This window comes from Hydractinia symbiolongicarpus, chromosome 14, assembly GCF_029227915.1.
Source record: "Hydractinia symbiolongicarpus strain clone_291-10 chromosome 14, HSymV2.1, whole genome shotgun sequence".
NCBI lineage: Eukaryota > Metazoa > Cnidaria > Hydrozoa > Anthoathecata > Hydractiniidae > Hydractinia > Hydractinia symbiolongicarpus.
In genome coordinates, this window is record NC_079888.1 from 11394289 (window position 1) to 11466120 (window position 71832).

Here is a 71832-nt window from a genome sequence, read left to right on the forward strand (position 1 = left end):
ATATTCTCATTGGCAATTTCTACTTAGGCGATCCTACCTCACTTTAAGTTGGATTTTTTTTTAATTTTTTTTTTTTTTGCAATATGTGTCCAGTCTTTAGGATCAATTTTATAAACATTTCACATAACTGTATTTTGAATGCTACCCAAAATTGATCGATCAGGCTATCTTTTGTGCAATTTGGAAATCTAGAAATGCTTTTATTGTCAGTGCCCTTAATTTAGAATGGTTGGGCATATAAATATGGTTATGCTTCCGATTTTATGTATTCCCTTTATATTAGGCATTTAATTAAGTGTCATTGTAGAGTGATTAAGTACAGTACAGTCTGAATGTAATCTACCGCGTACACGCTAATATCACACCTTTGCGTGGAGGACGGCAGTCGTTTGTCTTTTGTTATAATTAAATCCCTTGAGCGTTTTGCGAGTTTATATTTGCGTGTTAAAAAACAATGCGCTTGTGAAGAAATATCGGAGCAAATAATAAAAACCTTTCGCGAAGTTTTATAATACATTGCGCGAGAATGTATTGTTGATTTAATTACTTAAAAAAATTCCAGCGCGTTTAATCTAAGAAACATTCGAGAAGCATTGTTCACAACTATTAAATGACGCTTTTCGTTTATAAACTTTTAAAATGCGATCTAAAAAAAAATTGCCGCTTTTTGTTTTTATGTGTTTTAATTTTACTGCAAAGCTGTTGCATAGATTATGTATTAACATTAGGATAAGGATGAAAAAGTTACTGTGGGACATGGGTTTCAAACCTTAAAAATTTCCAGGGAGAAATTTGAAAACTAATGAATGACAAAATCCCAAAAGTTTATCTTCAAATTTTTAATTTTGTTAATGTAAAAGTAATCCACATGAAAAAAGTTTCTGTTTTTTATGAAGAAATCTTCCATATTAGCCATTATACATTTGCCCTAGAGTGATTAATAAATAAGGTCAGGCTTCTATTTTCAGAACTGCTATTTACATTTAACATCAAGGCATCCAAAACAGCTCCATTTAGGAAAGGGCTAAGGCTGGCCCATTGTTCGTTTTATCAAATGGGGATTTTATTACCCGAATTGTAAAAGGCTAATTTATAGGCACTTGCATGTAGTTTTCTTTTCATGTCTATTTGTTAAGCCTGTTATGGCATGTTGAATTATCTCGTCGTAGTTCTCGTCAAAAATATTGCCTCATAGATAATGAATTTTCATTTGGGGAATTGGGGGTGCTGGGCTGCCCTGGGCAGCCACAAAGTGTAGAGATGTGCGTGTACCCCTGGAAGAGTATGGTGAATTAAGTACAGGTGCGAGGAGATGAACGACGGTGCACCACGCGAACATGACAGATGACTGGGGAAATAACAGCAGGGGGATGCGGCGCTGACAGTCAGAGGTGGTGCACCAAGAGGTTAATAACAGGTGTGAAATGCAAAAGAAGCTAGAGCTCATAAAGAGTAGGTTCTTGTGAGGTATGATAGAGGAAATGGAATCACAGGAGAGGAGCTCCGGATGTGATTGAGAGATTGGTTAAGCCAGAAAACACTACTAGGAGAAGAGCTCCGGATGTAGTGGAGAAGAGCGAACACTACTAGGAGAAGAGCTCTGGATGTAGTGGAGAAAAGCGAATTTATTGGGAACACGCACGTGAGCTTGAGAAAATATCTTCTCTTCAGCCTAGCATCCTTACCCGATTCCGCCAAATGATCCTCAGTTTATTCTTACAAAATTGAAATAAATTTTCTACTCCAAGTTTGTGTTTTTATTGGGAACTACAGCAATTAATTACTGTATTTTGGAAAGTTTTGTTGTGAGGCGTTAATCTGTTTGCATGTATGCAGGTGTGCAAGTGCTAACACATGTATTACCCTAATACTATTATATCCATTAAAAATGTTTCCGTATATGAAATTTAATTTCTGTATTCTATTATCTCTGTCATAATCTAGGGCCACTAAAGCAAGTGTGTTGATAGGTTGTTAAAAAAGTGCACAATCTTGTGCAATCAGGGATTTGTAATAGATCTTGCAGAAGATGCCTTGATTTAAAAAAAAAAGTTTAAGACATATTTACAACAATTGGAATATTCCACAATTGTAGAATTTCCTGACGGTTGGAGTATTAAAGGGATTCCTGCATTGAAAATGATATTTTTGTATGGTATAGAGGATGAAAAGTTGTTTGTCAAGTTTTTTGGAATTTTCAAAAAATATTTTTTCGTTCTCCAGATATTGAGCTTAAAAGATTTCCAGCTGACCTTATGACATCATCATTTATGATGTAATGAGGTATTAAGCATAAAGTAATACTTGATATATCTTGCAAACTTACAGAATATCAAAACTTTTAACCAAGATGATATCTTGACATGTGTAAAGTTTTGTAGTTTAAGAATGATCTCATCTTTAAATACAGGTAAAATATAATGTCAGCATTTTTCAAAACTTTCTTATGACATCATAAGAACCCGGGTTTTGAATATAGCTATACTTAAAATTTTAAATAACTTCAGAACGAAAAAAGATATTCAAAAAACTTTTTATTCTCCACAACATATTAAAATATCATTTTTACTGCAGGAATTCCTTTAAGAAAATTTTAAAGACTTAATAAGATATTTAAACACTCCTTTGTTTTGTGGTCCCTTCTGGAAACAACTGACCGGGTATGTCCCTAAAAATTATTGAGTTTAACAACTCAGCAGTTGAACATTTGTTGACCTAGCTCAGTCCAGTCTCATCATGTTGTTCTAGTTAGGCGAAGATTTCATAGATTTTTTTGTGGCCTTTGTGGTTCCTCCTAAAAACAACTGACAGGTTAGCTATATCCCTTAAAATTATAAGGTTAAAAGCTAAACCACATAAATATTATCTAGCTAGCTATATTACAGTTCTCTAGAAATAAAGACATTTCCTGTGCTCTCAACCCAGAACCTTAAAAGCACATTGTGTTTTTAATAACAACAGCGGAATCCATTACTAGTAATGAAATACAGAATACTTCTTTCTTCCGTTCTTTCGTTTTGTACTAAAACCTTTGCTTTGCGATAGACAAAATTTCTCTCACATTGAACATTTTGCGGGAAGTAATCGGTTTTCGGGGCGATACATGGGATACGACACGGGATGTATAATCATTACGTCACTTCTAGGAAAAATAAAAATAAACATGGCGGCTGAAATGGAAGAAGGAACCTTTAAAAACTCTGATAATGACTTCATTTACGGTGTTACCGTTGCCCAATCTTCTTTACAAATACGCCTTGGTATGGATAGTGTTTTTTATATTTATTAAAATTGTTATTATGTAAAAACCTTGTTTAAAGATTTAAATAATAGGATTTGTTTTAGTTTCGTTTTGGCTATTAAAAATTCCATTGTTTATTTGTCGCTTTACTGATCTTTTATTCTGTCCTATTATCCTTATATAACTGTTCAATTTGTAAAATAATTTATAAAGTTTAACAAAGGCTATATTTAAAAGTTGGCTGGCAGTTTTTATGTGTGATAAATCCAGGTCCTATATTCAAATTACCAAACAATACCATGCAGTATGTCACTTTATTTTACCTCAATCAGGTAAGAGGCAGCATCCATACTCAAGTTACAATAAGAAATGTCAATTTAAAGTTTCTTTTTGAACCTACCTACTCACCACCCCAGAAACGTCAATAGATGCATAACAACTGCAATACATAAAAACCAACAATGATAGCGCTAGCGTTCCCTATGCTGCGTTGGCAGCAGTTTCTGCATCACTTAAATTTATTTACAGCTGTTTCTGGATATAAGCACCTTTAAAGTAGTGTTGTATCTGAACGAGACACATATCACACTATTTCGGACGCCATTTTTATTTTCCTCAATCATGTATACAACTCTAATATTACGGCAGACGACATACACATAAACTGGTAGACCAGCTACCGGGACAGACGATACTCACGAAACACAACATCCCTTTTCAACATAAATAAAGTTTCGTCAACATAAATAAACGTCTGTGAACATTAATAGACTTTCAGCGTTCCGTTACCGTTGTTAGTCCATCACGAAATCACCAAGTCTTCGTGGTTTGTTTCGAGTTCGTTTTTTCATTTCGTTGTCAGTCTTTGCCTCGTCATCGGGCTTATCGTTGCTTCCTCTGTCGTTGTACTTTTCTGTATCAGATTCATCGTATGCTACCGTTGCATCGCTGTCAGTATCAGCGTCGTAACTGTTATCTATAATATTTTCATTGTGTATATCATTGTCGATTGATGGTAGCTCTAGTTCAAGTCGCTGTCACTATTCTCAGAGCTCGTCATTTGGTTTGCACGATTTTGTATGGTGAATCGTGGTGTGTGATACGTCTTAACCTGTCCAGAGTTTCTTAGTGTATCCTTGCCATCTCGCTTTAAGAATATAGCACTCCCTTTTACCCCAGTGACGACGAAAGGTCTTGGGTGCCAGCGACTGGTGTACTTATTTTTGTGTTTCCAGCTGTTGGTGGCCAAAGCTGGTGTGCCAACCTTGATTTGGTGCAGTTTGGCACGTCTGGATTTGTCCATAAGGATCTTGGCTTGCGTCTTTTTTGTAGTATCTAGACGACGAATATCTGGTTGACTTGTTTTTCCATCGCATTCACTGGGACTGGGCAGTTTGTCCCTGAGTGTCCTATTGAACAACAGTTCAGCTGGCGTGACTCCTGTGGTGGCGTGTGGATTGTTGTGATAATTAAGCAAAAAGTTTTGCATTACAACACGCCAGTCTTTAGCTTCTGCTATCGCCGTCTGAACGACTTTTTTCAGGTTGCTATTAAAACGCTCTACTTCTCCATTGGCCTGTGGATGGTATAGTAGGTGTTACTCTTCTGTGGTGGATGTTGAATTCGTTCATTAGTTCTTTGAATGTGTTGCTGACAAATTGAGGTCCATTGTCGCTCACCAGTTCTTCGGGTGCCCCGTATCGGCTAAAAAGTTTTCGTAGTTTTGTGACGATGGCGGTCGATGTGATTTTATGCAGGATCTCTACTTCCGGAAATCTACTGAAGTAGTCGATACACACGAGAAGATTTTCTCCTGTCGGAAACGGGCCACACCGTTCGCAGCCTAACATCAGCCATGCTCCCCGGGGGATCAGAGTTATTTCCATTGGTGATGGAGTCTGTGCAGGGCCAACCACTTGGCAAGGGTGACAATGACGTATGAAATTTTCAACGTCTGCGTTCATTGCCGGCCACCAGACCTTTGTGCGCAGACGTTGCTTAGTGCACACTATTCCCTGGTGTCCCTCATGTGCAAGGTCGATCACGCGGTGCTTCAATTCCTCTGGCACGACAATTTTGTTGTCACACATGACAATTTCTTTCGAGACGGACAAATGCAGTCGTTGACGCTTGAAAGTGGTGACTGCTCCTTTGTCGGGAAAGTGCCCTTTGCGTAGGCACTCCTTTAGCTTCATGAGGACTGGGTCACGGTGAGTTGCTTCTTGTATGGTAGTAAGGGACAGCGCTACTGGCAGACTGGTGTTGCAAACCATGTGTATGTATCGGTCTTCCATTTTCCTGTCTTCTCTGAGTGTTTGTACGGGGTTCGATCAAGAGAGGTAATCTGCTGGGTTGTTGACTCCGGGTCGAAATTGAACAATGAAATCATACGGAAGCAGTTTCATTACCCAGCGTTCTATCCTTGGTGGTGGGTTAGATTTCTTCCCGAACAGTGCCACCAACGGTTTGTAATAATAATAATAATAATGATAATGATAATGATAATGATAATGATAATGATAATAATGATAATAATGATAATAATGATAATAATGATAATAATGATAATAATGATAATAATGATAATAATGATAATAATGATAATAATGATAATAATAATAATAATAATAATAATAATAATAATAATGATAATGATAATGATAATAATAAATATTTAAAGTGGCTAGCCCAGAAAATCACAAAAACCTTTAGTTAGTGGATTGTTTCCACTGGGGGCCACTAGAACAAAAAAGAAACAAAAAATGATAAACCTTAGACTGCCTCAGCTCAATCAAACATAGTAACATTTATAATCTGTGAAAATTGAAAAGAAAAAGAATAAAAAACAAAAATTAAAAAGTTAAAAAGTGATCTCCATTAGAATTTGCCAAATACATTAGAGATGGAAGTCTTAAGCGAAAGCAGATTTCCTTCACAGGTCACTTGGTCTGGAAGATTATTCCACACTTTTGCAGCTCTAAATGGGAAGGCTTTTTTGCCAAATTCCGTGTTGACCAAGGGAAGTGTGAACCTGTTTTTTGAAGCTCCTCTTGTTTGATGATTATGACAGTTTTTTGTCAAAAGGAATTTTGAGCGCATGTAATCAGGAGCAATGTGATTCATGGCTTTGAAAACTAATATGGCATCGTTTTTGATGAGTAAATTATTCATTGAATATTCCCTCTCTTTCCCAAGAAAGGTACGGACACATTTTAATCGTTTTTCTAGTTTTCCCAATCTACCTTGGGTGGCACAAACCCATGCCGAGGAGCAGTAGTTGAAATATGGCATGACAAGTGCATTAATTAAAAGGTTTTTTGTGTGAGGTGTTAAACAGGATGCAATGGTTCTAATTTTAGAATATTTAATTAGTATTTTTCTATTTATGTCATTAATGTGCTTTTCCCATTGCATTTTTTGATCAAATGTTACCCCAAGATATTTAACTTTTTCGCTCCTCTTCAAAGGAATACCCATATAGTTGATAGTTTTGTTCTCAACTTTTTTTAACTGGCTGTGGTTGCCGAAAAAGATTGTTTCAGTTTTGTCCGTATTAATAGTCATTTTGTTATTATTCAGCCAGAGGTCGACTTGCGAAAGTTCTAACTGGACCTGGGAGACAAGGGTATCCAAGTTTTTATGAGACGAAATAATTATTGTATCATCTGCATATAGATGGTGGTAGTTTGAATTGATGACAGATTTTAAGTCATCAATATACAAAAGAAAGAGCAGGGGGCCCAACACAGATCCCTGCAGCACCCCAAAAGCGTCTTCATGAAGCAGATCTGATCCTGTGTCGTTTACAAGAGTCAGCTGCATTCGGCCCGTTAAGTAGGACTCGAACCAGTCAAAGGCAGCATCTCTGATGCCAAAACACCATAGTTTTTTTTAACAAAATTTTATGATCAACAGTGTCAAAAGCTTTTTTAAGGTCAATGAGCACAGCACAAACAAAGTTATGTTGGTCGAGCTCAGTAAGAATAAAATCAGAGACATCGACTACTGCAGTTTCTGTGGAAAAGAGTTTTCGAAATCCGGACTGTCTGTCATTCAGGAAGTTTTGCTCAGAAATAAAATGAGACATTTGCTCATGCACTAACTTTTCAAAAATTTTCATAGGAATTGGCAAAATGGAGATAGGCCAATAATTAGTAGGATCTGTTTTATTGCCACTTTTAAAAATAGGCGAGACCCTTTTAGTCTTCCAACATTTAGGTACATAACCAGTAAATAAAGATTTGTTGAAAAGACTTAATAAATAAATACTTAAAACTGACGAAACTGCTTTTAGCTGTCGTGAACCAATTCCGTCCAAGCCTGTAGCTTTATTAAGTTTTAGTGAACTAATTATTTTTTCGACACTTTTGGTCTCACCGAAAATCGTGTCCGCTAACAGGTGGATTAACATTAGTAGTGTCAGAAGAAAATTTAGAGGCTAGTTTGGCACCAACACTGACAAAAAATGAATTGAATGTGTTGGAAATTTCTTTTGGGTGAGAAGTTTCTGTACCATCGTTTTGGACTACTCGTTTTATCGAGGTAGTATTGCCTGACTTATCAGGAACCAGTTTTTTTAGGGTTTTCCAAAGTTGTTTTGGCCGTTTTTGAAAGTCCTGCAAAACGTCATTATAGTACTCGTTTTTAAGTCGATTTTTGAGACCTATTACCTGGTTCCTTTTTTGTTTGAAAGCTTCCCAGTCTATGATGGATTTTGTTTTTGATGCTTTCCGTTTCAAGAAGTCTCTTTCTTTGATGGCTATTATTAATTCATCAGTGACCCATGCCTCAACACGGCCAGAAAATCTATGTGTTTTGAAAGGGGCATGTTTGTCAGCCACTGTTTTAACATTTTTATTCAGTTTCTCACATGCTTCATCAAGGTCATGATAATTATTAAAATATGACCAGTCTAAATTCCTGAGGTCCTTTAGAAAAGCCTCTTCACTGAAGTTCTTGTAGCTAAGAACCTTGCATGTTTTAGGTTCAAATTTTGGCCTTTTAAATTTTCTGATCACATAAACTAAATTGTGATCACTGATGCCTAAATCCATGACACCAGTTTTAGAAATACAAGAACTGTTAGAAAGTATCAAGTCTATAAGAGTGCTACTATTTTCAGTAACACGAGTTGGCTCCGTAATATGTTGTTTTAGGAAAAGAGTGGAGCATAATTCCTTTATTTTGGAGGAAAGAGCATATTTTGAAAGCATATTACAGTTAAAATCTCCCAAGATAAAAACTTCTTTTTCTTTTGGGAGCTTGATAAAACACTGTTTAAAATTAGTACACAGGTTTTCGGTACTCTGCAAATCACTACCTCCAGGTGGCCTGTAAACCCCACACACGTAAATAGGTTTAGTTTTTTTCAGGCACACTTTCACCCATAGTGATTCAACATTTTCGAAGTAAAGGTGTTTCAAAAGGTGGCTATCCAAGTTTTCATTAACAAAAATTAGAACACCCCCACCTCGTCTATTCCGATCATTCCTATAACAAACATAGCCATCAATTTTAACGTCATTGTCAGTGAGTTTTGTTTGATGTAGCAGAAGTTTAACATAGTCTAGTTTGGATGACAGACCATTAATGTTGAGATGGGCCATTTTTAAGCCCTTCCCATTTCTGATTGCCTCAAAATCAAAGTTTTCATCAATAGTAATATTGATGTTGTCCGGAATTTCGTCGACTCATTTCGTTGTTGTTGGGTGAGCTACTTTTGAACGAAGCTTTTGTATTGCTCAAAAATACAACGAATACAAAAATCAGTTTTAGCGTAAATGTGGGGTTTCCTACCTGAGTAAAGTTTTTTTTAAGTCGTAGAGAGATCATTCTGTTAAATAGGAATATATATATAAGACTAACCTGTAGGTTATCTTCGCAATAGTTCTTTCTGTGTATAACGCAACGCTAAATTAGTGTGATTGATTCAACTCAACACTATTGAACACCACTCTGACTAAACACAACGAATTACCAATGATACTGGTTCAACACAATTAAAACCCCACCACCAAGTGATTCTTATTAGTAATCGCCTAGATAGAAGATCAACAATCTCCCTCTATTTTCTTTCTGTTTGGCGTTCAGTTGGTTATTCGAATGTTGAGAGGAATTTATAGCGACTCCTACTCGCTTAGTACAGTGGTCTAGGGGCAAAACTGGCTTTTCACCAAAACCCTCTACTGTACTAGTCTTGGTTAAGTCATCACTACATGTATCTCTCTTTCTTCGTGTGATTACTTGTGTGGAATTTAAACATAAAAATTCTAAAAGATAAAAACTCAAAAAAACTTAATTTTTGAACACAATATTCAAATTTTCATAACTCAACATTTAATTGGTCACTATTATTCTTCATGACCCCTCTGTAGCACATTCATTAAGAGTGTGCTATTTGCTCCTTGTTTTGTTAACACGTCTGCTAACTGATGTTTGGTAGAAATCCACTTCAATTCAATCTCTTTCTGATTGATACTCTGTCTAAGGGAAGCCATATCAACCCTTAACCGTTTGTCTTCCAAAGATTTTGTTGAATGGGCAGCTTCAAACAATGATTTGTTATCTGTATGACATAAGATGCCTTCTAGATTAGTATTCAACACTTCATTTATCACATTCTTCACCCATATGCATGTATCAATACCATTAACAAGAGCTAGTGTCTCAGCAGCAAGAGTGCTACGCGCAACTCTCTTAATCTTTTTAGACTGCCATGTGATAGGTGCCATAAGATTCTCAACACCTTTCAGGAAAATAACAATTCCACTTTGAGAGCTGCCATCTTGAAGGTTCCCAAATGAAGCATCAGAATATAAGATCAGTTGTAATGGAAGCTTAAGTTTCCAAAATTTCAAGGAAATGTTGGGATCCAATTTCAACTTCTTTACCACTTTATTGGCTCTCATGACATCATCAACTACTGCACAGTTTAGTTTTGTGCTTAGCTGGCACACATCAAATGAAATGTCAGGCCTTGATTGCGATGACATCCAGTTTAGTTGCCCACATATACATCGGAAGTTTGATTGTTCTTCATGTGATAGTTGACGATGTCTGTCTGTTGTGTTTTCAATCTTGACCAGTTCCATACCTGCCACATAGTTCTTTTGGTCATAGTTAATTGAACCATTAGATTGTTGTATATTGACACCAACATATTTGAAATTGGAGTAATCTTCAGATCCAATGAGAAAAGTTTCTCTGATAGGCGAAATGACCTTCACTTGAAAATCATGGGATCCTCCCCATAGAAAATCATCAACATGTATTACAATCAGTCCTTGGCAGCAGTCATCTTGAATCCAATAAAATAATGCTTCATCAAATAAAGACATTCTCAACCCCAAGCCGATTAGCTCTTCCTTCACACGTAGATACCAAGCTCTTGAAGCATCAGCAAGGCCGTATACAACTTTATTTAGTTTCCAGAGCACACCTGTTGTATTTGCTTCCTTTGGGGGCTTTATGATAACCTCTCTGTCAATCTGGTTGCCTTGAAGAAATGCCGTCTTGACATCTAAGGTGTGACATTCCCATTCATAGGTTGCTAACATCGTAAGTACAATGCGAAGACTTTCTTTTGAAAAAGTTGGGGAGTCCTTAGTCAGATTTTTGACCTCTTCTTCTTCAAAACCTCTTATGACCAAACGAGCTTTAACTGTTTTGTATCCCTCTATATTCTTTGTTGTGACCACCCATCTTGTGGATATTGGAGATTGACCCTTATCTTCTATGGTGGAGAAAACTTTGTTGTCTTCCCAATTGGCTAATTCTTTATACTTTGCATTTAGGACCTCATCTGTAACAGTTGCTTGAGTCGATAATAGTACTTCTTCAGTTTCGTTTGTCTCAACAACAGGTTGCCAGTCACTCACACATCTTTTGAAATCTAACCAATTTATTTCACCTGTGTCTTCATTTTGGACATTTAAACAGCTACCATACTGTCTGCCTTCTTTTCCTTTTCTGCTCACTTTTCCTGCTCTGCTGTGGACTAATCCCCTTGTCCATTCACTGTCGGGAGTTAGCTTGTAAATGATTTTTGTCTTCAACTTTGGTATTCCTTGGACTGTTGACGAATTGCTAACATTTCGATTGGTTGTGATTTCATTTGTTGATATCTTGTGTGTTGTTGTTTCATTCATTGAGGCACCGTCTGATGTTGTTTCTTTTGTTGTTTGTAAATTTGTTGTTTTCTCATTTTCTGGTTCTTCTGTATTGTTACTGTCAAAATCATCTGCACCAACATATTCACCAAAAACATCATCACGTTCAAGCGGAATGCAATTGTTCACTTGTGTAGTTGTCACTTCAGCATTCCTTTCCGTGTCTTGTAAAGGTTTTTGTGAATGCAAAACTTGGTCCAACTTCTGCAAGCGACACATGTGTACTCTAACATAACTTCCACCATGTTTTACAAGGACTTGCTTATTCTTCTGTCTAATTACAGTGCCTGGTCCATGCCATTTTTCACTGTCTTTTCTCTTATAAAAAACTCTATCTCCATTGATATATCGCTCATCATTGTAACACTGAACATTATGTCTCAATGCTCTTCGTATACGCTCAGAAGACTCTGCTGCTATAAAGGCTCTTCGTGATGCATGCATTACAGCAAGGTTATGGGCCACGGTTTTGCTTGAAACTGTGTCATTCATAGCTGGCAAATGATCAGTGAGGATGCAGGGATAGTCGTGATTTTTACCATAAACAAGTTGATTTGGTGAGAATCCCTTGTTGTTTGATAAAGAATTCTTTGCACTTATAGTCCAGAATAGTGCCCGATTGTGTGTACATTTTGTGTCTTCAATAATTTTTTTCAGCATTTCCTTAATCATACCATTGTGTCGTTCACATAGTCCATTTGACCAAGGACTTTCAGCTGCAGTTGTTGAAAACTCTATGTTAAACTGCTAACTGCTCACACATTTCTTCATACACTTTGTTAACAAATTCTCCACCATTATCAGCTAGAAACTTCCTTGGTTGACCAAATCGGGCTAACCAAATTTCAAAGATAATATCTGTTATTACATCTTTGTCTTTCGTCTTTGTCAATTTTGCTGATGAAAATCTGGTAAAAACATCTATGATATGGATAAACCATAATGATTGCGAAAGTTGCACAAGATCTAGAGCCACACACTGGTTAAATTCTGATGACATTGGTAAGCCAACAATAGGGCGCAGTCTTGGTTTTCTGTATTTGATGCACACTTCACAAGAGTTTGATACTTCATCGATGACTTTCATAACTTCACTTCGGTCATTTAAGAAGGAATTAGATGCTTTGATGAGAGATTTTAATTTTTCAGCACTTGGATGGCAAAATTGACGATGAAGTTTGATAATCTTACTTTTTCTTGATTTTGTACTTGCACAAACAAAGGCAACCTGGGGTAACAAGTGGTCATGTTTCTTTCCATCCATCTCTATTATGTTGTTGTTCAAAGAATCCCGCTCACTGCCAGGCAGTATGTTAGTGATGAACAAAATAGTTCTTCTACAATATAAAACGTAATTACCTCAAATACTAAAATTTTACATTTCGCCGATTAAACCCCAGGAAATTTTTATTAATCAATATCTTTGTGAAATTAAAACCGTACAAAAATGACCAAAAAAAAGAAGCTTTGCTACGGTTTTCGGCAATAACAGATTTGTTTAGCACACATTTACAAATCGTCTTAATTTCTTTCTTGGTCTTTAATTTCGAAAAAACATCCACTTGAAAGCTAGTATTCATTCAACCTCCTTATTCCTTATACGTCTTATCGCTAAATTAGAAAGAGAATATCTTATAATATTGCGAGTTCGTAAAATACCTGGGAAATTAGCTTATAAGTTTCGTCATGACTTTCAGTCTCGAATGGAGGCTTTCCAACTAAAAATTCGTAACATAACACACCGATACTCCACAAGTCCACCTAAAAAAATAAAAAAAAAACGATCTGAAATTTAGTTCCAAAGGCACAAAAATAACGCAAAATGCACTTGCGTAACAAAATAATGTACTTTTTCGTCGTGCATCTTTCCTTCGATCATCTCTGGTGGAAGGTAATCCAATGTCCCACAAAGTGTTGTACGTCTAGTGAAGAGATGTATCAAAGAAATGAGTAAGCAAAGAAACATATAAATAAATACGCTAGTAAATAAAGATGGTAGTTCTAACCTTGATGATGGTGTTCTCCAAACATTGTAACCGAATCGTTGATAAAATCTAAAACTGCCTCTGCTTTTTTCATGGAAGCTTGACTCAGTAACAAAGGAATTTCGTTTGGGACAATTTCTGTCTCCAGATAAACTTCTTTTGAGCCAATAATTACAGGTAAGAACACTCTTTTCATAGAACAAACTGCTTCACTATCTCCAAATTTAAATCTTATTTGGCTGGGATGCTCTTCGGGCAATCTATCATTTTCAAGATTATCAATAAAACATTGATACCAAGTATTACCACAAACGGTCTTTGTGCAACCACAGTCTAAAACTGCACATGACAGAGTTTCGCCGACCAGAGACTGCATTTCATCTTCTCTGATTTTTGCAAAAAACGTAACCTTAGAATGACTGTCCTCTTTTCTAACATCCTCAGGTTCCTGGTTCTCATAAGAGTGTGGACAGTTTAAAGCCCAGTGATATATAGATTGGCAAATATTGCATCTTGATGGACTTCCAAATTGATCGGATGGATTCATTCTTCTATTGTTGGGTCTGGTTTTTCTTCCTGCATATCTCTGATTTGAAGCAGTTGCAGGTCTTCCTCTTCTAAACCTTGAGCGTTGATATCCCCCTCTTTGAGTGAAGTAATTTTGCTCAATTGTATCTGCACTTGCCTGAAGAACTGGTTCTATCTTTACTTCAGTATTTGTTCCTAATGAGGCCACCGTATCCCCAAAAATTTTCTTTAACTGCCGTATCATTGCATCATACCGTAGTTCATTTAAAGTTGCTCTTGCTAACTGTTGCTGCTCTGGTGTAAGGTTGGCACTTTGTAGAACTCTATATGCCAACACTCCATCAGGAAGTACCATATTATGTCCTTGGATCTTATGGTATAACCGTTCAAACTCTATAAGATAGTCATTCATACTCATCTCAGGCGGTCGCTTAAATTTTTCAAAGGTTTCATAAGCTAGGTAAGCAGTTTGATTCTCATCTTTTAAATATATTTTGTCCAATCTGTTAGTAATGGCTTTTACTCCAGTTGCTGCACTTATCTGTTCAATGTCTAATTCTAGAACTGATTCTTTAGCTTTCCCTCTTAAGCCCATGAATATAGCTGGCCCTTGTTTTTCTGCCTTTAATTCTGTCAGTGCTTGCCATATTTGCACTTCTTTTTTCCAATCTTTGTAACTCGTCTCTTTGTCTAATGATGGTGGGGGGACCCAACTTTTTGACATTTCACTTTTATTCCTCTGCTACCATTTGTTAAATAGGAATATATATATAAGACTAACCTGTAGGTTATCTTCGCAATAGTTCTTTCTGTGTATAACGCAACGCTAAATTAGTGTGATTGATTCAACTCAACACTATTGAACACCACTCTGACTAAACACAACGAATTACCAATGATACTGGTTCAACACAATTAAAACCCCACCACCAAGTGATTCTTATTAGTAATCGCTTAGATAGAAGATCAACAATGTGCTCTTCCAAAACTATGTTTGAAGGATCTGAGGCAAGCCCATTTCCTTACGATGTTACACAGAAGGAGCAGCAGGAATTTGTGATCGGTGTTGACGATAAACGTGATGCCGTATAGATAGATCTTGAATCGTTCAATGGCAAACAATATGGCTAGAGCTTCACGTTCAATCTGACTGTATCTTTGTTCGACAGGAGACAGCGATCTGCTTGCATAGCTGATAGGTCGATAGGTTCCACAAGGTTGTTTCTGTGAGATAACTGCGCCTAGACTGATGGGTGATGCATCAACAGTGATCTGTGTTTCCGACCCTGGGTTGTAGTAGGCTAGACACGTAAAGAATCGTGTTCATCCAGTATGGACTATCATCTACAGTTTACATGTAGCATTTTAAAATTGTTTCTCCAATGGTGATTACTAAGCAGTGAGATTTGGGCACCAGAATCTTACAGGACTGTTGTAGGCTGATGACTTCTGCTGATGTCAGCATGGATTTTAGCTTTATAAATCTTTCTTGATGTTCATTGGTCCATTCCCAAGATACGTTTTTCTTGGTGAGAACACGTAGTAATGCTGTCAGGTCTGCTAAGTTTGGTAGGAACTTTGCACAGTAGTTGATCATGCCCAGGAATGATTGCAGTTCCTTGATGTTGGAAGGGGGTTTCAGTGTGTTCACCGCTTCGATCTTGCGGTTATCTGGCGATAATCCTTTATCCGACAGTGTGTGTCCCATGTATGTTAGCTCTTTCTAAATTTGCATTTGTCTTTGTTGACAGTGATGTTATGTCTTCTAAGTCGTTTTAGTGCGGCTTCGGTCCATTTTAGCAGCTCCTTTTCTGACTCTGCTCCAATGATTATATCATCGAAGATATTGCGGACGCGTTTCAATCCCTGTAACCGTCGTGGTTTCTGGGCAACTGGTACAACAGTATTGTCTACTTGAATTTTGATCTTGACATCTTTGAGTTGCCCAAGTCCTTTGAAGCGGTCAGAGTATTTGTTGAGGAGGGTATGTAGTTGTTCCTCTGCAGACAGGATGTTGTTGACATGGTTTGTGAGTGGTCCAAAGTGAAGCAGTTGGAGTGCCACAGCAGTTTGGTACCCCATGATATTGGTGCGTGGATTTTCCATGATGAGCCACTTTACCTGTTTGGTTATGGTATTAGCTTTGACTGTTGTCCATATGTAGCCAGTGATTGGTATTGGTTGTCCATTATAAGCAAGTACCCTTTTTGAGTATGGGTGGATATCCGGGATGATGTGCATTTGTTTGATAATCCTGCTGTCCAGGATGTTAACAGAACTGCCGCTATTAATCATTACTTCACATTCAGCATCGTTGATGTTTATCGTTGTGATGGTTGGATTTTACTGAAATGTCCAATTTTCCCGCACTTATTACACTTCTTTCCTTGTGTTATCTCGCATTTGTTGGCTAGATGAGTAGAGCTGCCGCACGGGTAGCATTGCTGATTTTTTCGGTTGATGCCTGATTTCAGTGGCTTGTTGAACGTTCGAGTAGTTCGGCTGATGTAGTTGTTGTTCTGGGTTTCCTCTCCGTCACTGTCACTGTATTTGCTGTCTAGAGTAAGAGGTGTGGCAGCTTGAGCACTGCTTTCATACTGCTTTGCTTGGTGGGATGTAACTTCACTGATTCTAGCAAGAGAAAGCGTGAGATTTCTAGCGTGAGATCTGGCTCCCTGAGAATTCGTTTGCGTAGTTTGTTTGAGTTGCACTTTTCAATAATCTGGTCAACTAGCTCTTCGTCAGTGTTATGAAAGACACATGTTTTGGCTAATATGCGTAAGCGGGTAACATATGCATCAATATTCTCACCTTCGTTTTGTTTACAGCACTGGAACACATGTCGTTCAAAGTGTTTGTTTTGTTTTGGTTCGAAAAATATTTTTAATGCCGCAGCAGCATCAGCATATGTAGTTCCCACATTTGGTAATGTTTCAAAAACTTCTTGTACATCATCCCCTGCACAATGGAGGATTAGAGCCCTTTTCCGGACGTCATCAGTAATACCAGCAGCTATAACGTAGATGTTGAAAGAGTTATGCCATTTTTTCCATCTGATTCCAAGGCTTGTACTGTCCCCTTGGACATTAAACGGTTTGGGACAAGAAATGTCAACAGATTGAGCCATTCTTGTAGTAAATAACGTCTACTGTTTGTGTCCAGCTGTAAAATTAAAACGTAAGTATTTTCTTTTGACGTAGGATAAGACCCTACTCGCAGCGCCAAATGTTGTATGTGAATGAGACATGTATCACACTATTTCGGACGCCATTTTTATTTTCCTCCATCATGTATACAACTCTAATATTACGGCAGACGACATACACATAAACTGGTAGACCAGCTACCGGGACAGACGATACTCACGAAACACAACAAGTAGTTTTCAAACAACAACACAAATTTAGAATGTATATAAAATTAAGAGAAAGCATAAGAATATCTTTCAAGTTTTATTGTAGATTTTCATTTCTTCTTAAGCAGTTAATGTCAAATTGCAATGGAAGAAACATACTTGAATATCACCCATCCTCAAATATCAAATTCAAGTTTTTTGTGGCAACTTGAGTATTTGCACTGCAAACTCACTCAATCGATTGAGTCCTTAACTTCCCAAACAAGCAAGACAAAGTTGTTCCCACGACCAGTCTATAAAGGAGTGGAAGCCAGGTGGTAGTAAGGATATTTACTTAGAAGCTAAGCACCGTGTTCGTACAGCAGTATATAAGGCAAAATCAGAAGCAGAGAGAAACAGATTAGGGACCTCCCACCTCAAATAAAACTCTTTCTCATATCGTAGATTCTTTTTTGTCATATTTAAGAAATGTGCTACCTTCAGCTGTAATGGCAACCTTCCTCTCTGAAACGGTCCAGTTTAGCAGGTGCGAGAAAAATGTAAACAAAAGATGTATACCCAGATAAGAAGCAAACATAAAAGCAACTGTTCTTGTGAAGAATGTTTTTGTTCAATATTTCACATTTCTATTTTTTTAGAATATAAATGATTTATAGATCAATAGTGAAATCTGTATTATAAATTTGTATACGTCTGTCAATTACGCAGAACGGTAACTGCAGTAGCAGGACACACGAAATGTAAATAAAGGATGGGCGAACCTGGATTTATCCACCAACTAGTTTAACAGTGTTTTCCTGCACATAGGACAGCATAGATTGTGTGAAGCTTAACTTTTAAAAATTTAGAAATGATTGTTACTTGCACTACTGTAGGTTGTCAGATATCTATCTCGTTCCATGAGCCTGTTTTTTTTATATCTAGACATCGAGATAAACCTTTTCGATAAATTCCTAATTTGCTCTGAAGAGTAAGAATATTAAGATTAACCGAGAAAACATTGTTTTTGTCATGATACTAAGGAAAGTTATAATTGATCATGTAAACTGTGGTTCTGTAGGTCCAGGGGAAGCAACATTGTGGATTGAAATATTGCATATCCTCTGCTTCTTGTAAAAAGTTTGAAAAAATGCCCATAAGAGAAAAAGATTCTTAAAACAACACGAAATATACACACATTTTTTATAAGAACCCAAACATCAAATCATTGGTTATAAAACTAAAACAACCCGAGTTAAAAATTTTCCATAAGACAAGAATATTTGATGATATAAATTCTCTTAATTGCTAATGTTTCCAGAAAAAACATAATATTAGAAAGACAAATGTATTTCATTTAACGACTTTGTGATTTTAATATAAAGCGATATTTGGCGAAAAGGGGTGAGGATGCTGGGCAAGCAAAATTACACAAAACTCTCCTGCGCGTGTACCCAATTTAATAACACTCTCTGTGACACCTATCCTAATCTCATAAAGCGTATTTGTTTTCAACAACTATGTACCTGTTGTAACTTTCTCACAATTTTTTTACAACTGTTGTTGTTTTCTTTTCTCTCTCTTTTGTTTCCTTTTTCTCTTTTTTATTACAACTTTTGTTTCCTTTATCTCTCTTTTTTGCAACTTTTGTATTTTCCTTTCTCTCTCTTTTTTTACAACTTTTCATTGTTGTTACGGCAACTTAGCGGTAGCGAGAGGTTACTGACACAAAGTGGCTTTAATAACATTTATTCCACACTTTCGTGATGCTACAAACAAAAACAAAAAAACTAACTTACAAACTATGTATAAAATAACAGAAATTAAACCTATCTACAAAATGCCTGATGTCGAACGGCCAATAAAATATAAGGAAGAAATAACACATACGAAAAAATATATACTTATATACTTACTAAAACACAAAAATCCCAATACTTCACCTTTACAATAGCACACACACGGCACAGATACTTTACACTAATGAACAAGAAACTTATGCACACAAATTACAACCCAAGAAACAAAACGCAAGAAGAATGTTGCAAACAATAAGCAAAGGCGAAGCGAATACATAAAACAAAAAACACTAAAACGCAAAACACTAAGAAGGAGAACCAAGTGTTCCTTCGCAGAGCCTGAGGCCTACTCAAGCTCAATGCGGGAACAATTGTTTCATTTCTCTCTTTTTTTAAAACACCTCGTGTAAAATTGCCCTTATCTCATGAGTACGCACACACCACCACAAAACGAAGGCTGCGAAGGCAGCCCAGCATCCCCAAATTTCCTCAAATTCTTAAGTCCTACCACATGACATTGCTTATGTTTACAATGTTCTAAAGAACATTATTTATAGGGAAATAAAAAATTCGCATATGGGAGTGAAGATAACAGTTTTCACAAATATCAACCAGGGCACAAATAGAACCCTGTCCTAAATATATGTACAACTTCCTTACAGGTACATTATCATAACAATGACACTCAAAACGTCTAAACTACAACAGCATCATGGAAATGCCACACAAAAACAAATATATATCACAATGTTACAAGAATTGTGTGTCCCATAATTTAGTAACACCACTAAGGCATGCCATACTACTGCTCCATTCTAGCAAAGCGTCGTTCGAGACATGCAAGTATCGCAGATAACAGTCACTATTTTAAGTAACAATAATGACTTACTTTGATTGTCTCACTTGATTACTCAGCGGTATCACAAACACAACCAGCAGGAACACAACAACACAACTTGATCCGTAACACAACAACACAACTGGATATCAACACAACTGCACAACCACTTGAGGCCCCACTAAGGACATTTATTATTGTTTATAGTCTATATTATGGAGACAACATATCAATATCAACAATCTCCCTTCTCTTTCTTCAATTAGTGAATGTTGGTGAGAATCTGTCTTCTCATTTTTATTAGTCTTTTTCATTTTCTGTAAATCAACTCAATCATATGTACACTATTTACTCACTATTTACTGCTTGCAAAAGTCGACTTGACGAATCTCCATTCTTTGTCAGTGGATCTGCCATTTGGTCTTTTGTTGTTATCCAACTAAGTTTTGAAATTTCTTTCTTTTCTATCATTTCTTTCAAGATGGCAATATCGACTCTTAATCTTCTGTCCAAAATACCCTTACTGGAATGTGCAGCATCTACCAAAGACTTGCAATCCGTATAACATTCCATCGCAATCTGGAGTCTTTTGCTATCAAAGACAACATCTCGAATAATACTCGATAACCAGTATGACGATTCTGCAGCTTCTATAAGAGCTAACATTTCTGCTGATAGTGCTTTAGTTAGACCTAGAATAAAATCTTCAAAATATGGGCTGCAAACATTTGGATATATAGCCTCCCAATTATGGAATTCTCTTCCTGATGAAATCAAATCTGCAGAGTCTTTGGTTAAATTCTGTAGAGTTATGGGCGAATTTTCTTCTTTCCAATGCAAATGTCGGATCTGTGCAGAATACATAATTAATTTAGGAATTATTTAGTTTTTCGTTTAAACAGTCGATTTTAATTAGTCTTAATAGACTAACCATCTTCTCCAGTAGAGTCTTTCATGTTTTTCAGCCAAAAAGCTTCCTGATTGATTCTACTAGAGAAATGGTATTTTATTATTATATATTATTAGTTTTTTATTAGTATATTTTATTAGTATATTTTAAATCTTTTGTACATTATCGACTATAAATAAAGCAATCTAGTGTACTTTTGACAACTCGTCTAACTCTTTGACTGCCAAGCTAAGGGGATGGTAATTGACTTATCTTTGTTACTTAGGAAGATAACATAACATCCTTGTGAACCTCCATCACTCAAATTCCCATACGAAGCATCACTATAACAAATAAGTTTGGCTTCTTCAATATTGCCTACGCTTGGAAAGTGGAGTGCAACATCATTTTTCTTCACCTTACATACAACTTTGTTTAAATATGTCAGGTCACCAACAGTACCTTTGCTTACAACTCCCATCAGCTGACAACAATTAAAAAATATGTCTGGTTTTGTCTGAGTAGCTACCCAATTTAATTGACCAATTAATTGCCTCATCTTTGTTTTTTCCTCATCACTTAATTGATTTGGACAATAATCTCTTTTTAGGTAGGTAAATTTCTTGGATACTATTTACATATGATATCTGATCTAACATTATCTCGTTATCTTTACAACTGAGGTTTATACCAAGGTATTTGAACGCAACTGATTTTTCTACACCAACTTGAAAGATTTTTCTTATCTCTTCAATAACCTCTCTTTCAAAATATTCGCTCCCTCCCCAACAAAAATCATCAACATGTGTAGAAATAATGCCTGCTAGTTTACCATTGTGGTGCCATTAAAACAAACCAGGGTCATATTTACATACTTTGACATTCAATTTGGTAAGTTCTTCATAAACCTTAAGATACCAAGCCCTTGAAGCATTGTTTAATCCATAAACACATGTCTTTAATTTCCATTTTGTTCCCTCTTTGTAGGCTTCCTTGGGTGGACGTATATATAATTCTGTGTCAATAGGCTTTCCTTGAAGAAATGCTGCTTTAATGTCGATGGAATGGCATGTCCAATTCATGACAGACATAATAACAAACATAATCCTAAGTGACTCTTTACAGCAGGTCAGAGAATCTGTTTGTACATCTGCTTTATCTTCAAATCCTCTTGCTACTAACCTTGCTTTAAGTTTGACCAGCAATAGCAATACAAAAACATGGTTCTTACATTTAATTGATAATTTAACAAAGTATAGTGCTGCTACTGTCATACATAGCAAACGAAAAGAAGTGATTGTCAAGAAGATATTTGAAATTTGGATAAGAAAATTTGGCTGTGCAGGAAAGTTCATGGTTGACAATAGAGGGGAGTTCGACAACAGTGAATTCATTGATTTCTGTGAAAAATGTAACATTAGGGTTGTAACCACTGCTGCAGAGAGTCTGTGGAGTAACGGAATAGTTGAAAGGCATAATGCTATTATTGGAGAGACTGTTCAAAAAATTATGAATGATCAAAACTGTGAGTTAGAAGTGGCTTTAAGTTGGGCAATTAGTGCAAAGAACTCACTTGCGAATTACAATGGCTACAGTCCAAACCAATTACTTTTTGCAAGAACCACAACATACCATGCATATTGACAAATAAGCCACCTGCAATGAAAAGTAAAACTGCTAGCCAAGTAGTAGCGAAAAATTTAAATCATATGCATGCAGCAAGACAGGCATATATTGAAAACGAGTCGTCAGAAAAGATACGACGAGCTTTGAGGCATCATATTAGACCTTCTCGAAATGTGAAATACACGAATGGTGATAAAGTCTATTATCGGAGAAAAGACGATAAACATTGGCATGGTCCAGGTACAGTTATAGGTTTTGAAAGTCAGCAAGTTTTGATAAAACATGGAAGTCGATACATTTGTGTGCATCCATGTAATTTAATGCATGAGATAGGTCAAGAGAGAAAAGCTTCTGATGACACACCGAAACCTGAAACAAACACAGAACAGTTTATGAAACATCTTGCACTAGAAGATGATGATGTATACAGTGAAAATGATGAAGATGATGTAGATGCTGTTACACTAGAAGAGGACAATGTATACTTTGAAGATACTGGAAATACTATTGAAGAAGAAGAAATAGGGAGAAAGGATAATGACTTTGATTGTATAAATCCTATTGATGAAGTAAGCAAATTAGAAAATGTGGAACACAATAAAGATGTAAGCGAACAGCGGAATGTCAATGCTAACAATAAAAATGATGATGATGAAAATGATGTTGTTAAGTTAAAACCAAAGATGAAAATAAGCATTGCAACAAATGAAGATTTGCAATTAAAAGGTCTTTAGGGATCGTCTCCATGGCATCATAGAAAGCAAAAACATCTCCGTAGATCGGTTAAAAATCATGAAAACAGGATCGCATAAAGCGAAAAGATCGCTGTGGAACGTTTAAAATTCATGAAAACGGGATCGTATAAAACCAAAAGATCGCCGTAGATCGTTTAAAAATCATGAAAACAAGATCGTAGAAAGCGAAAATATCGCCATAGATTGTTTAAAATTCATGAAAACGGGGTCGTAGAAAGCGAAAAGATCGCCGTAGATCGTTTAAAAATCATGAAAACGGGATCATAGAAAGCAAAAAGATCGCCGTAGATCGTTTAAAAATCATGAAAACAGGATCGTAGAAAACGAAAAGATCGCTGTGGAACGTTTAAAATTCATGAAAACGGGATCGTATAAAACCAAAAGATCGCCATAGATCGTTTAAAAATCATGAAAACAAGATCGTAGAAAGCGAAAAGATCGCTGTGGAACGTTTAACATTCATGAAAACGGGATCGTATAAAACCAAAAGATCGCTGTAGATCATTTAAAAATCATGAAAACGGCATCGTAAAAGCTAAGAGATCGCGGTAGATCTTTTAAAAATCATGAAAACAGGATCGTAGAAAACGGAAAGATCACCGTAGAGTGTTTAAAAATCATGAAAACGGGATCGTAGAAAACGAAAAGATCGCCATAGATCGTTCAAAAATCATGAAAACGGGATCGTATAAAGCGAAAAGATCGCCGTAGATTGTGTAGATTGAACCTATGAATATGCAATTTTGCTAGAGGTTCGTTTCAAGATCGTATAGCAATTTACTTTGTTCAAAGTTCGTATCATTTCATTTTGTACGATAAAAAAACTTTGTTTAAGTTCGTATCATATTTTAAAAAAGTTCGTATAAACTTCCTTTACATTCTTTATTTTAAACGAAGCACTTCGTATGACATTCATTTCACGAAACGAAGTACTTCGTAGCATTCGTAAAATTGTATAAAAAAAACATACAAACATTTTGAGATGATCCCTTAAGAGTATCAATGTTCATTTCAAGAACTGCATCTCTAGCTTTACCTTCAAGTGTAAGAAAAATAGCAGCAGCCTGTTTCTTTTTATCAATATTTGTAAAGATTTGCCAAATTTTTATCTTCTTTTTTCAGTTTTCATATGAAATGTCCTCACTTAACGTTGGCGGGGCCTTGTAATCTTTTCTTGAAACCATTATTCCTCTGCTACCATTTGTTAAGTAACAATAATGACTTACTTTGATTGTCTCACTTGGTTACTCAGCGGTATCACAAACACAACCAGCAGGAACACAACAACACAACTTTATCTGTAACACAACAACGCAACTGGACATCAACACAACTGCACAACCACTTGAGGCCCCACCAAGACATTCACTATTGTTTATAGTCTATATTATGGAGACAACATATTAATTTTAACAACTAGACCACCTACCAAGAATTTAATGATGGATTCTGATAAACCACAAGAGGCTGCTGCAGAGGCACCACTATGTGTATTCAGGGCTAAATTGTTTTTAAGGCTAATACTTAAAAAGGCTGAAGCATATTTCCTTGTCACAAAATCGCCACTGGAAAGGATGAACAAAGGACCATGTGTGCCACCCCGAAACAGTAGGTATTGTCTAATTGCATTAACAGGACATAATTTTCCTCCAATCTTGGCCAGGCGGGTTTTGATTCATTGCCTTAAGGGATCTGTTTTGGATGCTTCAATATGTAAAAATATAACTTTGCCACAGGGAGAAAAAGTAATATCAGAAGGTGCCAGATTGATGGCTGGGTCAAGCAAGGAATTAGAGGGACAAACATATTCTGAAACACGTAAAAACCCCAAAAAGGCAACAAGGAGTGATGGATAACCGACGACTGACTACTTGAGGGTGACAACGTCTAATACCTCGTAAGACATAGAACAATTTGTGCATGGAGACTAGTTTTTCATTGTAACAACAAATATTGCTTTGGTATTGAATACCGCACAAATACACTTTGATTGTAGAAATTTGACTCGTCCAGCAAGAAAAGTAACGAAAAGTTGCAGAGTCAGCTCTTTAAGTGGAAACATTGGTGCAGAAATTTGGTTACAAAACCCTTGAAAGCTGCGAATTCCTAATAGGTATGTAGACCTAGTATTAGGTGAAAGTGCTGAAATCAAGTAGTGATTCATAACGTGTCCAAGAACTCTGAGATCGACTTGGGGACAATTGTAGGAGAAACTTTTGCCTCTGCGCATATGGCTTTGAACTTTGTAACCTGTAATCGAGAAAGGAGATTAGCGTAAGTGTTGGAACTGCCAGCTATGTGACACAACAGGAGATTAATATTCCACCAGGCAGTAAAGAAAAACAATTTTCTTATCAATGACATGATGTACCTGCATTTACACGACCCTGTTTGCCAAATGTGAACAATCGCTTCATTATCTGTATGTAAAACAACTTCCTTGTTACCCCAACTTTCACCCCAGCAAAATGTGGCAACCACAATGGCTAACAGCTCGCAAAAACTGATACTATAGTCTTGCTGAAAATGAATGGGTAACGAAAACCACCAACCATCATAATATCCTCAAAGACCTAATCCTGACGCATCTGTATAGAGGTCAGCCCTATGATATGAAATGGTATCCAACTGGAATAAGGCAACCCCATTCCAGGATGGCAAAAATTCCAGCCACCAGTCAATGTCCTTCCGTGCCTCAGACGATAGAGAAATGTGATGATGCAATTGATGCAACATGGTGGACAAGTCAATCAAGCGGCGCAGAAAAATCCGACCGCATTTTACCACTTTCCAAGCAAAGGAAAGGGACCCAATTAAGGACAACAAATCACGTTTGGTGCACTTTTTTGCCATTTCAGTAAGGTAGACATAAGGTCATTAAACTTTTCCTTAGGGAGTCTAATCATAAGATTAACGGTATCTATCTTGATGCCAAAGTAAGTAATAACTTGTACTGGACCAATGATTTCAGTGGGACTCCAAGTAATAAACTTTCATAATGGTGTCAACAAAAAATTGACAGTGTAATTTGGAAAGGTGATAAAACCATCTAGATAGTGTTTTAAATTTCTTATGTGCACTAAGACAATAAAAATCCAGGTAAGTAAATCTGCAAAATTATTAAAAATAAATGGAGATGATCTGCCACCAAAAGGCAACACAACATCAAAATAAAATCTATTTTCCCTCTCATAGCCAAGTAAATGCCAGTCATCGGGATGAACTGGACAGAACCTAAAGGCATGCTTAATGTCTAATTTTGGCATGTAGCAGCCTTGACCTAAGGACTTAATTAAATTAAGAGCCTCATCAAAAGAAGAATAATTGTCTTTGCTTATGCTGTCATTAACAGAGTAACCTCTGGGGAAGGAGAGATCAAGAATCGCTCGAACAGTGTCATCCTTTTTTGGTGCAGCCCCAAGTGGTGAGCAGTGAAAATTAGAAAGGGGTTCCTGCATGAATGGCCCAACAGTATGTCCCCTGTTAAGTTCTTTTAAAATTGCTGACTTATTGTTTCTGATGGGCGAGGCTAATGTGCTGTTGTCAAATCCTAACCTAAATCTACATGTAAAACCAGAAATAATAAAATTTACTACAGCTCTGTTAGGATGAGAGGCTAAGAAGTGGCTTAAAGCGTGAACTTTAATGGGTGTTGTGACCAAAGATGCAATAGGAAAAAACCTATCTGGAACCAAACTTAGAGGGCTGGGATAGACACTGCGTAGCTGGGTGTTCTTTGGAATAGTTCTGACATCTGTGGACATAGGTGCAGGGGTATCGACAAGTGAGCCATCGATTAAAGCAAATGCAGGGGTTGCCATGTGTGGGCGTCCCGGCTCTAGGAGGGGCATTCCGAAACTTTGGGGGCGATGGCTGCGACCCAAAAGACCTATTTGGGCAATGTGAAGCATAATGTCTGGACCTTTACAAGAAAAACATTGAAGAGGTCCTACAGGGAAAACCTTCTGCGACAACACTGAGAGGGCCTTCTAAAGCTTGGTGCCCACTGTGGTTTAACTTGGGTTTAAATATAAAACCTAAAAGGTTTTAAATGTGTTTTAAAAATTAAAATAAACCCTGAGCATTCCCACTGTGTTTTAAAAGCAAAAACATGTCGCGTTTCTCTCTTGGTAGCCTTTGTGTGATTTATCAAAAATCACTTGATATTGGCAAATAAGTACGCTAAGATTCTCTTCCTGTACCAAATTTTTTTTTTGTGCCATTTTTTATTCTCTTTTCTGTCTTAAAGTGAAAATGCACAAAATGTGCCCTAAAATCGTTGAATACTCCTTTAGCATTTGTCGGCGCCCTTGAAATTTAAACCACAATATCAAAATTTTTTGATCTAAGGTTTTATTTTATCTGTGGTTTAAACAGGTTTTATGCCGAAAATTTTAAAACGCGAACACATTCTCATTATGCTTTAACTTTATAATCTTATTTAAAACATACTTAAAACACACTTAAACCACAATGGGAATCGAGCTTAAGGTGCATATTAAACAGTGCATCGTCAATAACATCCCACCTTTGAGAATGATTATTTGCCAGCTGCAACCGGTGAAGTTGGTCGTATGTGTAAACAGATGCAAAAGCGTACTGGCTAATGAAGGTTTGGTAGGCTAACATTTGTTGGACAAGAAGAGGGTAAAACGAAACCATGCACCTCATATAGGTTGTCCAGGCAGAAACCGAAGAATTAAAATCCTTAACCTTACCCTTCCCTGCCATTTTTTGGGATAAGGACACCTTGGGGGCACTGTCCACATTTTGGATATTAAGATCGAACTCCCCCAGATGGTCCATGGGAAGAGAAGTACACAAAACAGAAGAGTGTGGAGATGGAGGCAAAAGAGCATCAAAATACACGTACTCACGCGACTTAATTTTGTCCTATAATCGTTTGGGAATGGGCGGCAGACATACACTAGAAATAGGATCCAGAACAGTAGCGTCATGCTGCAGAGCCTCGCTGCGAACGACATGGCCTGCTGGAAGTCAACAGTGAACCGGTGGCCGAAAAGTTAACAGGGGGAGGGTGAGGCTGCTGGCCTTGTCCTTGAGGCGAAACAAAGTTCTGGGTGCTGACTAAATATTGCAGTCACTCTCCTCCACAGTAGCTAAGCCGTGCTTTCTATTTTCTTGTCCAACATGGCTGCTGGGACCATCTTCCACATAATGAAAACTTCCATTAGATTGATCGAGCAAACTCGTGGTGCTTGTCTCATCATCAACCGATGAAAAGGGGTTTGCTTCACGCTGAAATTTGTCAAGTAAAGCTTGGGCGAGTTGAGACAGGGTAAAACGCTTCACAGGCATGTTGTATGAGTTTGAAATTAGAACAAGGGATTCCTTGCCAAGTTGCACACAATCTTTTAACGTGCGCAGATGAGGCTCCACAGCGGCAGCATGTTTTTCGAACAAAACGCTTTTCTTATCGCTATTTGATGCCATTATGTTATTGAAGCCAAAGAGTTGATAGAGTTAATGATCTACTATAGGTGGCAGTGATAGACAATATAGATGCTTCTGGAAAACGTGGAGCTACCTATAGCTATAACTATAGTTAAACGGATATTGAAATCTTTAGTTGTTTTTTGAAGACAATCTTGTCAGCTTAGGTCAGAGGCCAATGTGATGTGAAATTCTTAATTTATAGGTCATTGGTAACAGAGGCTAGGCTCATTGGCCTGGTTAATTGAGACAATACCCAATGTGGGTAAACAAAACATCATGCACCAATTTTGAAGCTCAATATAGTGTTTTTATATTTTAGTTCACACAACCAACTAGCAACTTGACTGGAAACTGCAATTAACATGAGCTAAACTGTGTTTAGCTCCATTTATAATTCTCTCTAAAGCTAATAATATTGTTTTTATACTTGCGGTCATTTCTTTTCTCATCTATACAACTGCAAAGGAATATTCATATTGACGCCATGACAGCACTGTTTATAAACACATTTGTGCAATATCCATAAATAAAAATAAAAGAAGCTGAATTTTGAAGTAATACAACCTCGTTCCCAACACCTGTTGTTTCTTTTTTATATTGGGTGAGCGAGTGAGCATCTCTCCACCCGGAAAGAAGAGCATTCGAAGGTTTGAAGTTATGTTCTTACTACTGGGCTGAAAAAAGCTTCACATAAAAGAATAATCCCCTGCAAAACAGATTTTTATGGCTTTTATTCAAAAAGAGTGCACTAAATTTTTGAGTATTGTGGCGAAAAATTCTAAATCAGAAAATCATTTATATCTTTCTTAAAAGCCTTTTTTATAATACACAATCCCTGCAAGCATTGGGTATATAAGACGTGCAGTGGTATTGGAGAAAAGTTAAGAGCTGACATTCAATTTGTATGCAAGTGTTGCAAAGGTAAGATTATAGACAATGAAGTATTTCCAGCTTTAATGAGATATAAAAGTGGCTTGTTAAATTTCTGTTACTTAGGTGATATGTTAGGTAGTGAAGGGGGTGTTGGAAGAAGTGTTACTTTCAGGATAGGTTCTGCTTGAAAAAAGTTTGAAGAGATACTTCCTTTGTTGACTAGAATAGTCTTGTCAATTGAGGTGAAAGTTAGGTTATATGAGGCCTGTGTAAGTAGTGTTACGTTGTACGGTAGTGAGACATGGGCAGTGAAGCATGAAGATCTTGACCGTAAAGAAAGGAATGATAAGAGAATGGTTAAGTGGATGGGTAATGCCAGTCTGACAGACAAAAAATGTTCAAAAGAGTTCAGAAGCATACTAGGTATCCGTATCATTAAGGATGTTATCCGAATAATAAGATTGAGTTGGTGGAGACACTTGAAAAGTATGGAGAAGGATAATTGTGTAAGAAAGTGTAGAGACTTGATAATTTCTGGGGCAAAGCTCAGTGGCAGACCAAGAAAGACTTCGCAGGAGGTAATGAGGACAGACTTGATGCAGAGGAATTTGAGTTTAGATCTAACACAGTCTAGATCAGTTTAAAGATCGGTCATTAATATGCTAGCATAAAAAACAGAAGTTTAGGCAAGAATGATGACAATAATGATGATATGGATGGCCACTTGATTTTGGAAGTGTTCGCTCACCTCTTATTGATAGCCCTGTTATAAATGGCTTTCAATGTTGACAAAAGTTTGCAAATTTTTGTATGCACATTCTAATGTAAGGAAAAATAAAATACAACTACATTTTTTCATTTTTATAAAATGTTTTTTCATGGATTTATTTCTGTGTTTACGCTAGATTAGTCTCCAGCATTGATATGCAATTCAATTGTGTGGAATGCAAACTATCACTTAGAGACTGCAAAAAAAATGGTCACAGATTGCAGATTTTTTCTACAAAGTAAGGGTTGTCGACTAATTCTGGAGCACTAATATCGTTACTTTATACCGCATTAATTTTGTTCAGGGATAGAATATTATTATTAATATTATTATTTCTAGAAAATTTCAGCTTTTAAAAAAATGCCAAAAATTTCTTTAGTATACATTCTGGGTATTTCCCTTTTAATAAGGTAATTGCTGACTTCAGCATGCAATGTGTAAATTCTTGAATCAGCAAAATTTGTTTCAGTTTAAACACAAAGTAATAACTTTTAAACAGTGTGTCTGTGACTTACAAAGTTCTGTAATTTACAGTTTTATCTATCCTTTTTTTCAGGTTTTATTCGAAAGGTGTATGGCATTTTGAGTGCACAACTTTTGTTTACAACATTGGTTGGGGCTTTTTTTATGTACAATGAATCTGCAAAAAACTTTGTACAACAAAGGTGAGTACCTTTTTTTACTGAAGTTGCTCAAACTAGAATAGGTGAAGTCGTTTAGGTGGAAGTGTCTTAATTAATTCTTAGCATTCATTCGGGTTAGAGAATATTTGCATCTGTTTTAGCTAGACAACTTTAGTTATAGGTTGAGCTTGTGTGACTAGAACATTATCTCACCCTTTGACCTACACTAACCCCAACCGTGAAAAAGCTAAAGTCCAAAGGGTGTAAATTTCACTGTGTTTTATTGTTCACACAAACTTGTAGAAAATATTTTAGGTTATTTTGACATTTGAAACTAAAAGGTATATCGACAAGAAGTCACTTAACCATTACTTTTCTCGTTTTATAATATAATCAAACTTAATAATTAGAATAAGATTTAAAGACACAAATAGAATTGTGACTGTCAGCAATGATTTGTGGTGATATCAGTATTTTTCCCAAATTTCAGTTTCCCAAGTATTCTCATTTGTAACTGTTTTTTATGACTCTTTCAGGCAAAATTGAAAGCACTTAATGTATTTTAAATGATATAGGCTACTTTAGCTTACTTTTTATAGCCAACTTTTTTTAGTTTTAAGTTTTAATTAAATAATTGTGGGGTGGGGAGGGAATAAGAAGAATAAAATAAGTGAAAGAATTAGCAATTTGTCGAAGGATGTAATGACCTTGGAATTAAATGGCTCGTCATCATCATCATCATCATACTCTGAAATTGTTGATCATTTTATTTAAGTCCTAACTTGTTGTTTATTGGGATGTTTGCATCCATTGGATTAATTATTGCACTCGGCATTAAACGAAAAGATGCTCCCATGAACATGTACTTGCTGGCTGCATTCGTAAGTTTTTATTTTTTTATTTTTTTTTATTTTTATTTTTGTCATGAACTTTATATGTTTCTCTGTATTTTTGATGATTTAAAGTGTAAAGCATAAAATAAGTAAACTATCCTAAGAAATAACCTGAATAGGAGTTTTTCACTTTGTAAAAAAAGATGTAAGAAACACTAAATTTGTCTATTTAAAAGAGTATGGAGATTTCGTAGATTGTCCACTAAAGAGGAGGGAGGTTCCGTGGATTGTTTATTTATAAGAGTAGGGTGATTTCGTGGAGGCATGCTTGTGATATGTGCATCTTGCAAAGCACAATTTATTTTCAATTCAACCAAAGATTTATAAATTTTATATAGCTAAAAGTTATATGTGATGGTCAGGTTTGAAATTCTAAACCTTGTACCTTATCTATACTTTTCATTTTGTTTGTTCTAGACTTTTGTTGAAGCATACACAATCGGCACGGTGGGTAAGTATTTTGTATACAAATTTGTACTTAATTTGAGGTGGCAACAATCTAATGTATTTTCTCTTCTTTCTTGTAACTTGATAATTTTATTACTTAGTTCAAATTTTCAAAGTTATTTGACATTTATAGAGCGCTTTTAGAAACAGTTCATAATTTTTTTTTATTTAATTTTTTTTAACTCAATTTCATATTCCAATTCCAATGTTTTCAGTTTTACATGTTAAATTTGATTTTATTGAGTTGAGAAAGTTAAGTACTGTTTTATCTATATTTTCCTAAAAATAGTTTTGCAATTAAAGTTTTCAGTGCTTGAATAATAGTGGTTTTATTTCAATCTTCTTTATGATGTTAACAATTTGCCTTTCTAGTAACATTCTATGATCAACTCATTGTGCTGCAAGCATTTGGTTTGACAATGGCGACAGTGATTGCCCTGACAGTATACACTTTCCAGTCAAAAAAAGATTACAGCACATGGGGAGCTGGGTATGTATTTATTTTAGTATAACACTAGCCTGCTGTTTAATATTATTAATATGGCTGCAACCCCTACATAATACATTGGAAAAGAGGGCCAAATTTTAAATGTTGCCAGACAAATTATTATGTTCGCTTTTCAAAAAATCACACTTTGAGCTTGTTAAAACTCACTAAAATTTTAAACAACACCAATTTTTGTTGATTCCAGCACAAGATTTTCTGAATGTTTTTTTTTTTTGGCAGTGGCATGGATTGTTCCTTAATGTAGTCACTGTGGATATTCTGAAGTTAAATGCCCTTAGCATCTACTAAAATAAAGATTTTGCAACCTAACTGATGTAGAGTTTTTTACTGCATACAAAAAGGTTAATAAATTTGCTTTATAGGATCTATTACGTAGAGCATAAAATGTTGCTTAAATAATGTTAAGGGTTATGTCCATGCAGTTAAGAGGTAAAGAAAATGATATTATTCCAATCCATATATATTTTTAATATGGGACTGTCAAGGCCTTATTTGACCTCAGAAGTGCAATGCAATGATTTTACTAATATTTTAATTTTGGCATTTGTACCAAATTAAAATATTGACATTGTAGTGTGCAATTTGACATGCTCTTGTATTCGTATTTTAATGGAAAAAATAACACACATGTTCATTGCATGTGTGTTATTGTATAGATTACTATAAATTATGATCATTTTTAGGCTATTCTCAATGCTTTGGATTTTGATTCTTGGTGGAATAATGCAGGTACATTTCCTATAATTGGTTATGAATGGATACATGTTTTCCTGATAGTGCTAAATTACCATTATTTTTAAATTTGTTCCTTATATGATTGTCAGTATGTGATACCTCACACAGAATGTTCAGTGATGTTGATACTGCATTTTATTTTAGCTGTTCCTTCGCAGCGAATTGATGGAACTTGGACTAGCTATTGCGGGTGCCCTTTTGTTTTCTGGCTTCATTGTGTTTGATACACATATGTTGATTCACAAGTTATCACCAGAGGAATATATCCTTGCTGCTATCAATCTATACTTGGATATCATTAACTTGTTTCTGGAGATTTTGAAAATTTTGAATTCTGCAAAACGCAATTGAACATTTATGTTATGTGACACAAAAGGATTTTATTTTATTTTTTTAATTTAATATTAGACAACATTTGAGTTGTAATGCACTGCACTGTGATGCATTGTCTTGATAGCATCAACAATTTTTAAACAACAAAATGGTTTTTTCTCCCGTCTCTTTAGTAATGTGTTAGTTTGTAACTATTCTAATGCTTTGCACTTTTTCTTATATGTAAGTGTATTGGCAAAATTACCACATAACCATGCATATCTTTTTTATTTATCTAGCATTTGCCTAATCCTCTTCCTATTTCATACATGTAACATTAGATCAAATGAAAGTAATATTAAATTAAAGCAACAAGATAAAAATATCAAAACACAGAGAATTCTAGTCCTCTATTTTTATTTTTTATTTTTAGCTTTGCAGGTATAATGTGTGGGTTATTAGAAATTTTTTGTCGTAGCACTCAACAGTTTTCAATTTATAATATTAGTCTCTATAATAATAGCCTTAGTCTGTCTGTCTGTTTAAAATGGTTGCCCCTGCAGCTTTATTTTAAACCCTGTCTGAGTAATTTCATTATTTCATGTTAACATGAAATGGACGAAATACTGATGGAGAAAATATGCACAACAGGTGAAGCTCTGGGGACTGGCAAAACTATGGATTTTTCCATGGCCTAACGACTAGTTTATATTTGTATATATTATTATATAAGCATTTTTAAGCAAGATCCATAGATTGACTTCAAGACCATATCTTAGTATTAGTATGTTTAGATAAACACCAAAAAAGTCAGTTAGAAAAGAGAATCTTAAAAATGAAATTAAAAGTTAAAATTAATCAAAAGGGGACATTATACTGATTGTAAGACTAAACTTGACAAAACCCTAAAAATAGTACAATCAATCACATTTTTGTTAACTTTATTTTTGACCAAAAAAGTGATAGAAGGTGTTATAAAAAACTTTGAATGTTTATTCTCTCCTGAGTGTATTCTCTTTTAGATTGTAATAAACAGTATAGATTGTGAACCTGCTTCTGAAAAATAAAAATACAATATTAATATTTTATGTAGAACATAGATAAATAAACAATATGAATGCAATTCGTCAAAGCAATAGTTATGTATGGTCGGTACAGGAACCTGTTGGGCAGGGAGCAACGGGGACTGTTTTCCGTTGCCGTGATAAGGTATGTTGGTGTATCGCAACACTTTTTTCTTATCCGTTTAGGAAGAACTATTTAGAATTTGTTTCTTCACTGCTATTTAAATTGCATTTGTTTTTTGTTCGGAAATCATTAGATTTTCTGAGCATATTTGTTACATTTTTTGTCATTGCTATTATCAGCAAATAATATTGCTGCATTTAGAAATATGGTGGATGCTTTGCTGCCAAAGTTTTTAACTCCCATGCTGAACGAAGACCATATGAGGTTAAAAACAGAGAAATTGCAGTCTTGGAGAAACTTTCCCACCCAAATATAGTCCAACTCATTGGTTTAGAGCAAGAGGTAGGCTGTTATGCTGAAAATACTTTTCTCTTATGCACATAAGGTTGAATTATGCTGTAGGGTGTAAATATTATTTTTCTTCTTACTTTATAAAACAAAAATATGATAATACACATAAAAAAAACCCTCAAATGACCTGTATGTAAAACTAAAAATAGTATCCTATAATGTTCGTTGTTGTAATATTGCAATAATCTTTACAACTTTGGGTTGATCAGTAGCATAAATCCTAAATCCCAATACCTAGACGAGTTTCGTTTTACTAGGTTTTACTCTAATCATACTTTTTTTAGTCCACAAAATGTAGAATTTATTTATTATTTTTTTAATGGATGTAAAAGCCTTTCAAAACCCTTGCTAGAGAACACCTTGAGATGAAATAAACAAAGACTAATATTAATTGTTCAGACTACTATAGCAAAAGTTGTGTTTTTTCTTTAAACTGACTTTTAAAAAAGGAAAAGCTATCGCATTTTACCTAACACCAACATATTAGTCATCACAACAAATGTTTGGACACCTATTTTTTAATCTAGCATGGATCAAAAGCCACAGTGCTAATCATGGAATTGTGTGAATCAAGCTTGCATGACATTCTTGAGCAGCCTGAAAATATTTACGGTTTGAATGAGCATGACTTCAAGGATGTTATCAATGATGTCAGTAAGTACGTTTATTCGTTTTTCAAACTTTAAAAAAAAGTTGAAGAATTGCACAGGTGTGGGCGTGGAGATTAATACACACAAAAATGTATGTCGCATGGAATCTAAAGTCGTGTTTTGCTACCATTTTAAAAATTAAATGAAAATAAGGAGTTTGTAATGCTATAATGCCTTCCACACATGGAAAATATGCTGTTTGTAGCAAAAATAACATATTTCTATTCTTTTTGTTTTGATTTTTTCAAAATCAAAATAAATATTGCTTTGTAACAAGTTTTTCTAAAAATAGTTCGTTTTTTCACAGGAAAAAAATCATCTTTGTCAAATGGGCAAATAAATTCATCTAAAAATACCTTTGGTAACAATTGAATATGAAAATATACTTTATTTTGGCTCACCAAAACACATAAAATCATGTAATAACAAGAAATCTTGGCAAATGCACCTCAAATTTGATTGATTATTTGCAATTAAGTAGCTTAATTACATAATCATATCCAAAAGTCTAAAAACAAAGTTAAAAATAAACATGTTCTGTCCCACTCTAGAAGAAGTTGAATTGAGCGCATGCAAATTTTAATTTAACATCACACATAATTTCTATTTTGAATGTTTTTAACCAATCGAATCCTAAGACATAATGACATAGGGGTGTTTTGCTTAAAAACGCTTTAAACAAAAAAGGCTTGATCTATGAGAATATTCTATGTGAAAATTATTTTCTATTTCTTTTTAAAGAATTAAAATAAATATGGAAAAAAATAGTCATCTTTTCTGAAATTTTCCATGTACTGCTGCTTAAATGGAAATAAATTCTTCAATATAAATATAAATAAAGAAGTTTGAATTAATAATCATTTAACAAAAGAAGTATTCTTGCTAAACTTGGGCATATTTTAAGCAGATTCTTGAAACCTTAACTCTTTTAAGCTTTCCCTTGTAGACTTTGTAGCTTAAAATTTTTTTTAAGGTCTTGGTATGGCATATTTACAAAATTCAAATATTGTACACAGAGATGTGAAGCCAGGGAATATTCTTCGGGCAAGGAAAGGTTATGGAAGGTTAGAATAATTTTATTTCACCTTTATTTTTTTATAAAAACAGTGAGCAAACAGGATTCAGTGAATAAACACAATAGCGAATCAAAAAGAACACAAGTAATAATAAAAGCAAAGCCATGTGCTTTTATATCTTGTACTTTTTCCAGGTACATATACAAAATCACTGATTTCGGGGCTGCACGAGAACTAAGAGAAGCTGAGCAGTTTCAATCAGTTTACGGAACTGAAGAGTACTTAGTAAGGATGTCTTAAATCTGGTTCTCTACAACAATAGCTGTTTAAAATACAAAATTTTTACCAAATAGAATTTATGATAAATTGCTTTTATTTTTTAAATTATCCTAATCTCGATTAACAGCAATGGAGTAATTAAAAAGCATTAGTTTGTTTTAAAATATTTTGCACTTGTCTGTAACATTTTTCAATTCAATATTTCTAAAATTATGTAAAACCGATTTTCGTATTTCCACATTATTATTGCTTTTACATTTCCTCATAGCATCCAGATATTTATGAAAAAGCAGTTTTAAAGAAATGCACATTAAAAGGTTTTACAGCTGCGGTATGAGCTTTTATAAACCTTTTAAGTTTAGGCTTGATTTTGTGATTTCCACAATGCTTCTTTTGTTATAGGTAGACTTATGGAGTTTGGGTGTGACTTATTATCATCTAGCAACTGGCGAACTTCCATTTCGTCCCATTGGTGGGCGCCAAAATAAAGATGTAATGTAAGGCTGTAGTATTTTTTATTTTATTAGAATGCATTTTATTTATAAATTGTCATTACTCTGTTGACAAATCCATGCAAATTCGCATGTCTCACATATTGCTGGGTTGATATTTCTTGCAAATTCGCATGTCTTTGGTGGGTTTCTTAGAACAACTTGACTTTGCGTGAATTTGTGGTTGAACGAGAATTTGCTTTTGTATGTATTACTTAACTTCTGTCCAACTCTGTGCGATTTTCAACTATCATACATATGTGTTTAAAACAGAGTTGTCTTTTCCGACATAATGTAGATAATAATTTTTTTTTTTAAAAATTGGTTTTTGATAGAAATGAGTGAATAATTGGACACAGGAAAAGAGTTGTAAATATAAATAAATGATAGAAGTAGACGTGTTTGTGAACATAATTTATGAGAAAAACCTGTAGTTTAAAAGCAGGATGCATTTAAAATTATTGCATTTCTGCTCTGTTCTTAAAGTTGTTACTTAGTCAAGGTCTCTTTAAAACATCTGGGATGTAATGAAGCCGTGCCTGCTTTAAAATTTGTCTGCTTTGGAGAAGTTTGATTTAAAATTATCTAAGGGTCATACTTGAAAGAAATTGTAGCTGTGTAGGAAGGAGAATATGTATTGTTAGTTGCGATAATTATTACATAGAGGGCCATTGACTATATAAAAATAACTAAACTACGGCCATCGTAAACAATGTCTGGGTAAAAAATAAATAAATCAGCAAATAAAAATTATTGATTAAAAATATTAAATTTCAGTCGAAAAAATTCATTAGAGACCTTAAACTGTGTGCACTTTACAGAGTGTCTGCTTTATGGAGTTCTCTTTTTAAAGCATGCCAACTTTAAAGGGGTTATGCTGTAAAATAATTATCTCAATGGAGATAAGCTTGCCTTAGCAAGTTTTCACTTAACCTGCTTAACTACCGTATTTTCCGGTATATAACCCGCGGGTTATAAGTTCATTTTTACGACTTCCACCGTTGATGTGGGTATAATGTGGTACGGGTTATGTGAAAAGTTTTATTATATTTTCTGTCATTTATTGTGAAATTTAAAGTTTATACATTCAATGAAGAAAATAGTACCAAGGGGATAAAATGCGTACATTAATATAACTGCGTGCGCAATCCTATATCTACGTAATCTTACTTCAACGTGGCCACTGAAAATATCAAAAATAAATGTGAAATACAATTTATAAGACACACGCAATATCTCCTCCTCATTGCCACCCTTCATTTTATCATGCACATTGTGATTGCTGAGATATAAATAGATAACGAAATTCTATAAACATTAAAAAAGAACGTTCCGTACATCGCTGTTACACACAATCCGAGATAATTATTATGTTGTTTATTTTTATGCCAAAAAAACTTAACATACATAAAAAACAGAGATTTTACTTTAGATTTATAACCTAATAGCGTGGGTTTTTTTATTTGTTTGTTTGTTTAATCGCAGGAAGCAACAGTTATTATTGGCTGAAACTAATGTGTACAAATAAAATAAAAACAGTTTTGTCTGATTCAGTACTATCGGCATTAGCAGAAGATTGACTGGTCAAATTAATTTTAATTCATTATTATTTCGGCAATCGGAGACAAGGAAGTTAAGACTGAGAGAGTCGCTAGTTTAGACACTCGGTTCTCGTGTTTGAGGTTCACGAGTTTAAACGTCCCCCACTTGTCTCCAGCATGAAAAAAACAGAACACACGCACATGTTTATAAAATGATTAGGGTAAGTACAAATACGCTGAATTTATTTCTTAACACGATGCGGGTTATGCAAAGGTGCGGGTAAGTAAAACACATTGATTGAAATTTTATGCGGGTTATACGAAGGTGCGGGCTATCTGATAGCATCTAGTTTATAACTCCCTAAAAAAGCTGAGCTGCGGGTTATATACCGGAAAATACGGTAGATGTGATGAATGTTCAGCTAACTGATAATGGTTTTGCTAACTGATAATGGTTTTGCTAAATTGTGTATGCTTAATGGCTAAGCAAGGCAAATCCAGCGGCATAAACAAGCTTTTACCATGATTTATGATACAAATCAATATATAAAGGGTTGTGGAGCGGGAACAGGTTCCTATGTTCGCAAGCGAAATATTTACATCCATGACATACTCCATGACAAATATGAAGAGAACTTTCATCTGCTCCAATAGACAGTTTAAATCAGATCTTAAATAAGTTCCCAGCGTAAAATGCAATCTTGTCCCCAGAGCTTCTTTTTTATTTTTTGACATACCCCTAGCCACTATTTAGATTGCGAAAAATAAGCCCTGAGAAAAGATATTTGCATTATGCATTCGTTTTCAAAGCGTATAAACAGCAAACATTTGGCAGCACGCATAGGTTATTTTATAAGTTTCTATAATTAAGCAAGGTGTTTTCGGGGTTTTTCTGTTTGTTTAAAAATCTAGCAAAATCGGAGAACGAGAATAAAAATAATCTGAATACGCGCTAGTAAAAAAAACTTAAAAACATTTTTAGTCAAAGCAGAAATAAAGGTTAACTGAGCAATGTTATGTGTATTTTCATAGAGCATTCTGGCTATTGACCTGCATCGCAATGTCTTCAAATTCGATGAATCGAACAAAACATCGATGAATCGAACAAAAGCATAACGTAACGGACAACATTTTCAGGAGCTTTTTTCTTGTTGTTTTAATTTACAAGAACATTAAAAAAACAGTAAAAACAACATCATTATTTTTTACAGTTTAAATAACGTAGAAACTGAATAAACACACTAAAGGGATGTTTTTACCTTTTACAATAACAAATTTAAAGTTTCTCTCCTCCTAACAACTGATGTTGCAGTTTAAAAATTTTACGAGTAATATTCTTTCCCAAAACAGCGGCCCTCATTTTGTTCAGGTTATGCAATCTGTAAAATAGATACAAAGAAAGAAAAACTAGGTTCGGACCGTTTATAGAAAACATTCCCGTCAATACGCTTTATATGTAAAGATAATCTTTACTGTTTATTCGTATCACAAAAGTCGAAAGAAAATCGTTAAAAATCTCAATTCATTTATCTAGCGAATCCATACTTATCAGAAATTACAAAAAGCTGCAGACCAAGTCAAAGCTATCTTTCCTTGTTGTGTCTCTGTGCAAAGACTAATCAAACTTTGTTTGAACTACTAACCTTATTTGACATTCATTTTAAGATGATGTTATATAATTCCAACCATTTGTTGTACTTTGTGACGTATTACATGAGCTGTTGTTACCTAACCTGACACCAACTTAACTTACCCAGCTCATATGAACAACGTAAAAACCTTTTCAATTTGTTTCATTTCTTCACAGTTTTATTTGAATGATATTTTCATTAGAACAGTGTTCTTAAAAATAACCACCTCGTTCCCAGAGCGTAGAGTACGCAGGAAAAAATTGGGATAACAGAGACTAAGGGAATTTGACTTATCGAGTGAAAAAAGTGACACTTTCGTGTAAAAAATTTTTAAAAATTTGATTTTCTTCCGCTGTATAGTAGAAAATAGAAAAAATAACATGTGCTTAAATGCCAAATGGAATCCGCTCGCTTAGCTCCGCAATAATACGTGCTTAAAATGCCAAATTGGCTCCCATCTGCTTGCTTTGCTTAGCTCCGCAATAATTATGTATAAACTGGGGATAACCTCATTAAAAAACCGGCCCGACTCACCACATGTAAAAAGCTTCTTCAGCATGTTTAACCGATGTTAAAAAGTAATGTCCTTTTTAACATCTGATGCATGAGATTTTTCAGTGAGTTCTCATTAAAAACAGATATTGTCTTCAAGCAAAATATTTGTTGTGTTTTAGGTTTCGTATGATCACTGAGAAGAAACAAGGAGTAATATCTTGTCACCAAAATCCAGCCAATGGACAACTTGTATTTTCGTCAAAATTACCCGAAAATACAAGGATATCGCTAGGGCTTAAAAACTTAATCACACCCATTTTAAAAGGATTACTTGAAACGAATCCTGAATATATGATCACTCATGACGATTTTTTTCAGAAGATCAAAGATATCATTGATATGAAGGTAGGATGTATGTAAAAATTTTGCCAGAAACAATCATGTTCACTTTGTGTCTGCTGGACTTATTTGTTAATCCGCATATTATTTTGTTTTGATTGTACAGTTTTATTGAACATAATTTTGTTATGCCACATCTTCATGATATATAAACCGTTATTTGCCAGTCAATACCAGAGCTAAACATTATTACCAGTAATTAGAACAGTATAGCCGTTACAACGGAATTTCCGATGTTAATAAACTGTTACTACAGTCGCATGTATTGTACTACGTCAAAATAACTAAATCTAGTTTAATGAAAATATGTGTTAGTCCATTAGTAACTAGAAAGCATTGAAATGTAGCTTTTATTGGAATGGTATTTTACTACATAATTTTTTACTTTAGGTATTTTATGTGTTTTCCACAAAAACAAGTTCAATGCATTGCATCTATTTGCGGCAAGAAGACAAGTAAGCCTGCAACATCTTTCCTTTTATTGTTCATCTTAACTCCTATTGAACCTAATCATTAACATCTGTTTGAATCCTAAAGGACTCGTTCTATCGTTAAGCAAATTGGACAGACAGATAGTTGTCTAGTTATGATTTTTATGCAAGTAAGGAACTCTATATTTTGAACGAATACCATTGAGTAATAATATGTAAATAAGCAATTCTTATTTTTGTTATGTATTTCCATATATTTTGTAAAATCATCGTTGGGTCTGCTCAATCCAGGAAATCAAAAAATCTAAACAAAGTTATATACTTATTAAATGTCTGAACGTTTCGAGTTACCGGTTTGCTCACCATGTTCTTTTATATACTGGTTTTTAGTTTTACAGCCATTGATATTCAATGTGTCTTATTTTTCACTAAGTATTTCGAATTTACAAGACGTGTTGGCATCACAAGTTGGGATAAATGCTTCTGAGCAGGAACTGTATCATAACAATATGGAGTTCCAACCAGACCTTATGGCGCCTGTTTTGCACTATCCAGACATTACAGTAAGTTTCTACTATTGTTTTGTTTTTATGGCAATTTTTTAATCTTTGTTTGTCAGCGTTTTATACTTCTTTTTTAAATAAATCCAACAGATAGTTGCCTTATTCATTATTGCAAAATGCTAATAGGGAATTCCATTAAATAGAGGAATTTGTTTCGGTGATTTTCTTCTTTTATTTTCGTAAGGTTTTTTTATAAGCTGTGTCAAAAAGTATTCTACTATCAGTGTTCATGTTGAATCTCTAGGTTGACAATCCACTCATAAAAAGTATTTTACTATCAGTGTTCATGTTGAATCTGTAGATTGACAATCCACTCATAAAAAGTATTTTACTATCAGTGTTCATGTTGAATCTCTAGGTTGACAATCCACTCATAAAAAGTATTTTACTATCAGTGTTCATGTTGAATCTCTAGGTTGACAATCCACTCATAAAAAGTATTTTACTATCAGTGTTCATGTTGAATCTGTAGATTGACAATCCACTCATAAAAAGTATTTTACTATCAGTGTTCATGTTGAATCTGTAGATTGACAATCCACTCATAAAAAGTATTTTACTATCAGTGTTCATGTTGAATCTCTAGGTTGACAATCCACTCATAAAACGTATTTTACTATCAGTGTTCATGTTGAATCTGTAGATTGACAATCCACTCATAAAAAGTATTTTACTATCAGTGTTCATGTTGAATCTGTAGATTGACAATCCACTCATAAAAAGTATTTTACTATCAGTGTTCATGTTGAATCTGTAGATTGACAATCCACTCATAAAAAGTATTTTACTATCAGTGTTCATGTTGAATCTGTAGATTGACAATCCACTCATAAAAAGTATTTTACTATCAGTGTTCATGTTGAATCTCTAGGGTTGACAATCCACTCATAAAAAGTATTTTACTATCAGTGTTCATGTTGAATCTCTAGGTTGACAATCCACTCATAAAAAGTATTTTACTATCAGTGTTCATGTTGAATTTCTAGGTTGACAATCCACTCATAAAAAGTATTTTACTATCAGTGTTCATGTTGAATCTGTAGATTGACAATCAACTCATAAAAAGTATTTTACTATCAGTGTTTATGTTGAATCTCTAGGTTGACAATCCACTCATAAAAAGTATTTTACTATCAGTGTTCATGTTGAATCTCTAGGTTGACAATCCACTCATAAAAAGTATTTTACTATCAGTGTTCATGTTGAATCTCTAGGTTGACAATCCACTCATAAAAAGTATTTTACTATCAGTGTTCATGTTGAATCTCTAGGTTGACAATCCACTCATAAAAAGTATTTTACTATCAGTGTTCATGTTGAATCTGTAGATTGACAATCCACTCATAAAAAGTATTTTACTATCAGTGTTCATGTTGAATCTCTAGGTTGACAATCCACTCATAAAAAGTATTTTACTATCAGTGTTTATGTTGAATCTGTAGATTGACAATCCACTCATAAAAAGTATTTTACTATCAGTGTTCATGTTGAATCTTTAGATTGACAATCCACTCATATTAATTACAAGTGAAACAACACCATCTCAAAATTTGCAAGAAAAGAAATTCGGTATGTTATTGTCAAAAATTCAATTTTCATGTACAAATCAGAAAATTACGATGCGATGCGAAAATATTGTCCTTTTTCTGCGTTGCTAATTGGAAGTCTAATTAGAAGTCACAAAAGTATAACAATTTTATTTTGCGTTTAAATTTTGTGTTTTTAGCTAGCCTGTCACATCTTGTCAACACGTCAATCAATCCACAAGACGACGCAAACATAGCGAAGGTATAACTTTGTATAAAAGCAATTACACTGGATGGCTTAAGTAATTAAACTAAGCATTGAAATCGTATGTGGTTTCCATCAATGACCTTCAAACTTCCGAAAAAACAGTTTAGGTAACTAGTTCCAGTCCTTTTTTCCAGAATGGGCAACATTTTCAAACTACACAATATTTGAAAATGTTTAATCCAAGGTGAGTACTTCACAAAAAAAGAAAAAAATCCATGTGATCTAGTCATGCCAGCTAGATATCATTGCTCAAAACAACCTTAAAATTACAAAAAAATGTTACGAAAATGTCATAATTTTGGCATATAGAGCCTTACAAGAAATGCCATATCTTTATTTATAGTTGTTACTAGGAAATGTGTAGCCCCTCTTTTTTTGCAGAAAGAAAAAACCATCGTATATAAAGGTAGGATAAAGGCTATTGCTCAAAACTACCCTAAGTTTACAAATGAATTGTTACAGACAAACTCTAATTTTTCCTTCTAGAGCTTCAAAAGAAAGGTTGTATTTTTATTCATAGATGTTGACAAGAAGTGTGTAACCTAAATAGAAAGAACTTTTTGCATTTAATGATCTATACCTAGGCTATAGGCTATTGCTTGAAAGAACTTCTGCTGAGGAAATATAGGATGCTTCGAAATCAAACAATTAATAACAAGGATTTAGCAGTAAAAGATTTAGATCATAAAGCTTGGAGAACAATTAAATTACCTATTTTAGAAAAAAGTATTTTGAAGTATCTGCGAAGCCATTGCATTGTTGATAATGTGAAATCATTGCATTGGTGATAATAATAATAGAATGTCTAATAGAATGCAAATAGAATTTACAGAAAAAAGATGACAACGGCTTTGATGATGAAATGCTTGCTACAGCTCAGAATCAGGTCATCCAGCAAACATCAAAAGAAGTACTTCTTAAACTTGAAAATACATATCAAGTTGATGAATGGATAACTTTGCGCTTTGGGAATACTTGGTTTCCGGCTCAAGTTGTAGAGGTACCGTGGTTTTGATGATAAGCTAATGGCCCATTGATTAAAATCCAATGATTCACCATGATTTTTCTAATTTTTTTTTACCTTTTCTTTTTTACCTTTCCTATTGTACCTTTGATTTAATTTTAGGCAGATGATGAGGGTATTGTAGCAAGTTGTATGCATTATGCCATGGGCGATGGAAACAATGCATTTATTTTTCCAAATCCAAAAGATCAAGGGTTCTACGATCTTGATGATATTATTTGCAAAATTTCAGCACCAACTCCAAAGAATAATAGATATTTTTGGTTAACCTCTGAAGATTTCAAAAACGCTAGCACAGGATTTATTAATTAGTTTATCTTACATTATCTTATTACTTTTTTGTTGTTTCAAATTTATGTTGTTTTTTGATGGTTTACAAAATATAATATAATTTGTAAGTAAACAATTATATTGTATTGACTTGGTTATTATTGCAGTGATAACACCTGAAGCTTACTAACTGTTTTTAAGGAGTGTAAAGAAATAGCTTATAGCCTAGGTATAGATCATTGAATGCAAAAAGTTATTTCTACTTTATCTTAGGTTACACACTTTTGCTATGAATGGAGATTTCTTTTAAAGCTCTTGAAGGAAAAGTTAGAGCTTGTCTGTAACAATTCCTTTGTAAACTTAGGGTAGTTTTGAGCAATAGTCTTTATCCCACCTTTATATACGATGGTTTTTTTCTTTCTGCAAAAAAAGAGGGGCTACACATTTCCTAGTAACAACTATAAATAAAGATATGGCATTTCTTGTAAGGCTCTATATGCCAAAATTATGACATTTTCGTAACATTTTTTTGTAATTTTAAGGTTGTTTTGAGCAATGATATCTAGCTAGCATGACTATAGATCACATGGATTTTTTTCTTTTTTTGTGAAGTACTCACCTTGGATTAAACATTTTCAAATATTGTGTAGTTTGAAAATGTTGCCCATTCTGGAAAAAAGGACTGGAACTAGTTACCTAAACTGTTTTTTCGAAAGTTTGAAGGTCATTGATGGAAACCACATACGATTTCAATGCTTAGTTTAATGTTTTCTTTGTACAAAAGTAAGCACTTTACCCAATGCCATTCAGATTCCCACATTGCTGTATAAGGTGTAACCAAATTTGGGCCTCAAAAGCAGGGAAAATTGGTCAATTTTTAGGAAAAAAGGTCCGAGAGGTGGTTTTGAGCTATAATTTTTAGCTAAATGTGAAAAAAATTCTGCAAAACTGGTACACGATCCATAGAACTTATGGACTACAACAGAATCCATATGAAATCAAAGTGACTGCTAACTAATTTTATAATTTATATAATTTCAAACATAGAACCCAGAAATTCCTTAAAAATGGCCCAAAAAGGCCCAAAAATAGCAAATATTTAATGGGCCATAAAATCTTAACCGATAACCGAAATCGAACAAAATTTTCAAAAAATATCTAAAACCATAGTAACTTTAACATAAGTAAAAATCTAGTAATTTTGGAAACCTTACTTCCTCTGAGTGCCTGACTGTTACAGAAAATGGCTCTTAAGTAATAGCGTTTTAGTTGACTCAGTGAAACTGATTTTAAGAAGGGTACCTGGATGGAATGGATTGATCTGCAAATTTGTTTTGTAAGAGACAACTAAAGAAAAAATGTGAAGCTGTTAACAGAGTTTTAAACAAGTAAAAATAATCTAGGCTCTCTACGAATATCAAGATTTTTATTAAAGCAAGCAACTTTAGGAAAAATATACTTTGAGTGGATAAAATCTCGCATGGATTAAATTTCGCGGTTTTCGCGGTTTTTGCAAAATTAAATCTACGCAAAATTGAATTTTGAAAAACTTATTTTTTTAAGTTTTTCTAAAGGGTAAAGTGAAACAGACGTAATTTTTAATCATTTTTTTACAATATTCTTTCTCTTTTTACATGATGACACGATAAGGACTAAAAATCAATTTTTAATCCATTTCTATTATGTTATTATAATATTAAATGTACTTTTCACAATTTACTTTTCAAAATTTTAATATCTTACAACGTGGCTCTTTCAATTGTGGGATATTAGCGGATTTCTGGCTTTTTCTCTTCGTTTTGTTGATACTTCCCATTTCTGGCGGCGTTTGCTGTTGATTTCGAGGCCAGTATGAAGGTAGTCACATGTCGTTGGAGTGCATTTGGAATTTTAGGCGCCGTAAAAGAAGGGGCTAGAAATCTGCCTATGTTAGATCTATTTTCTGATCCTCTTGAAACCAGTGTTGAAGACATGCTTACCGTCAATTCATTCCCAGAACCCGACCACATCGGTGTTATTGAAATAAACATTGATTATCACAGTGAGTTTGAATACCAGGACGAAGATGACGAAGACAGTGAAGATGAGAATGAGGAAGAAACTAATGAAGTTAAAAACAAGGGAAAAGACAGAAATGTTTTTGATTTTCTCATAAGTAAATGTTAAATATTACATAAATATTTGTTTTGAGACGATAAAGTAGAGCATCTCCAAATGATGTTAAAAATTTTTTTTTTTTTAAATTACATTATTTCGCTTGTCTGCGTAATTAAGTCCACGCGAAATTTTATCCACTTAAGGTATTGTCTTTGTTCGTATCAATAAATAATTTAAAATTGCCAGGTTTTTCTCAATGTTGATCTAACAATATTTATAAAAATTATTTCAAATAGCCTCAACATGGAATTGTAGTGTTGGAATTAAAGGTATTTTTATCGTTTAGGTGTATGCAAATTTAGGGTTTTCGTTGCTACGTCAAGCTGAACTTCTCGTCACTGCACGAAAAGCTATCCATCAAACACACGAAACATTTGAGTAAGAACCACGTGCAATTATTTCTGTCTGTTTCTATTTTTTTATAACGTATCACAACCGTAAAAATATTACATGCTAAGAATTTGTGTTGCAAGTGCAAATTATTAAAGCCAAGTTAAATCTCGTAGCGTTCAATATTTTCAAACAAGCAAAATTTTTGTTAAAAGGAACCTGAGGTATAAAATGATGTTGGACATATATTATAGAGCTTAAAAGTCGGTTAACATTTTTTTTAAATTTTTTTAGGTTTTTAAAAAATTTAAAGAAACTAGTTAGCCAACTTTTTAAGCTCTGTAAGATAAGTCCAACATCATTATATACCTCGGGTTCCATTTAAGATTTTTTTTTTATTGTACCACTATCATATAAAAATAGACTACTTCGTAAGATTTTGCGATAATTTATTTCATACAAACTACTACCAATTTTAGATGACTTTGTTATTTTTTTTTTGTTTTATTTGTTCTTGTTTTTTTTTCATATTTTTTTAAATTTAATTTTCTCTGTTTAGATTTGTTCTTGAGAGATTATTTCAAAATACAGAAGAATATGCAAGACACCTTCAAATGAGAGTAACTGATAAATATAGAAGCCTAATAAGGTACAGATTTTTGTTGTTGTTGTTGTTTGCTGTTGTTTGTTGCTTGTTGTTTGCTGTTGTTGTTATTGTTATTGTTGTTTGTTGTTATTTGTTGTTTGTTGTTGTTGTTTGCTGTTGTTTGTTGCTTGTTGTTTGTTGTTATTTGTTATTGTTATTGTTGTTGCTGTTGTTGTTATTGTTGTTGTTGTTTGTTGTTATTTGTTGTTTGTTGTTGATTTAACTTAGGGTTTAAAACCCCTGAAATGAAGGCAGACTTTTCACTTTAGTTTTGCGTCTTTACTGGAAAAGTTTCATGGCACGGGTGAAAACAAATCGCGTAAGTTTTCTTTTTATATATCTATGTTATATCTTTTAAATAAATTCCAACATTTGCTGCTGTCGTTTCAATGATGAGAAGAAAAATAGTTATTTTACACTCGTCATTTCTAAGAGGAGTATATCTGCTTACTCAGATTTTCTCTTATTCTGGAATTAAAAATGCATTTTATTTTTTTAACTAAATTTTAAGTTCCTAGTCTAGTTAAAGTAGGGCGAATAAAGAGAGTTCTACACTTTTCTCATCTTTTTTATTCCATTTTGTACTTATACCTTTTGTATGTTTGCATTTACTTTTTTAATATACCTAGGTTCTACTTAAAACAGGTGTTCTCTTGTTTTTTTAGCACCTCCAGAATGTCGAGAGAAGGTATGTTATTTTGTGCTTTTTCTCAAATCGAGTACTATATTCCACCAACAAATCGAGTACTATATTCCACCAACAAATCGAGTACTATATTCCACCAACAAATCGAGTACTATATTCCACCAACAAATCGAGTACTATATTCCACCAACAAATCGAGTACTATATTCCACCAACAAATCGACTACTATATTCCACCAACAAATCCTACGTGTTTATTAAAAAAAAAATTGTGTATGTACATACTTTAGGGATAATTTTGGACCGTGTAACTACCAAAGGTTAATGCTGTTAAAAATATGACTCGTTTTTCCTACAGATCATGATGCATGTTTTTATAGCCACTGATTATATATAAAGAAATTTTTATTTGATTTGCAGCATGTCTTTGTTATATTTACCGATGGCGTAACGCGTATTCATATTGGACTCTTTATTAACTTCCTTATTCTTATTAGTATAATGACGTCATTAAATGTTTATCAGAACTTGAAAAAGAATTTTTTGATGTGATGAAGAAAAAAATGTTAAGAGAGGAGTGGGTTTCAGATGCTGATTTTTTAAAGACGCAACCATGGTGAGTTAGCTTTGTATTTTTACTTGGTTATGGTAAAATATAAATCCTGAAGTCGGTGTCTAACATGGAATAAGATGCTAGGGGTTAATATTTGAGGTTTCAAAGCTCATCGAATAACCCTTTCTCGACCAGCATTTGCAAACACTGCTTTTCAATAATTTTGACAAAATAACTTTAAAATTTGTTGAATGATGTTAGAGTGGTAGTAAAACGTTGATTTTGTCATAGCTTTCTTTCTCACAAAAATATCAGTACGGCCAAAAAAAAACATGTTACCATGGATAGCACTACGTTAGGCTAAAATAAAAGTTTTCTCATTAAACTTGACAAAGTGAGCAAAAGATTTTCTCATTAAACTTGACAAAGTGAGCAAAAGATTTTCTCATAAAACTTGACAAAGTGAGCATTATTATATAAGGGTTGCGGAGCAGAAATGAGTTCGCTATGTTCGCAAGCGAAAAATTGCAAATTATTATCTACGTAGAAACCAGGCCTAAAATGGGAGCAATTTTGATTCCATGTGGCGTTGCGGAAAACGAAGAAGTTCTGAGGACGAGATTGAGTGGAGAGAATCTCAAAAATTATCCTTCGCGTCTGGTACAAAGCGTTTGTAGCAAAGATAATCTGTCATCAAACTCAGATTTTCAAAGAAGTTTACGAAAACATGACAAAAGAAAATACCCCAATTTTTTCGAATCACTTTTGATTTTCCGTAATAAGATGTAATTTTTCTGTCATTTTTTCTGTTTGTTTAAAAAACCCACGTGTGACGGGTAATAAGAATTGAAAAAACTCTAATTCAATTATGCTGCATCGGGCGTACAGTAATTTTCATACAATAAACCTAAGAATTGTTGCATTCAGAGCACATAAGATAATTAATATACATATATCATAGTGAGGAGAAAAGTCCGGCTTGTTCATCCCAATACGTTTTGAAGAAAAAGATTAACATGTTATCATTTATTCATATCCGCAAAGTTAAAAAACTTATCTCATCGAAAAAATAATACGCGCTTAAATGCCAAATGGGCTATGCTTCGCTCCGCAAAAAGAAGCAAGTCGAGTATATAATGACAGATTTTCTTTATAGTGAACAAGAAATAAAAAAATCATTGTTTCAATCATTTCTGTATTGGAAAGAATTTTACCTAGCCGACTAACTTATTGATGTGTTTCACACCTGTTATCCTTTGGATATAAACTGACAAAACGTTGCGCCCTTAACATGGATAAGCGTAACATGTCATATAGCATCTCTCCTACAACCTAAGCAAGATGCTACTCCCGGTTTAAAATTTGTTCCCATTTAATATGTTGCTACGCGAATGCGGTAAAAATATATGCTAGCTAAGTATTAAATTAAACCCCTACAACTCGAATCTCTCCTTAACTCGAACGATTTCCCTGACATGGTGGGAATTTCCTCTAAACGCTCTATTACTCGAACCCTATAACTCGAATCTCTCCTTAACTCGAATTTTTTTTTTTTTTTGGTCTCCTCGGGTATTTCCTCTCTATAACTTAAACGTCCCAACATGTATCTAGAACTTTATACGACACAAGCAGTTTTTTTGCATTGTTTTGGCTATGTAAACGTAAATAGAGTCTTAACTGATTCGAGTGTTTCATATCTACATATCATACAAGAAAGCAAACTCTAATTCGGATTTCTTTTCTTCCCAAGAAAAAATCGTCGAGATAAAATATTTTGTATTTTTATTTTTTCAGTCCGTTCTTAGCCTACAAGGACTAGATTTTACCCTGTACAAAGAAAAAATTTCGTCCCCATTCCATATAAGAGAGAAATAATCACGCTTAATGGGCCATTTATAAAAAAATTTATACAAAAACTTGGAAAAACTCCCAACTCTCTATTATCCGAACCTCTCTATAACTCGAATGGTTTCCGATTCCCCGTGGCTGTTTGAGTTATAGAGAGTCCGCTGTATGCTGTATGTAGTACTCTGTTAACGCTGTGCTTTACAGGATTTAGTAAGTATTAAGTATACTTAATATTTCGCCAAATATTAAAAAGAAATCATTATTTTGTTCTCATTAACATTTGAAGTTATGTCAAATCTACAACCTACAACCTTATTTAACGAAAATTTTATTCTGGTAATTAAAGTTTTTAATAAAAGTAATTTGTGTCCCTAGAATACACCATTGGCTTCCTAAGTCATGAATTGTTAGATTCAATCGAAAGATTTTTACACTTTTTTTACACTTAATTTCTTTCTTTTTGCTTTCAGGCTCGAATCGATATCTGCGGATGCGAAAGTAATTGAAAAAACATATGAAAGATTCTATAAGGATAAATTTAGACGAAGCAGTAAGTCCAAACCAAGGATTCTTTAGAGCTTTAGTAAAAAACCTTTAATAATTTAGATGTTAGGTGTAAAATAGGCTTTAAAGAAGTGATAGTGGGTTATTACTTGAAAATCCTCTACGTAGCCGCTCTACTACTTTTTGATTTGTTTATAGATGCAACAATACTGGATGATCTTGTTCATAAAGCCGAAAAGTAAGTTTTACTAATTGACGCATGCGCACAGAACATGTCATTTTAATGACTACACTGAAGAGCAATTGTAGCAAAAATGTGTAGCGAGAACACTGAGCGTTCTTAGTCTTCACGGCTTCAAAAATCCTTATATAAAACCTTCCTAAAAATGTCCTAAATTATCAGGCAACGTTCATTTGTCAAATCGATCCAAATTGTCTTCTTTGTTTAATTTTCTTTGAAGTTATAACTTTCACTAAAATTCACCTTAAACCGCCCATATGTTTGTACGTGTTTTCGCCAGTAAAATCAAAAACTCTCATAAAAAAACAGCTAAAATCCTCGTAAATCCTCTTAAATATCCTGAAAGAATTGTTTATAAATAAGTGAGAGCCTTGCAAGGAGCATGATGTGAATGGAGAGATAGAGTAGGTTGAAAACATGTGTCAATATATTTTAAATTTTTTTTTCTAGACTTGAAATTAATAAATGCTATCAAAGAATGCAAGATCAACTTTTGTCGTTAACCTCTCATAAAAACCAACTGCACGACCTTCTTGGCAGATGGTTAAGGTACCTAAATTCCTTATTTAATAATTTTTGATATTTCATTCTTGCTGTCTCTTCCTAGTTGGTCCTAGCTTTTCCTTAAGAAAAAAACAATAAATTACCCTATTTGCGGGGTCGACGCCCTTTTACGGGGTAGATGAATGGATAGGGTCAAATGGGAGTGGCTCTGTGTTTCACAGTGAAAAAATATAGGACCTTATATCGTTTTAAATAGCTTACATAAAAAGAAACAAGTCAAACACAGTTATTTACAATATAAGAAATAGTCCTGTAAATTTTGCTCACTAAAATTAAAAACGAATTTTTTTGACATTTTGCGCAACTTTTTCTTATTTAAAGAACTTGACAACAAATGCTGATTCGCCAATATGCAATACAATTTCTTCAGAACTGTGTTTGCATAAAATTGTGTATATAGCCTTGTTTTACATTTTATAAATACTAGCTTGTCTGGGTGCTCTGTTCTCAACCAAACTACCAATTTGAAACTAGGAAGGGGACAACTACGACCTGAACTTTCTTGAACATTTTAGCATTATTTGTTTAGGAAGGCTCAATCAAAGAAAGAGTGCTTGTTACGTCTGAAAGAAAACTTAACCCTTCTTTTTGAGGAATTTGAAGAACATTTTGAAAGACACTTCACATTGGTGAGTATTCTGTATATAGGGAATTCGCACAACCCCATATAGAAGACGTACTACTAGATCTAGTGTAATGCAGTCTATTGTATCCCACTTTAATTATGTAACATTGGGTACTTATGAAGATGCTGATTGTCTTTAGTTCGAAACAGAAGTGAATACGCTGGAAACTGATTGTGTTTCGTTCCAGAAACTGGAAGAAAGGTAAGTGACACAATGTTAATTTCCGATTTCAATACTCTTAAGTGAGGACGCGTCGTCGTGCGTTCTTAGGTGTACTTATTTTCGCGGGTTACATTTAAAAAATGTTTCGCTAGAGCAAGCCTGGTATCTGTAGCATTCTTTTCTGTTTCACTGTAATTTGTTTTTTTTTTATTAGCATGCAAACCTTGGAACATCTAGTTGATGTTGCTAGACAGCAAGAATTACAACTCATCCAGTTAGAAGAATTCGATTCGGACGAACTATCAGAACTCTCGCTGACACAAACTAACGAGAACACTAACAGCTCACTAGATGCAATTGAGAAAGAAGCGATATCACATTAATTCACTGGATACAGTGTAAAAAGAACGAAACGCAAAAGCAAATTGCTTAATATCATGTGAGAGGTAATGAAATACATTCGCAGATCACTGAAATCGATATTAGAATTATGATAACACATAAGCAGCTCACTTGATACGATATTAGAATAACGATGACACATTCACAGCTCACTGAATACGATATTGAATAACGATAACACATAATCATCTCACTGGATGCGATATTGAAATAATGATAACATGCACTGAAGCAACGAAAGGATGTTAAAAGTCACTGAATTTAGAATTTAAAATACCAGAGATTTTTTTATCCTACGTCAAAACTAATAAACATTTCAAAATTTCAAACATTTTAATATTTGGTAAACTCGTTATCATTTTTATTAGTTAGAAATGATAACTAGTTTAGGGGTGAGTAAAAAGAAGAACAATTATTTCATAAAATAAGCCTTTTTTTATCATAATAACATTTCAAATCTGCGAAAGGTTCGTTTAATGGCAGGTCGCCTTCTAAATTAGTTTACATTCTTTTTGCGGCTGATACAGAGATGGTCGTAACCAAATTAGTTCATATGAAATAAAATTTATTTTAAAACGCCAAAACGTTTAGACTTTAAAAGATAAAAAGTAAATAAATACATAATAAAATCCGAAAATTTTGACTTTTTTCTTTACACAAATTTGTTCTGTTTAAATTTTCGGGTTTTATTGTTTTCGCGAATAAAGCTTTTTCATTTGCCAGTTTTGACTGTCGTCCAATGAAATAGTTTGTAAGATACGATGCTTTTAGATTTTGCACTTGAAAAATTTCACCATTGACACCATATTGCTAATTATACTAATATCATAATTACTGATGGGGGGTTTCTTTTGATTAAAGATTTAATTATTTGTAAAAAAATGTTTTTAATATTATTCAAATTTTGATGTAAAATTCCTTTAGTTGTTCAAGATGGTTTTCATCTCCGTTTTTTGTGGAATATTTAAGTATTTCATAAATAGCATTATTTATACCGCGTCGCCCATTTTGCGAATAATCGTTTTCGCAGATTTTTCATGTTAAGATATTTTGCGAAAATTTACATTTTTGCGAATAGAGCTTTTTAAGATTTTTTTGAGAGAATTGTTTTTACAAATCGCCTCCCATAGCGCAAATTAACAGACGCGGGGATTTAGTCTCCATTTTTATTTTTCAAGTTTAACCACCACAACAACAAAGGATAAATCTAAAAACTTAAATGTCAAACAAAATAACGTAGTAAACCCTAACCGCCATAAATGATGTTTAAAAGTTCGAAAAAAAAAGATTTATAGTTTAATTCAAGTTAGTCCTAATATTTCGCAAATTTGAAGAAAAAGGAATTTTTTCTCAATCTATTCCTTCTTTCAACAATTTTTTTTTGCGTAAGCAACACAACGTAAAAATATAATACAGTGATAAGCAAAGGAGAAAGTTACTGCAAATAATTTTTTTAAAAGAAAAAAAAAATCCAAATTTTGCAAATTACGCAAATAGAAAAATATTCAAGGAACTAATTTTTGCTAGAAATTCGCGAAAATTAATCATTTTAAGGTGAGCAATTTAAAGTTATTGTTTAGCTGCAACGTAAAACATTACTGCAAATTTAAAATGTAGCTCCTTTAAATATTTGCACAACTTTTAGGACGTCACTTTTTGTTTTTTTTGTTTCTATAGATCATAAATAATATTTGATCCTACGTATCGTTCTGTTGTAGAGATAATGATACACATTTCTCCCCACTCAAATCTTTGGTTCCATCATCAATTCAGTCAATATGAGAGTGTATTTAACTGACTCAAAAAAGAAAAGAAGCAAGGAATATTTCCAAAAACTTCTGTCTGCTACTTACGAAGTTAGTCTGAGGAAAATTGGCCAGCTTCTTGGTATTTTCAGCTCTAGTTTTTATGCTGTGTTATTTGGAAAACTCTATTATAGAGATTTAGAACGTCTGAAATCTGAAAATAGACTCATTAAGAAAAAACTGTGGCAATTTTGATTCCTACTTTGTCTGCTAATGCAATAGCAGATATACAGTGGTGGTGTGACAATATTACCTCATCATACAGTCCTATCCCATTTGGTAACCCCACCATGACACTAAATCACAAACTGGTAGCTTATTCTCAAAATTTGAGTCTTAGCAGCATATAAATGTATTAGAGCTGAAAGCTATTCTTTTTGGACTAAGGTCATTATGTGACTCAGTTTTCAACACCCACATCAAAGTATTGTGTGACGACACAACAACTGTATATTGCATAACCAACATGGTTAGTTGTCGTTCTGTCCCTTGTGACATTGCTGTCAAGCAAATTTAGGAATTGGCCATTAGACATGACAATTGACTTACTATCATTCTACACATTCCAGGGCTTCTCAATGTAGAAGCTGATGCAGAATCTGGGAATCATACAATCACTTTTGATGTGGATAATGCCACCACCAAAAGAGTTATCTTTACAATTATTAACGCAACATTTAACTGTCCTGGTGTGTGTTCTTAGTGGTCAACGATCACAGAAACTCAGTGTTTTATCTTTAAATTTGCATCAGGAAAATGAAAATTGTGTTTTCTTTATTCAAAGTTTACTCAAACAAAGTAGACTGCCAAATCACCAGAAACGATTGGAATTTCTTGCATATCCCACTAACAGGAAAGTCTGTGTTGTGCAAAACCTTACAGAATACCTTGCTAAAACTAGTGGTCTACGCAATAATGAGAAAAGGCAGCACTTTTGCAAAGTCTTACAATAAACCTGTTACGACCAATTTTGGACAGCATATTTTGATTGAACTTTATTTATGTATATGATATAGAGAGGTGGTTTAATATTTTGTGGTGAACGCATATTTTGTGTTATGATTTCACTATTTAGTCAGCCTTGTATATTGTTGTTTTTATATACCCTTTACTGGTATTTAAGCTAGCTTTAAAGTCTGATATGGATTATTCCCAGGGTGCCGGAACCGAGTGGGGAAAATAATTCACCAAATTAAACAAGCACAGTGCAGTTTGATTAGAATTATTCTCCCCTATAGGTTACCTACCCTTGCAAGAGTTCATGTGATATGGAGGTGTTTATGATATACGCTTAAATACTATGCTTGGAAGTAGGATATTCGGGGGGGGGGGGTCGATCTACCTCAAATGTCTTAGTGCACTAGATGCTTCTCGTAAATGTTCTGTTTGTAATTTTTTAAGTACAGTCAAAACTCCTAGATTTTGAATTACCTTAAGTGTACAAATTTTCGCGAGGATTTATTTTCGCGAGTCAATGGTTTTCGAAAATTTCGGGAGGATTTATTTTTGCGAATTGAGGCTTTTTTAAAAATTTCGCGAGGGTTTATTTTCGCGTAACAGGCAAAATATGGAATCAAATATATGTCAACTGCGCCTGGAATTAATGAAACTCATCCTCGTCCCCAGGGCTTGTTGCCTATCCCAAAGCCGCTGGCGCTTATTTTGACGGCTTAGCAAGACTCTGGTCCAGGCTGATTTTTATAACCAGTATATTGGTTACTATAAATAATTAATTGTTGTCTCGATGTTACAAATGTTCAGCCCAAAAAAACAATTTGTTCGAGTCCTCGTTTTTCCGTGTACACAGCGAGGACGATGGATCTTGGTTGTTGATGTTTTTTAGTGCTTAATTTTTGAAAGTTTTATTTTAAACCAAGTTTCAAGTTATCTGTTCACCTTCCCAGTAAACACGAGACGTCTTAAACACGTCTTTAAAACGTTTTTTAAAGACCAGATGAGACGTCTCTAAGACGTCTCTGACCCGTCTAAAAGCGTAACGCCTAAAGACGTCTTTAAGAAACGTAAAAAAGACGTCTTTTTGCGACGTGTTAAAGACGTTTTAAAGACGTTTTTGAGACGTTCCCGTAGGTACCAAAGCGTCTTAAAGACGTCTTTACTTAGTCTCTGTCAAACGTTATACTGCCAAGGCAGGCCTGCTTCAAACAATTTTAGCCTTTGCGTTTTGGGGTTTTAGTAATTTTAATTCTAATGGAGGTGTATGGTGGCCCATGACTGTCACTATGTATTTTGTTTTTGTTTTAAAATTTAATTTAATTTCGCTTTTAAAAATGAAATAAAAACGTTTTCAAAATAACAACTGAATTGAATATACTTTTTCGTCTTGGCCCAGGGCTGCCAACCAGAGATTAAATTAATTCTTGAAATTAAATTAAATTAAATCGACTTCGCCCCAATTAAATTGAATTGATTTTGTGCATGGCCCATCGCTGCCAAAATTGTTGTTTATAGCAATGACCTTTAGAGTTTAGTTGGACTCGCAGCCTTTGTGAAATAGCACATTTCATGTACCTCGATTGAAGTAATTGGCTACCACGCTTGAAATTAAAATAGCAACAGGTTCATTGCATTGCCCAGATAGGCAATGGCTTACGCAGATTCGTGGAAGACTGACCTCAATCTCAAAGAAGATTTATTGAAGTATGTTACACAGAATTTGAGAAGGGAAGAAATATTAGATTTTGTAAAAAGGGACTATAACCAGTATCCGTGGAGCTTACGTACACTCGATCGCAAGCTTCGATATTTTAGTATCAACTATACTGACACTACTGTAAGCATCTCTGAAGTCAAGAAAGCAGTGCAAACAGAGATTGATGGACCTGGGTGTTTACTAGGTTATCGTGCTATGCAACAGAAACTAAGACAAAAGCACGGCCTGAATGTACCGAAACATCTGGTATATAATGTCATGAGCGATTTGTGTCCACAAGAGTTAGAAGATAGACGGCCTGGCAAAAAGAAGAGAAAAAAAGGACACTTCACAACGAAAGGTCCTAATTGGGTTTGGTCTTGATAATTGGGAAAATACTTTTGTTGACGAGATTGTTTTGCTTTGTTGACTTGTGTTATTTAAAGAATTATAACCAAAACTATTTTCCTTGATAAATCGAATGTGAACTACTTTCAGGTTCGGAAGTTGAGAAAGCTTTGTGCATGATGGTCCCCTATCAGATGCAAGGATGTCACAAGTCATTCCAGGTGGCACTTTGTCTTTAAAATGCTCATTACAAGCATTTTTAATTGAACATATCGTCACTTCTTCCTCTAAAAATTCGACAAATTCCTGAGGCCCAGTTCGTTCATACTTCTTAGCTTTTCCTGTAGCCTCAGATTCCAGTGGCTGAACAATAATTTCTTTACAGTTCAAAATAGTTGCTCCAATATCTGTATCGCTTTTTCGCGCTTGGTCTGGCTTGTTCGTCCTCTTTTTCTTCATATCACTTTCAAACCTTTTCCACTTTTCTACTTGTCGCTTACCCGCCATGTTTGTTTTGAATGCGCATGGCTATAACACACTCTCCTTAATACCGCAATAAAGGTTATCATTCAAAACAACATTTTTGGCAGCAATGGGCCACGTGGAACTTTTTCATTTTAAATTTAATTTCACAAAAAAATTGAATTAGTTTGGATTGAAATGAAAAAAGGTAAATCGAATTCATTTTAATAAAAAAAACAAATTAAAATTAAATTAACTTTGATTTTGTTTTCTTATTTAATTAAAATTTCTGATTTTCTTGATGGCAGTCATGGGCCACCATAGAGGTGTGGCAAACCAAAACAAAAAAAAGGGTTAAGAAAACGATGATGAAGAATTTAATAGAAAATTTATATTTCTATCATTTATATAAAAAAACAGTTTAATAAGAATAAAATAATATCACATACAAGCTTTTTTATAAGCAACAACAACGAAAACAAAATCATTACTTTCGGAAACTTTTCTTGTTCTAAAAGATGAATGTTCAATGAGCGACAGATAAGCAACAATCAAGCATTTAAAACAGAAAAACCTAAGCTGCATTAAGCTAAACTGCTGTTTTCCTTATAAAAAAGCGTGCATTATACAAAATATACAGTGTAATACTACAAAATTAAAATTGTTGACCATAAACAATAACAGTTAGTAACTTTGAAGGTTGTCTTGAACAACAGCGTCAATTTATTTTCGCCAATCACTAACACTTCGGTCTGAGCTCTGCTTGTAAAATATATCTGTCATATTGTGCACGTTGGATGATGTGTTTATTCTTTGAAGTTATATCCAAACAACCCTTTATTAAAATGCATTTCAGTCATTACACCAATATATAAAGTAGCTACTGCTATTTTTTTCAAGAACAAACTTTATAGGTCTAAAGCTTTAGAACATGTGTGACGTGCACTTGAAGCGGAATGGATAGTAAAGCTAAAACTAAGCATTTAAAGTATTATTTTCTCAAGTATTAATGAAAGCTCCCCTTGAAAGACCTATAATCGCAAATGTTTCTGCCCGAGAAAGTACAAAAAAAATCTAAGATACTTACTTTTAATCAACAAAATATTTTCTTTATTGTCCATTTATATCTCGGGTAAAAACAGCCTTTTTTGCTTTGCGATTTACTTGTTGTTTTATGGAGTACATTATTCCTTTAACTTCAAAAGTAAACGTCAAATGCAACATTTGTTGAAATAGAACGATGTTCTTTACAAGTTTATTCTATGCGGTCTTTCGAACGCTGTTTTCATTGTAAAATGTATCCTTATTTGGATAAATTTAATTCGAATTTTTGGCTACCTCTGTATAAGAAATATTCTGAAATATCAAAAACGTTTATTTCTACGCCAATTATTGCGAATGGGCAAAGAAATAACGTAGTTGTTTATTTGTTATAGCTTCCCAAGATGGCGGACGCTTTTCCGTAACGGAATTTTAGTGCTGTTGGTGAATTTAAAATTATGATAACGCAACGAGTTGCTGAGATAATATCAAGATAGTTATTTTCAATAATAGTACTAGCTGAAAGCAGAGAAGGGCGAATAATGAATGGGGGGAATGGCGATTCCATCGGAAATTCAAGACCTGCAACTGCAGCAGACGAAGTGATGGGCCAAGGCCTACCATCGACATCAACGGAAGTTCCGTGTGTAAAGTGCAGAAAATTATTCCGTACGGCGAGAGGTGCTCTACAACATCAGAGACAATGTAAAGTAATTGTGTCAAGAGTCGATCTTCTGCCTGCAGAAGAAGAGGTTCCTATGCATGAAAACTCTAGCAACAATGCAACAGAAGTAACAACTCCTGAACAGTTTTACTGGGGTGAAGTGAAGGGAAGTGATTTTACAAAACTGATTGATTCATGCTATGAAAAAATCGTTTTCTGGAGAAAAAATCTTTTCATGCTCCCAAGTGGAGGCGCTGGCAAAGACTTTACCCGGGAAATAACTAGATTGCTTAATGCTTGGGTAGAAGATAGCCCGCTGGGATCGATATCTATGAAGGCGATTCACATCATGCCAGCCCTTTTACTCCAAAAACCAAGCAAAACCTCCAAAACCAGAGACCATGTAAAAGCTCTGGAAAGAAGACTGCGTTTATGGCATGGAGGGGAGATTAATGCGTTGGTGAATGAGGCAGAAACACTACAATCAAGACTGCCAAAAATTATGGAGAAGAAAACAATTGAAACAATCTCAAAACAGTTTAAGGAGAAAATGGAAAGAGGTGATGTGCATGGCGCAATCAAATTGCTTACAAACAATATGAGTGGAGGAGTGCTTCCATTAGACGATGCGACAATTGCAACACTGAAGGAGAAGCATCCCAAAGGGCAAAATACTAATGATTACAATCTACTGCATGGCCCTGTTCAACGCATCAATCCGATAATATTTGATGCTATTGATGAGCAAATGGTACTAAAATCTGCATTGGCAACACAAGGTGGTTCGGGTCCTTCTGGTTTTGATGCTGATGGATGGAGAAGGCCGCTGACATCGAAAATGTACGGAGAGTGTGGCAAGGATTTACGATCATCCATTGCAAATGTCACAAAGAAAATTTGCACCCAACAAATAAATGATCAATCGTTGCAGGGTTTTCTAGCTGCAAGGTTAGTACCACTTGACAAGCAACCAGGAGTCCGACCCATTGGGGTCGGAGAAGTGCTAAGGCGGATCTGTGGAAAGTTGGTTATGTCAATTGTTAAAGGAGATGTTATCATATCGGGGAGCAGGGTGCAGATGTGTTCTGGTCAAAAAGGAGGAAGTGAGGCTGCAATCCACTCGATGAGGAAAGCATTTGAAAGTGAAGGAGCTGAGGCGGTGATACTAGTAGATGCCGCTAATGCTTTCAATAACATTAATCGGAAAGCTCTACTTCACAATGTGCAAATATTGTGTCCAGAGTTCTCAAATTATGTCGTCAATTGTTATCGTGTGCCTGCCAGATTGTTTGTCATTGGTGGAATTGAACTTCGCTCTAATGAAGGGACCACTCAAGGAGACCCAATTGGCATGGCAGTTTATGCTATGGGAATTACACCACTCCTTAACATCATGTTGTCAACAATTGCTGATGTTCCAGATCAAATGGCAGCATTTGCGGACGATATTACATCAACAGGAAAATTGCAATCATTGAAGCAATGGTGGACCAATATTACAACAATCGGTCCACACTTTGGATACTTTCCCCAGCCAATGAAATCATGGCTAATTGTAAAAGAGGAACACTTTGATCTTGCCAAAACAGTGTTTGAAGGCACAAATATACAAATATCCAAAGATGGTGAGAGACATCTTGGCGCCGTTATTGGAAGTAAAACAGCCAAAGATCAATACTGCAAAAAGAGGGTCAAACACTGGTCGGATGAATTGACCTTGCTGACACAGATTGCAGTCACCCAGCCACAGGCGGCATATGCATGTTATGTGAGTGGCTTTCAGCATCGCTACTCATACTTCATTCGAACGATACCTCAAATGGAAGATTACCTCCAACCAATTGAAGATATTTTGAGACATCAATTTATACCAGCCATCACTGGTGGGAAAGTCATAAACGACACAGAAAGAGATCTTCTGTCCCTCCCGCCTCGGATGGGCGGACTTGGTCTTAAAAATGTCTGTGAAATTGCACCGATCGAGCACGAGAATTCAAAGCAATTTACATTTAAACTTCAGAATCAGATACTTGGCACCACTGAAAATGGGGAAATAAAATCAATTGCAATGATTAAAAGTGAGAAGAACCAACGAAATAAAGAGAAACTGGTGCGAGTCAGAGCCGAGTTGAATGAAGATCAAAAGAAAAAGAACGACTCCAATTGCCTAGTCGGTTCTTCAATCTGGTTAACAAATCTTCCAATCAAAGAGCTTGCGTACGATCTCAACAAAGAGCAGTTCCAGGATGCACTGCGTATTCGATATAACTGGACCCTACCTCGATTACCCACTGAATGTATCTGTGGAAGCAGTTTTGATGTTTCACATGCGCTGTCCTGTAAGAAAGGAGGGTTTGTGGCATTAAGACATAATGAGATTCGCGACATAACAGCAAAGCTAATTGATGAGGTATGTGTCAATGTTCGAAGCGAACCAAGCTTGATGGCTCTAGATGGCGAGCAGTTTCAATATCGTACTGCCAATCGCAGCAGAGAAGCACGTTTGGACATCAGTGCTACTGGGTTCTGGACTCCTGGGCAAAGAGCATTTTTCGATATAAGGGTCTTTGACCTAAGTGCTCGAAGATACAGGGGTCTGGAGCTCAGCAAGTGCTTCAAAAGGAATGAAGATGAAAAGAAACGCCATTATAACGAGCGAATAAACACCGTAGAATATGGGACCTTCAGTCCCCTTGTCTTCTCAACAAATGGAGGAATGGGTCGTGAGTGTGGAGCGTTTTACAAACGACTATCAGAGATGATTGCTGAAAAGCGGGATGTCACAGTTCAACAATCGACCAAATTCATAAGGTCGAAGATCTCATTCAGTTTGTTAAGATCAACTTTACTATGCATCAGAGGCGCACGCTCATTGTGGGGTAGGGAACCTGCAACAATCAATGACATTGAACTCTCCAATTCTCTTTCAAGGATTGTAGGCAGCGATTAATCAATAATCTATTCTGTGAAGAGATTTTAAAATTCAAAAACAATCAAAACACTCGAACAATCAGATTAAATAGACAGTAGTACAGTATTAAAAATAAATAAATTGTTGCTATAATTGTAAAAAAAAAAAAAAAAAAAAAAAAAAAAAAGTTGTTTATTTGTTGTGAAATTATCTTTAAAAGGACAAGAAATGATGACATTCATTTCGAACGAGATTATACTTGTCTTACAGAGACCAAATAAAGACGTCTTTCTTTAGAACGAGATATAACTGGTCTAACGGAGACCAGATAAAGACGTGTTTAAGACGTTTCTTTAGAACGAGATACAACTGGTCTAACGGAGACCAAATAAAAACGTCTTTAAGACGTTTCTTTTGAACGAGATTTGACTCGTCTTATAAAGACGTCTTTAAGACGTCTTTGTGTTCACTGGGTTGGTACATATCGATGAAATCTTTAAAGAAGCATTATTTTTGAAAATATGTGGTAAATGTGTGATGAGATAAAGCTGATTTTGTTGGAATGCACTAACTTTTTTGCAAGTCGATTATCTGTTAAAAAAAGTTGCAAATCTTGGATTATGGCATTAAATCTGGCTTGCTATATAGAGCTAGCTTTGATATAGCTGGCCTACCATAAATTGAATAATATTTTATAAGAATTCACCATTATTAACTCTAGGTTTAAATTTAGGTGAAAAAAAAACAAATTGGTTTATTAAACATCAGATCAGGCCTTAAATCTCCACATTTTCAGAACTGTGTTGGTAAATGAAAACAACCAGCTAGGATCGTTGTGGTCAGGAAAGGTCCTAGCAAAGTAATCCCTAACTGAAGAGGTTATAAATTTTTATAACTATTTTGATATACTTTGGATTGTTATGGAAAATTTCGCGAAGATTTATTTTCGCGAATCGACGCTTTTTAAAAATTTCGCGAGGAGTTATTTTTGCGAATTCCCCATTTGGTAATATTTCGCGAAAATCGCGAAAATTTCCCCTCGCGAAAATTTGTACACTTGAGGTACTCAAACATTTTGATAATTTGAATTTTTAACTTTTTTAATTGGCTCATTATGCAGACATATTTCGAAAACTTAAATATCTCAAGAAATAGAGGTTTTGTCAGGACACTTATACAATATTTTTTTGTAAAACTGGAACTTTTTTCAAATGATTTGAAGTCAGAATGCAAAGAGGAGGATAGCGTGGAAGTAAAAGTTCCCTTAGAGTGAGATATAGTCAAGTGTTGCTGAGAAAAGATTATGTGACGCATTGGAGATACATTTTGGAAAAAAAAATACATCTTTTTGTTCTTGGAATGCCGCCGATCGATTTTTAAGAATGAAGGCGAGTGAAGTGCACAGCCGGACTAACTTTACTCGAACTTCATCTTCACATTTTATGGTTATCCGGCATTTGAGTCTAGGGCATATTCGACTCAATGTATTATTCTGTCATTTTAATCTTGTAGACAAACTTTTGACCATGTGAAAATGTATTTTTAATGCTCCGCAAATAAAATGCTGCAGTTAATGGCTACACGATGCAAACTTTATTTGCAGACACATGCACATGAAAAAACATTGATTTCTTGGACTGTTCATTAATCTCAACTGAAAACGAACAGTAATGTTAACTTTGTTGAAAATATAAGGCCCCAAAAACAACAGTTTGGATTTAATAGAAAAAAACAGGATTTTTAACTTAGAAATTACATTAATATTTACAAATCGAAACGAACTATCCTTAAAGAGTTTATTATAAAAACCTGACCGTTAATGGTAAAGCGAAATTAGAATCAATTTTTTCCCATTGAGCGAAGCTAACAAAATGATGTTTAGGAATATTCCTTAAAGATGAAAAATTCAATGCTTTTCTCAATTATCATCATTAACAGTAACAACAAAAACAACAACAATAAGAATCCAAGATATAATTGCTCTAATTATCGCTAATAATTATTTACAATGTGTTGTGTTGGTTTGTTGTGTCTCCCTATCTTTTGACATGATGGACATGATTGAATGAGATTTTTGATGTCTCTGTCCATGTTGTACCAATAAACTTTGCAACGTGGCAAACTTTTTAATTTTACTATACCAAGACATGAACGATGTGCTATTTCCATGATTTTCTGCACTAATGATTTCGGAATAAATAAACGATTTCTACGTAATATAATACCATTAACTTCACAAAATTCTTCTTTATAAAATTCATATTTTTGTAACGAGGACCAATTGTCGGATGTAAGTGCTTTACGTATTTCTTGAATTTCGTCATCATTTTCTGAGGCTGTGCGTATTTCATTTAACGACATAGAGTGTGGTACGGAATTATTTGTAATAAAATTTGCATATTCATTTGTAATGTTTTCACCAGTTGGAGCATTGTTACGTATTCTACTAATGTAATCAGCAATATTTTCGCACCTTGTTTATAAATAATATCAAATCGGTAACTTTGAAGTTTCATCTGCCATCTTTCGATTCGCGGCGTAGCTCTAGTACGTGATGTTAAAATAAACTTTAACGGATTATGATCAACTATAACTGTAAATTCTGCATGATATAAATAAACATGCCATTTTGAAACAGCGTGGACTACGGCTAAACTTTCTTTTTCAGTAACTGAATACTTTTGTTCAGTTTGAGATAATGCACGAGAGGTGTAACAGACAGGTTTTGGATGTCCTTCGTCATCCGGTTGTAAAAGAATACCACCAATAGCATAATTGCTAGCATCGACCCACAATGTTATCGGTTTACGGGGATCGAAAAAGGATAGCTAAACGGTATTAGAAGTTTGCTTTTAACATTTGGTATGCCTGTTCATGGCGATCTGTCCATGTAAATTTTATATCTTTCTTTACCAATTCGCGAAGAGCGGTAGTTTTCTTGGAAAAGTTCTGAATAAAGCGGCTCATGAAAGTACAGAGTCCTAAAAATGATTTTAACTCACTTACGTTTGTTGGTGCATTTGCATTTGATAAGTACTGGACTTTTTCTGGGTCTGGACGGATACCACTTGATGATATAATAATACCAAAAAATGATATAGTACTTTTACCAATTAAGCATTTACTACCATTTACTTTAAACCCATGAGCTTTCAAACGTTTAAACAATTTACTTAATAGTGCTTTGTGTTCATGAATGTTTTTCGAGTAGACTATGATGTCGTCGCTGATGCACTTGACTCCATGTAAATCACTGATTTTCGATTGCAAACATTGTTGAAATATATCGCCGGCATCATTAATTCCATATATTAAACGATTGAACTTGTAAACACCTTCTTCGGTAATAAAACTTGTTAATTTACTTGATTCTTCATCTAACTCGATTTGAGCATACGCTTCACGTAAGTATATTTTACTAAACACGTTTGAATCTCCGATTTCGTCGATAAGCGAATCAACTGTAGGAATTAGATATTTTTGTCGTACGATAGCTTTGTTGATCTCACGAGCGTCGAGACATATTCGGATATCACCATTTGATTTCGGTGTAACGACAATATTACTTAACCATTCTTGAGGTGAATCGACTTTGCATTTTAAACCATCTTTTTCCATCGATTCGAGCTTTTCTTTGATAGCTTTGCGAAGGTGATACGGTTGACGTCGAAGTCGTTGTTGGATAGGACGGACATTTTCGTCGATTTTTAGTTTACATTTATAATTTAAAAATTTTCCTTTTTCATGACATAATACGATGGCACTGAAGGGTCACACTTCCATATAAAAAATTGAAACTTCTATACAAAAAATTGAAACTTCCATACAAAAATTGAAACTTCCATATAAAAAATTGAAACTTCTATACAAAAATTGAAACTTCCATACAAAAAATTGAAACTTCCATACAAAAAATTGAAACTTCCATACAAAAAACTGAAACTTTTATAAAATCTCTCAAGGTTTTAGAAACGTTTTTGGAACTTCTACAAATTGTTTTTGAAACTTTTATAACACATTTTATTTCTTTCATAAATATTTGAAACTCTCCACAGTTTTTAGCTGAAGAAAGAGCTGAAGAGGAAGGATGGATGTCATCCGAGACTATTTTGTAAAAGGCTTTTCATATTCTGAAATAATTGGGTTATTGAAACATGTTCATGGGATTGAAATTAGTTTATCGACTCTTAAACGAAGACTCAGACAGCATGGCTTGAAACGTAGAGCTGTAGAGGGAAATCGTAATTCTAATCAGGAACTTGTTCAAGCAATCCAGCAGGAGATGAATGGTAGTGGTTCCACCTTAGGTTATCGTAGAATGCGAGCAGCAATGATGTCTAGGTCAATTATTTGTCGTCACGAAGACGTCAGATTGATAATAAAATCGTTAAACCCCGAAGGAGTAATTCTTCGAAAAAACAGACGACTTCACAGACGCAAATATGTTTTGCGAGGGCCTAATTACGCATGGCACATTGTCGGTCATGACAAATTGAAACCCTTTGGTTTTTCGATCCACGGTTGTATTGATGGCTTCTCGAGAAAATTAATCTGGCTTGAAGTGGGATCCTCCAATAAACTCCCGGAAATCGTAGCAAAATTTTATTTAGACTCGATCAAGAATTTGGGAGGCATACCCAGTCAGATCAAGGCAGATGACGGTACCGAACATTCTTTGATTAAGCCAATTCATGTTTATTTACATAGTTCAACTGACAGTCAAAACAGCTGGGGTTCTTTTAGTATTATCTCTTTCCGGGAAAATCAAAGAATTGAGTCCTACTGGTCTACCTTACAGCGTGATCGCATTGGTTGGTGGAAATCATTTTTCAGAGATATGACCGACCTAAATGTTTTTACGAGTTCGGATCCTGTGTTAGTCGATTGCATACGTTTTTGCGTTATGCCGTTAATCCGCAAGGAGTTACAGACTGTTCGGGATGAGTGGAATTCACACATTATTTCTAAGAGTAGGAACTCTGACCCTCGTGGAAGACCGGATGTAATGTATTACTTGCCACATTTGTGTCATTCCACTGATTGCCTAATAAACGTAGATGCTGATGAAATTGAACAATTTTATCCATGCGTTACCCACAACACAGTTGAAGATGTTTCCCCCGAGTTTAAGGAGTTCGCACAAACTTTGATGCAGCAAAATGGATGGGACTTTCCTAATGTTGTTTCAGATGCGTTACGTCTGTACATGTACTTGCTATCAAAGATCGAACAGTATTCATAGAACATAGTTAACTGTTTAAACTTTTTTTTTAATCCAAATTTGGTATTACGTGTTTAATATCGAAGTATGAAACAGACCCCTTCATAATTTTCAGGCATTCTTCAATTTTCCCAGATATTTATACAAATGATAAAAAAAACACAATAAAAATAAATCGAAACAAAGTTTTTTATTGGACCTAAAAACCCTCTTAAAAATTGTATAAAAAAAGTTTTAACAAAACAGAATACTGGAAACTCTATGGTCTGTCAGTTCAAACATAACAACAAAACAAAAAAGGATCCAAAATCAGTTTAAATGATGTCCAGCTCCCATTCAGATGACTGCAATATATTGCTGAATTCTTCACGGAGTTCGCAATAATTATTATAAGTTGAAGGAAGTTCTAAGCTTGGTGTGCATGTGTGAGCTACTGGTCTACTACTAAAATTCGATTCCGGTCGCGTAAAAATTATTTCTACTGTATCAACAACCATGTTATCTGAGCCTGTTATGAACTTCATAAATTTTTTCAACATAATGGTTTCTAAACCTCTCACATACCGCTTTAAATAATTGAACGAGTCTTGTTCAGCACTGCTACTCGTATGGACATTTTTGAACAAGGCTACAACCTTTTTTGTGGTTGGTTCCAATCTTTCATAAAACTTCACAATATTCTCCATGGATGAAAATTCTGGCTTCTTTTTAAGCTCTGAAAAGGCAACTTCCCAACATGAGGCTATAATGTGACTTTTCTGTACAAGTTCCTGGCGAGCTAATTCAATGATAACTGTTTTCACATTTGATTCTGTTACTACAGTTTTACATTTGAATTGTTCCAAAATTTCAGCAAATTCATCACTGTGAATAACATTCTCATCTTCGTTTTTACCAATGGCTTTTGTCACCAACTGACTTTCATCTGATGACAAGTATTTCAGGAATGAAGATATCAGCAGCTCTTCTGGAACTTCTCCGAACAAACAAAAACATAAAAATGCTCGACTCAAACTGATTGAAAAGTAACCAGTGTCAACATACCCCTTTAAAATGATCATGCCAATTGCACGCCACTCTTGTTTGTACAAATCATGCCGAACTTGTGGCACTCTTTCTTGCTCGCCATACAAGTATATATTGTATACTTCATTCCAGAATGAAGAATAAATATCCCAAGAAACACCTGACCCTGCACCATTTTCTTCTTGGCCACGAGGATCAATCCATATATATCGGATGTCATCTGTCACATTGATCTAAGATGAAAACCAAAATACATTGTGTCATTGTGTTATACTCTATATATGCAACAAGATAACTGTTATTATAGAAGAGCAACATAAAATAATGAACTGAATACTTTAGACTTTATGACTTAGGATACCTGGACTTTATAGAAGATAACTAATTCAATAAGACATGTGTTATTGTATTCAGAGAGGGTCTTAATTATTGTAAAATACAAAATGGTCTCACCTGCTTAGTAATAAATAAATCCATCAAATCTTTCCTTATCGTCATGCGGTGTATTTTAGCAATGTGCTGTGCTACGTCTGTAACATCAGAACTTGCGCTTGCATTATCCAAATTCGAAGGCTCGTTCCCACCGGTTGCTATAGCTATTGAAGCTCCAGCTAAAGTTTGAATCCTTCTTTCTCTCAATTGATTTAAAGATGGCCTTTCTTCTACGTTTTCATTTGAAAGTTGAGAGTCATCATCAACACAAGAAGTTTAAACAAATTGCCAAACAAGTTCAAGTTGCTATCTGCAATACAAGAAGCACTATACTCATTATTTTGGATGCAAATAATACATTGGTTTCCGATATAGCTGCAATTACAAACAGAACATATACGTCGCCTGCTAATTTCCTTTGGTTCTGTTATTGCATGGCAAAAGTTCTCAGTGAAAGTTTCAACGTAATCTTGTTTATTAAAAGTTTCCTGACCAGCTTCTTCATACTCGTTATCATGGTCATATGCTACAGATTTAGTTGATAAAACAAACCAACACTTCGATAAAAATAGACCTTTCCTTTCAATGTATGCAAAAAGGTCTTCATCTTTATCTAATGTTTCCCCATTTGGACCACATAACGACTTCATGCACTCTGATTCTGCCTCCATGTAACTATTACAGTCATTT

At 34.6% G+C, this 71832-nt stretch overlaps 6 protein-coding genes across 7 annotated transcripts in view; 3 read left to right on the forward strand and 3 right to left on the reverse strand.

The window, feature by feature from the left end:
• Positions 1-3076: 3076 nt before the first annotated feature.
• Positions 3077-34059, forward strand: LOC130625031 (protein lifeguard 4-like). 2 transcript variants are annotated; one of them, XM_057440117.1, is made up of 7 exons: positions 3077-3260; positions 30819-30927; positions 31661-31766; positions 32196-32229; positions 32598-32715; positions 33417-33462; positions 33613-34059. In XM_057440117.1, exons 1-7 carry the CDS (start codon positions 3104-3106, stop codon positions 33817-33819), a joined length of 777 nt encoding a protein of 258 aa, XP_057296100.1. In that variant the 5' UTR covers positions 3077-3103; the 3' UTR covers positions 33820-34059. The 2 variants fall into 2 exon arrangements, with proteins under 2 accessions (XP_057296100.1, XP_057296101.1); XM_057440118.1 differs by lacking the exon at positions 3077-3260 and adding an exon at positions 30455-30500.
• Positions 12810-14872, reverse strand: LOC130625028 (uncharacterized). The gene is made up of 2 exons (XM_057440115.1): positions 13259-14872; positions 12810-13170 (listed from the first exon to the last, which is right to left on the reverse strand). Exon 1 carries the CDS (start codon positions 14644-14646, stop codon positions 13411-13413), a length of 1236 nt encoding a protein of 411 aa, XP_057296098.1. The 5' UTR covers positions 14647-14872; the 3' UTR covers positions 12810-13170; positions 13259-13410.
• Positions 34060-34749: 690 nt separating the features above from the next.
• On the forward strand, positions 34750-55505 carry LOC130625026 (serine/threonine-protein kinase TBK1-like). Its single transcript, XM_057440110.1, has 23 exons — positions 34750-34989; positions 35170-35310; positions 35847-35973; positions 36943-37033; positions 37180-37270; positions 37533-37595; positions 37667-37761; positions 41602-41827; positions 42212-42276; positions 42686-42815; positions 44315-44384; positions 44542-44603; positions 48347-48438; positions 48950-49039; positions 49306-49355; positions 49702-49724; positions 50180-50298; positions 52554-52633; positions 52786-52825; positions 53279-53377; positions 53922-54021; positions 54158-54219; positions 54395-55505. Exons 1-23 carry the CDS (start codon positions 34894-34896, stop codon positions 54561-54563), a joined length of 2181 nt encoding a protein of 726 aa, XP_057296093.1. The 5' UTR covers positions 34750-34893; the 3' UTR covers positions 54564-55505.
• On the forward strand, positions 44795-46039 carry LOC130625033 (uncharacterized). Its single transcript, XM_057440120.1, has 2 exons — positions 44795-45609; positions 45736-46039. The coding sequence occupies exons 1-2, from the start codon at positions 45472-45474 to the stop codon at positions 45943-45945; spliced, it is 348 nt and encodes a 115-aa protein (XP_057296103.1). The 5' UTR covers positions 44795-45471; the 3' UTR covers positions 45946-46039.
• A 10950-nt stretch (positions 55506-66455) lies between the features above and the next one.
• LOC130625160 (uncharacterized protein K02A2.6-like) lies at positions 66456-68482 on the reverse strand. Its single transcript, XM_057440228.1, has 4 exons — positions 68454-68482; positions 67470-68226; positions 66984-67291; positions 66456-66936 (listed from the first exon to the last, which is right to left on the reverse strand). The coding sequence occupies exons 1-4, from the start codon at positions 68480-68482 to the stop codon at positions 66456-66458; spliced, it is 1575 nt and encodes a 524-aa protein (XP_057296211.1).
• Positions 68483-69816: 1334 nt separating this feature from the next.
• The window catches only part of LOC130625161 (uncharacterized), a 2198-nt gene continuing 182 nt past the window's right edge, over positions 69817-71832 (reverse strand). The window contains exons 1-3 of the mRNA XM_057440229.1: positions 71432-71832; positions 71164-71321; positions 69817-70943 (exon numbers count right to left, since the gene is read on the reverse strand). The exon at positions 71432-71832 is cut by the window's right edge and continues 182 nt beyond it. Coding sequence (XP_057296212.1) covers positions 69999-70943; positions 71164-71321; positions 71432-71832 — 1504 coding nt within the window. The 3' untranslated portion in view covers positions 69817-69998. The remainder of the gene's footprint in view (positions 70944-71163; positions 71322-71431) is intronic.

Excerpts from the sequence above, each read along its gene's own strand:
- LOC130625033 (XM_057440120.1), top strand. The coding sequence starts at position 45,472 with ATGCTTGCTACAGCTCAGAATCAGGTCATCCAGCAAACATCAAAAGAA. Across the intron at positions 45,610-45,735 it reads TTCCGGCTCAAGTTGTAGAG|GCAGATGATGAGGGTATTGT; the intron begins GTACCGTGGTTT and ends ATTTAATTTTAG.
- LOC130625026 (XM_057440110.1), top strand. The coding sequence starts at position 34,894 with ATGAATGCAATTCGTCAAAGCAATAGTTATGTATGGTCGGTACAGGAA. Across the intron at positions 34,990-35,169 it reads TTTTCCGTTGCCGTGATAAG|AAATATGGTGGATGCTTTGC; the intron begins GTATGTTGGTGT and ends TGCTGCATTTAG. Across the intron at positions 42,816-44,314 it reads TGCACTATCCAGACATTACA|ATTGACAATCCACTCATATT; the intron begins GTAAGTTTCTAC and ends TTGAATCTTTAG.
- LOC130625160 (XM_057440228.1), bottom strand. The coding sequence starts at position 68,482 with ATGTGTTATAAAAGTTTCAAAAACAATTT. Across the intron at positions 67,292-67,469 it reads ATGCAAATGCACCAACAAAC|CTATCCTTTTTCGATCCCCG; the intron begins GTAAGTGAGTTA and ends AATACCGTTTAG. Across the intron at positions 66,937-66,983 it reads ACGCCGCGAATCGAAAGATG|GTGCGAAAATATTGCTGATT; the intron begins GCAGATGAAACT and ends TTTATAAACAAG.
- LOC130625031 (XM_057440117.1), top strand. The coding sequence starts at position 3,104 with ATGGGATACGACACGGGATGTATAATCATTACGTCACTTCTAGGAAAA. Across the intron at positions 30,928-31,660 it reads AAAAACTTTGTACAACAAAG|TCCTAACTTGTTGTTTATTG; the intron begins GTGAGTACCTTT and ends ATTTTATTTAAG. Across the intron at positions 33,463-33,612 it reads TTCTTGGTGGAATAATGCAG|CTGTTCCTTCGCAGCGAATT; the intron begins GTACATTTCCTA and ends ATTTTATTTTAG.
- LOC130625028 (XM_057440115.1), bottom strand. The coding sequence starts at position 14,646 with ATGTCAAAAAGTTGGGTCCCCCCACCATCATTAGACAAAGAGACGAGT.